We start from the raw sequence: 72,089 nt of genomic DNA on the forward strand, positions 1-72,089 counted from the left end.
GGAGGAGGATCGGAGAGCTCGGGAGGGGCGGTGGGGGATGAGGAGGTCAGACAGGTAAGGGGGGGCAAGGTGGTGAAGAGCATTACATACGTTTGCTGCTGCCAATTGGACCACCTTTCCTCGTTTATTGGTGAGTTTAGTAAATACAGTAAGCAAGTATCTGTCTAGTAAAGAATGACCTGACTGAGGTGGGAGAACAGGGCAAGTGCACCACCAGCAGGAAATTAGACAGGATTACCAAGCATAAACCCACTTACAGCTCAACAGTTACACATTTGAAACCTGATTATATTCTCAGGTTTATTATCATCAATTTTACCACTGGAACAAATTAATGTGAATGTAAAATTTTAAAATGTTAAAGGCAAGTTCAAAACAGTCTAAATCCACCTTAAAGGTTCTAAATTAGGTATCAACCCAGTCATTGTCCAAACTTATATTGGAGCAGTTTGGAGTTAAGCCCCTAAATTTAAATTTTAAATAAAACTGTTCTATGGCTATGCTAAGCATGTGTAAGAATGGTGTGTGCATTTTGTATGCCTGTGACATAGGATGTGTATATATCTATGTATGTATATGTATGTGGACCTATATGGCTTGGAGAAGAATGTGATTTTGTGCAAAAAAAAAAATCTGAATAACATCAAAACAATAGAATTATCAAAATACTTTTTTGGGTAGTCTGGATGACATTTTTGACACAGTTGTTTCGAAGGGGAGAAACTATGAAAATGAACCTGCATGTCATCCCAGTCTTTTCCCCATGTTGATGAATGAACATACTTTTTGTATTTATTACAAGGACATGTATAATGATTGACATTAAAAAAATAAACAATAAACACTAAAAACAAAATCTTTTTTGATACACTTTATGCTTTTTACGTGTTCCGGCAAAGGGATATTTCTTTGGCCCGTAAGCGTTTTTTCGATAGGATAGTGCAGCGTTTGAAAAAATGATGTGTACTCAGAGTCTGCACGGAGTGACGGCAATATTTCTGAAGTAGTCATAACTGTAGCGCCACCTACCTGTCCTTGGAAAATTGCGCTTTTTGTGTTCCCAGATCATGGCCACTAGCTCAGACAGGCTTTGCCAGGTGGTCCCAAGAGTCTCTAAAATCACAGTAGGAGCTTACCAAGGCAAGGCAAGTTTATTTGTAGAGCACTAGAGCACAATTCGTACACAAGGCAATTCAAAGTTCAATTCAATTCAATTTATTTTTGTAACGCCCAAAATCACAACAATTGCCTCTGAGGGCGACAGTGAAAAATGAATCAAGCAATGTCTGTGGTGGCGAGGGACGATGTCCCAGCATCCTCTGTCCTTAGACCCTCCTTCTTGGCCAGGAAAAACTACAAAAAAAACCTCTTTGGGAAAAAGTAGAAACCTGGAGGAGTTCCAGTGAAGGAGAGATCCGACTCTCACAGACGGATGTGAGGGAGACTGGAGCTGGACCCACTCTTCAGTCAGATGAGGGACCGTCCATACGGGGCAGGGACCACTTCACCAGGAGAGGGGCATCTGGGTCCACAGGTCCTCAGGAGTGAGAGAAAGAAAAAGAAGGAGGTGAAGAGATGCAAGTGGAATTAAAAAAAAAAAAAAATTGATAGAATAAGTAGTCAGAAGAAGAGGATAGTGCTCAACCTGCCATACTTCTCCCAGCACAGTTACTCCTAGGGCAGCATAGCTAAAGCTGTGGCTTTATATTTCTGTTCCTAACTGGTACGACTCTGTGGTGGCATCAGCCCTCCTGTACGGTGTGGCCTGCTGGAGCAGCAGCATCACAGAGAGGGAGAGGAAGAGGCTTGACAGAGTCATCAAGAAGTCCAGCTCCGTCCTGAGCTGCGCTCTGGACTCGGTGCAGGAGGTGGGGGACAGAAGGGTCCTGGCTAGATTCACATCTATGCTGGACCATGAGTGCCACCCCCTGCAGGACACTCTGTCCACTCTGGAGAGCAGCTTCAGTGAGAGACTGATCCACCCTCGCTGTGGGAGGGAGAGGTTTTGCAGGTCTCTCCTTCTGCTGCTGTCAGACTTTATAACAAACACTGTTAGTACTGAACACTCGCAATACTGACTTAACCATGTGCAATTCCGTCATATTCATGCACAATTACTGTCGTGATTCATGTGCAATCTATCTGCTGTCGTGACACATATTCATGTGCAATTACTGTCGTGATCACATGCAATGGTATTTATTTATTTATTTTATCTTTATTATTTTTCCCCTCCATCCCTTGTTGGGAAATGGGAGGTTTTGTCTATAGGAGTTTTTGTTTATAAGAGATGTTCTATTGAGAGTGTTTTTCAAACTTCCTATAAGTTATCTGTTCTTTTCCTCTGTATCTACCTGCGTTTCCTCTGTATCTACCTGCGTTGCAACAATGAAATTTCCCCATGTGTGGACAATAAAGGATTATCTTATCTAAACTTATCTTATAAGCGATTTCAAAGAGGAACGTTTTAAGCCTGGACTAACATGGGTCGGGAGCTGATTCCATAACACAGGAGCTTGATAGCTAAACGCTCTACCTCCTACAGTACTTTTAGAGACTCTTGGGACCACCAGAAGGCCGGCATTCTGAGAGCGAAGAGCTCTGTTTGGATGATATGGTTCTATAGCATCTTTGAGGTAGGATGGGGCCATGTCATTTATGGCTTTGTAGGTCAAGAGTAGAATTTTAAATTTGATTCTAAACTCGACGGGGAGCCAGTGAAGAGACTTCAGCACTGGCTTAATGTGCTCTTTTCTTTTTGTTCCTGTTAGTAATCTTTAGAGCTGGGTTTTGATTCAAATTTCAAGAATCGATTCGATTCCGATTTTTACGTTTCAAAATGGATTTTTTCCGATTTCTCAGATTCCATCCGATTCGATCCGATTTCGATTCGATCCGATTTCGATTCGATCCGGGGGTTAATGTTATTAAAAATGAAAAATGTATTTGAACCGTTTCCTTCACTTCATGACTGTGTAGAGAAGCAACATATTATAACTAGTATTATATCAATATTAAACAGCAAATCTTACAAGTATTGGTAGTTACTGATGGAAGACTGATGAAAAGGTTAAGGGTCAATCTACCTTCAAGAAGGATAATCCAGGAGTCCTGAATTATCTTTCTTGAAGGTAGATTGAAGTTCACTGAGGGAAATGTAGAAAAGAATTTTAATTATTTTTTTTTAAAAAATATGTTTAAAAAAAAAAAAAAAAAAATTTAAATCAATCTTTGGACATACGAATCAATAATCGGTCATTAATATGCAAATCGATTAAAAATTGGAAAATCGATTATTTCAACCCAGCTCTAGTAATCTTGCTGCTGCATTTTGAACCAATTGAAAGCTTTTTATGGAGCTTTTAGGACATGCTGCGAGCAGGAGTTACAGTAGTCTAATCTAGTCGTTACAAATGCATGGATAAGTTTTTCAGCATCACTTTTAGGCAGGATTCTTCTGATTTGGCTATGTTCCGCAAATGGAAATAGGCTGTTTTATAAGCTTGATTTATATGAGCTTTAAATGAGAGCTCCTGGTCAAATAAGACTCCGAGGTTTCTTACAGTAGAACTAGAGGCTACACTAACATTGTCCAGTGTGACTATCTGCTCAGATAGAGCGTCTTGCAGACATTTAGGGCCTAAATGGTAAAATATTTACATTTATGTAGTGCTTTTCTATCGTCAAGGCATTCAAAGCGCTTTACATCAAACGCCAACCTTCGGAATCAAAATACGAGCTCTCTATGACTGAGCTACTGCTGCCCAGCCTTATACAATGGCCTGTTGTTTCAGGGTTAAGAAGCAGACAATTAAGTGTCATCCAGGTTTTTATCTCCTTCACACAAGCACTAAGTCTGTACTTGATCGCTCTGATCAGGTTTCATTGATAAATACAGCTGAGTGTCATCTGCAATCTGCAATTTTTTATTTCTCCAATTTGGACGTTTGATAAGGGGTGCACGGTGGCAAAGGCGGTTAGCTCTGGGTGGAGTCTGCATGTTCTCCCCGTGTTACCGTGGGTTCTCTCCGGGTTCTCCGGCTCCTCCCACCATCCAAACACATGCATGTGTTAGGCAAAATTGGTGACTCTAAATTGGCCCTAGTGAATGAATGTGAGAGTGAACTCTCTGTAATGTCTATGTCTATGTCTATGTCTCTGTGTTGGCCCTGCGACAAGTTGGCCACTGTCCAAGATGTACCCCGCCTAAGGCCCGAAGTCACTGGGATAGGCTCCAGTCACCCGCGACCCCGAAAGGGACCAAGCGGTAGAAAATGGGTGGATGGATGGATGGACGGACATTTGATAAGATGTCTCAGGAGTCACAAAATGGCAGGCAAGAACCCAAATGCATGACACAGGAAACAGTTCAGGTTTAGGGTATTTATTACCAGCAGAGATGAAAACAAGGTTGTAACACGTGGCAGACAAATCCAGAATGGAGCAGGCAAAAGAGATGGTCCAAAGTCCCAAAAAAGGCAGGTCGAAACAGGAACAGGCAGGATAAAAATCAGGATAAGGCTACCCCAAATAAATTGTCTGTTTGCTGTAACCCGAGTCAACATTTTTCAAGTGGGTCGGACGGTAGGCAAATTCTTATTTTTTTTACTTTGAAGGCAAAAAAAAAGATCCAAATTTTGCCATTTTTTGACTCGGAGTGACCACCAGGGGTCAGGCTTCAACAGTCAATGACGGAGAACGTCTCGATCAACCCGATCAGGAGACTAAATCTCACGATTTTAAGACATTTCAATCGACCTTTTGTACGCCGCTATCCTTTATTTTGGTAGCGAAGGCGAGCGGGGGGAACATGCGGGGGACACGGGCGCCGCCATGTTTGTTGTGATGACGCTGCTGGGCGTGTGTCAATCCCAGAATGCATTGCTTAAAACACCCTGACAGAGCCTGGCATGTCCTATGGACACTAGAGTGGCACCGACAGAGACAAGGTGCGTGGGAGGAAAGGGCCTTCGCCCGCATGAGGATTGGCCATGCTGGACTCGATTGGTCACTGAGTGGGATGGGCAGGCATCCGACCGGTCTGTGTGGTCGCTGTCGGGTGCCAGAGACTGTCGAGCATGTGCTGATTTGCTGTGAGGCTTATGATAGAGAAAGGGCCGGGTTGGCCTTGTGGTTTCGGAATAATGGGCGGGAGTTCAATCTGCGGAACGTTCTGGCGATCCAGTCACAGGGTTTGTGTCAGGCTGTGGTTGCTTACTTATGTAGCACAGGGCTGGGTAAACGTTTATAGAGGTGGGGGGTGTTGGAGACTGAGCCGAAGATGAGGAGCAAGAGGATGTTCTAACGCGCTTTGACTTCATGGGCCTAGAAACGCCAAAGTGATGGAAGAAGGACTTCTAAAGGATAAAACGACAAAGACACCCCATGACCTCATGGGCTTTGTAAAACAACAAAGACGTCCCATGACCTCATGGGCTTTGTACTTCCAAAGCAATGGAATAAGAATTTTTAAGGACTGCGACAAAGTCTGAGGGGAGGAAGGACTTCTATAGGATACAATGACAAAGGCATCTCATGACCTCTTGGGCTTTGTCAAAGCACTGGAGGTCAAAGCACTGGAAGAACAACTTTTAGGACTACGACAAAGTCTGGGGAATAAAGTCTGGCGGAATAAAGTCTGGCGGTAATGCAACACTCGGATGCCAACCGCCATAAAACAACAACAACAACAACAACAACAACATGAGCAGGAACAACAGTCTAAGGAATAAAGTCTGGCGGTAATGCAACACTCGGATGCCAACCGCCATAAAACAACAACAACAACAACTCAACCTTTTTTAAGGCAATTTGTCGTCATTAGCTCACGGTCTGTTTCGTTACAGACATATGTGGGGGTCTGACTATGAAGACGCACATGCGTTGCGCAGTGCGTGATCTTTGCTATAAGGATGGAAGATAGGATAACAAGCGTGATAAAAATATTCGACATGGTAGTTTAGGGAAGGCCGATCGGTGAGTCGGCGAAATAATTGAAAAATAAAAGAATTCAACATTTTTTCAACAAAATGCTGATAAAACAATTTCAGTCGGCTAGTTTCACACTGGGTCGGTCAGGTTACGGCCTAACTGGTGCTGGGAGCTACGGTACGACAATCTGACAGAGAACAGAGGGAAATGGACCGGTCCATATACTGAGGTGAGGCAGACCAGGTGAATGTGATGAGTAATTAGTGGAGAGCAGAAGAGGGTGGCAGAGTCTGCTCTCTGATTGGTTGGAGTGGCACTGAAAGGGATTGACCAATGGAGAAACCACTAAAGCCTGGCTGAAGTTGTGACAAGATGAGGCTTTCAAATTAGCAAAATGTATTGTTAATTTTAGGACTGAAAGGTGACTTGAGTGTGAGACCACTGCCACACCACGTCATTAGCTAGAAGTAATTTGGAGGAATTTGACCTAATGTTTAGCAGTCCAAATGTTATATGCTTATTCATTTGTATAATTTGTGAGTGTTATTATTCTTAAGTTATTTGGCCTGACGCCTTTAATAGAGATGTGACTTTTTGGCATTATTTGCACGAGGGACACACACAGTCTCTATCTGCCTTGAATCTGAACACTTCATATGTGACAGAGCGGGCAGGAGCTCAGCGACAGAGGAGCGTCTTACACTGCTGCTCTGCGCCCGGGGCTCATCCCTGGGTGCTCACTTTAGACAACTAAAGCTACATTCACACTGCAGTGTATGATGCCCAATTTGGGTTTTTTTGTGTGTAAATTGGATTTTTAGGATTCACAAAAGAAATGTGACTGCCGTTTGTGTCTGGTGTGAGCGGAAAGCAGCTTGACGTGGCTCGCATGCGCACAAAAGAACACTATGTCACACCCAGCGCACTGTGTTTATGGAAATAAAAAAGGTACCTTACTGTTTTGGAATTTCTATTAAAAACATTAAGATTTAAAGTAAAATAGGACATAAGTTGTCTTGCTCAAAAGTAGGATTTTTATGCTGCTGTGCACAGCCAGAATCACATCTCATTCTGTCCTTATCCTGAACTTTTGCATCCAATCCTTTTATCTATGTCCTTATTTTCTTTAAATTTTGCTCAAAGGCTTTTTATTTCTGCTGTCATTGCAGCCAGGAGTGCTTAATCCCTCGCTCAGCCAACTCTTTCGTAATCTCCTCAAATACCACTTGATTACGGTAAAAATCCTCTATTTTTGCCTGAATTGATTTGTCCACAAACCTATTCCTTCTTCCACTGACAGTTTTTGGCTCCTTTGCCATTTCTCTCCAATTTGACTCAGAATTGTGACATTTATCACGGAAATGTTGCCCATTGATGATGTTCAGGTCGGATGAACGGGACCTGAGCATTCAGATTGAAGTTGCATTCTAAAAGTACAGTTACATATCGGATTTATTTCCACACACGAAAGTGGCTTGGGTTGGATTAGAAAAGAAACGGAATTGTCCTGTTCACACTGCCCTGAAAAATGCAGGTTATATATGGTACAAAAAAATCTGATTTGATCGAGAATGTAGCCTAAGGTTATTCTGGTCATCATTGTTTTGCGGGCCCCAACTAGATAACTAGCTGTTGAATGCTGAAAAAAAGCTGTGCAGCATTGATACTATTGGGCAGGGGACAAGAAAATATTATGGTCTCTGATATCGACTTTGCCAATTCACACACCACAACTACTTGTAATTTGAGCACTTCTGACTGAGGCTAGAGAACCAGGGGTTTAATCCATGAAATACCGAACGAAGATGAGCTGTATGAGGTTCCAGGGTGTTTATGGAGCAATCAGACTTGCACTGGTGTATAGGAAGCTAGAATAATTGTATAGCTGTTATATAGCTGTGTATAATTTGTGGATTAATGATACAAAGTAGTGAACAAACAACTCTAAAAACAGAATATACTCTCCTGGAAGTGATGTCACAGGAAACTGTTATCATGTAGGATGTTGGTTCATAAAAAATTAAGACAAATCTTTAATCTGTTAAAAATGTGTTTGTGTGGCAAATGTTGAGTGTTGGTCTAGAGTGTGGAAGGATGAGAGATCGATGCCTGCTCGAATTTCAACATGGAACTTTTGGCATAATATTAATGATTTTGTCTGTTAAATAATTCTTATGTGGGTTTAAGTAATCATTGTATTTGTGTTTGTTTTTCGCTATAATATATGCTTTTATTTGGTTTATGAAACTGTATCACTTTACATGCCTTCATTTTTTTTACCACAAGATGGCGTAATGGAACAAATCAAACACCTTGCGAGGCATTGACTCGTGTAATCATAAAATTGGCTCAAATCATGGCTTCATTTGGCCATCACTAATTAATTGAGTCATTGGAAATAAAACCCATGATGATAGTCCCTGACATATGGAGAGCAGGGGCCCCAAGAGCCAACACAGCAGGCGGAGTGTGTCAGAGGAAGTACAAGTGATCTCTGGTTTTATAGGTTTTAGCTCTGGCGCCGCCTGCTGGTTGGTTAAAGACTACCCTGCCACAAATGGAAGGGACCTTGATTTTATTGAAGAAATGTGAGTATTTGCCCAATGTGTCTTTGTCCTTTTGCTTGTAAACAATGAGGTAAAAATGGGATTTTAATGTTAATTGCACATTAAGTCCAATTAAGCAGTCAAAGTTACTTTACTAAGAAAATAAATAAATATATGTATATATATAAATATTATATACCTTCCAGAAACCCATTTAAATTACTTACAACATCAAAAATGAACAAAGAATGAACAAAGAAATTACTATTCCCCAACATAAGAGGGGCGTGGCCTTTGAACAGAGTTTTGAACACAAGATAAAAATGGCAGATTTGTACTGGTCAAAGGAAATATTAATGTAAGTGTCTTCGCTTTGATAAATGTATATTATGCTCCCCCAGAAAGCGACCTATTTTCTATACTGAAGTTTGGTTTCTTTTTTTGTTGGACGTCTGTTTGTTTTTAAATACTTTTTAAATTCTAAAAATACATAAATAAATTGAATGAAGTGGATCAACATTTTCAAAATTATTTTCTTAGTTTCCAAACAAATAACTTAAGCCAAAAGAGTCATTTTTCAAATATGAGAGAGAATAATATAATTATAACCAGACAGGACCAAATACTTTCTTTATTTGAACATTCCCACAAAAATGTCTCTACAATATCAGAAAATAAAAGGAGATTAAATAAAAATATTTTTTGGATACTGGATGAATTACTCATTATAACCTGACTGGGTGTGAGCCTGTCCCAACACTCGCAACACGCACTTGACAGTTTGCTGCATGTCCCTCTTCAGTCTCCTTTCCATCCTGTCTAATAAAGCCTATAGGCCAAGAAAAAAAAAACATAAGGACCTTAAATCTATCTTAAAACACAAAGGGAGCCAATGCAGTGATTTTAAAACTGGAGTAATGTGGTCCCGTCCTCTGGTCCGGACACGTGCTGCTGAAATGTGTAGTGAATGGAAACCAGAGATACTCTTTTTGGGAAGACCAGAGAACAGGGCATATGGCATGAGCTTCTTTTTTCTTACATTCTTGATGTGTGGAATACAAGTCAGCTCAGAGTCCAAAATAATATGTGCAATATTGTTAGTATTTTATGTCTGGTGGATCTTTCATTCCTCTGCATCATACCTTCGTTCATACCTCACATACTTTCATACTTCCTCAGTTTCCTCGGTACTATGAAACCACCCTGAACACCAATGACCCATGTATCATAGCTGTCATTCCAGCCAACACTACAGACAGCCACACCTGCAGCACGCCTAATCCTGGAATGTACACCTTGTATGTGCACCTGTTTGCGCTAGGAAAGTCATTGTAAGGATATATATAAAATCCCTTCTCATCCTCTGTCCTCTACCAGCGCCCCCTGGGAGCTTAAGGATTCTTCAGTAGCTTTGCTGTTCCTGCACTGCACTTTTCTGGACTTAGATGTCTCATGTTTGCCCAGGGATCCTCCTCCAGAGTTGGTGTCACTGCCCAAAGTGCGCTGATAACCACGGGCACCACTTTTGCCTTCACCTTCTTCTCCAGCTTTTCTCTGTACCCTTGGTGATTAAGTTGTAGTTATCCGGACACTGACTTTTTATCAATTTATATTCACTGTTTTGTCCCCCCTGGAAATCTTCATGTTACCCTGACAGCCCCGTCAGGGTAACATGAATCCTATTGTTACATGGCTGCAGCTCCCTCATCCGTGATGAGTAACTGATTAGCATGAATGGCCCTAGCTGACCCCGCCCTATGGCTTCAAAATATTGTTGTATATTACCAGTAAATTTAACCTTAAACCTGCATCCATCCATCTTCTTCCGCTTATCCGGGGCCGGGTCGCGGGGGCAGCAGTCTAAGCAGGGACTCCCAGACTTCCTTCTCCCCAGACCCAGACACTTCCTCCAACTCCTCCAGGGGGATCCCGAGGCGTTCCCAGGCCAGCCGAGAGACAATAGTCCCTCCAGAGTGTCCTGGGTCTTCCCCGAGGCCTCTTTCCGGTGGGACATGCCCGAAACACCTCCCCATGGAGGTGCCCAAGAGGCATCCGGAAAAGATGCCTGAGCCACCTCAGCTGGCTCCTCTCGACATGGAGGAGCAGCGGCTCTACTCCGAGTTTTATAGAACTATAAAAATGAATGTTTTGGCCAGATTTCTCTATCTGTTTCAGACTATTCCACTCTCTATCCCCAACCGGTAGTTTGATGATTGGAATAAATCAAACTCAAAAAAACCTTACCCTACCCCAAAACTTTACAATTATCAAAAGAAAAAGGAGGCTGGGGTTTGCTTTGTCTGAAAAATGACTTTATCTCAGCTCAAATCACAATGTTACTGCTGTGATCAAGAATATGAAGCTGAATGGAAAAATATTGAGATTAATGTTGTGCCGGGGGTGCCTGTCCAGGCCTTACAGGCAGATGACAAACGGGTGAGTCATTTGGAGGAAGTGGAAAATCCTTGGGTAAGATCAGTGCTTACAACTTGGAAAGAACTTATCAAAACCTATAACCTAAACAAACATGTTAAACAAACAGTGCAGATCTGAGATATATAGTTTGGATAGCAAAAGGTATAAAGGTTTACGTTCATATCTGAGACAAAATCACATGAAAAGCTTGGATATGTTAGAATAATCCTATGATTTGGAGGAACATGACTTTTACAGGTATTTAGAAATAAGGAGATTTTATAACCAATAAATTAAACAAAGCAACAACCACGTAACCCTTTGAATGAAATATTTATTAAAGCTCATAAATCAGAACTCTCAAGGATAATAATATCCAATTTAGATTAATGTATTAACAGGGTAATTTTATTTTTTACTAATGAAGAATGGGAACTGATATGTACATATATGTACATCTCAGTGGCAAACCACAAAATCACATGTTTGGAGGGAATTCTGTTGGAAAAGTATGGCACCGTTTTTCATAGCACAATATCAAAGTGGCCCTTATTCACAAGGAAATGCTGCCTGTTGCCAGGAGACAAACCTTTTCCATGTGTTTTGAGACTGTCACTACAGATTATTGACTGTGACAATTGATTTCAGAATGATGTATCTGGGCCTTAAAACCCCTGCCATGGACACAATCAATGGATATCACTGGAGCATTTGGCAGCAGGGAAAAAGGCCATCACTAAGGAAACGGATAACACAAGTTGCACCTACAATCCAGGACATTATAATGGGCATTAAAATAAACATACAGAAAATGGACACACTTTGGGAAGCAATTTTAAACTTGACAAAAACAGACTTTGGACCAGGTGGAATCACTATTTTTCTATCACTGTTTTTCAGTATGTTGTGATGTAATTTATGTATGTCCTGTGCTATTTTCATTTTGTCTCTGGTCGTTTTTTTTACATGTTGTGTAGTATCAGTTGGGGGTATAAGAGGGACTAACTGGCTTTAAAATGTGCATATGTGGAACTTCCGGGTTATGGCGGCGCTTTGAGCTGGCGCACCTACACCTCTGCTGCCAAACTTGGCTTTAAAATCATCGTTCGGTCGACCTAATCCTAAAGAAGAAGAGCAAAGGATACGTGAACAAGGAAGGCACAAGTCTGTTGGCACTACGGGACCAAAACAAAGTTGGCGGCTCACGGTCCTATTGGAAAACGGCCCGCATAGAAAGCTAACAAAGTTAACAAGGCTAACGAGGCTAACATGGCTTGTGCCGCGAACCATGGTCCCTACGCGCCAGAGAAGCTGGATCCCACCGGCCCAGATAAAGATTCTCACAACTTCTTTGCATCGGAAGGGGGAGAAAATATAACTAATTATCTTTTATTGCTCAAAATGTCCAAAATAAGACTCGAAATGCAGCGTGATATGGAGTCTTTAGAGCCGAGGTGATAGCTGCCATGGGCCTAGTCGTATCTGCTGCTTTAGCCGCTGAGCTGAAAGCGGCAGTAGTAACCGGAGCATGCACGGAATTCGAGCAGAATATTTCAGATAAAGCAGACGATCTGCAGACAGTAAGGGCCGAGATGGAGGCGCTGTGGGTCAGGGTGACGACGCTGGAGTCGGAGAACAACAATATGACAAATAAGATCCTAGATTAGGAGTCCAGAACACGTTGTCCCTAACCTTCGGCTTTTGGGGGTCTCGGAGGAAGAATAAAGACAGGCTACAAAAATATTTTTGGAGAAGATTATTCCTGAGCTCCTTGATGGCTCAGGAGTTGAAGTCCCTCCCATCGCAATCAAAAGAGCACATCGCCTGGGAAAAGCAAGACCAGCAGCTGATAAACCATGAGGCCTGATAATGAGGTTTCTTAACGATCGTCTGAAGGAACGTGTCTTGAAGGAAGGATTAACATCACACTTTATGCTCCATGTCCTTTATGTTGGCTGTCTTCTTTTGTACATAAACTCTGTGACTAAATACATCTACTCATTGATGTGCCAAATGTGGGAGATTGGATTTGTGGGAAATTGGAAAATACTTGCAGAATGCAGCGGGGGGTGGTGAGTTAATGTGGTCAAATATCCAGTTCTTTCCGAGGTTTGGTGTCAGGAGTGACTGGGGAGTGTGGACTTCCTTCCCTTTTACGATCATTTTTGGATCCAGCATGAATCCTTTTGTTTTCCTTTTTACCCTTTCAGCTGTTTTGTCAGCTATGGTTCTTGTGTTTGATGTTTTCGACCGGAGAGATTCAACTCTTGAAAAACATTCAAGAGTTAACAACGGTACAATCAATACAATCAACCCAACCCAAGTGTTACAAGTAGCATCTTTCAATGTGAATGGCACTGAACCCAATCAAACGAACACAAATGTTAACAAAAATGAAAAAATAATGAATAGACATTGTATATTTACAAGAGACACATTTGAATGACACTGAACATCAAAAACGAATTAAATTCTATTATTCGTAATATCGTCATACAAAGGCAAACATAGAAGGGGAGTTGCAATAGATGAACGTGGGCGTGACTTCAGAATATTAATGAGCACTACAAATGTCCCGGATGGACATTCAAGTGCACTCAGGCCGTCAGGGAAATAACATGGGAAAATGGCAGAACAACAGCGACTACGGCTAATCTCACTCAAATTGACGGAAGATGACATCCCAAGAGCGAAGCTGAAATTAGCCACCGCGCGAAGTCACATGGCTATTTTTAGCTCGGCCGTGGAGCGCTATTTAGATTTCAAACCGAACAGAGTTTTGAATGTAAGGATAAAGAGGGCAGATATGTATGGGGAATATTAATTGAAATGTTTTCACTCTTTTAAATGTGTATGCTCCACCAGGGGGCGATATCACTTTCCATGCTGATCTCGTGGACTGATTGTAAACCACTCTGAGGGAACCCTAATTTGTGGCGGTGATTGGAATCTTCACATTCAGCAACATTAGACGTGTCAAACTCAAGAGGCTCTGGAGGATCAATAGATAAAAATTTCCGTATCTTATTGAAGAACATAGAACTGATTGACATATGGAGGGAAATGAACCCTAAGGCACGCCAGTATACACATTATTCTAATCCACATACAATCTATGCCAGAATAGATAACTTTTTTGTTCTCAATAAAGACAAATCTAAAATCACTGAGGCAGATATAGACCTAAGTGATCATGCTCCTAGCGACACACGAAAGACGAAAAAACACTCTGTGGAGGTTCAATGCCAGCTGCTTAATGACCCTTTGTTTAAGGAAAAAATATCAGACAAAATTAAGACTTATCTGGAAGAAAATGATACTGGGGAAATGTCTCAGCCCATCCTTTGAGATGCTTCCAAAGCAGTCTTGAGAGGACAAATTATAGCCATAGCCTCCGAAAAAAGGAAAAAAAAGGATAAAAAGCCAAAAGATCTGCAAGATAAAGATTAAAATAGATGTATTAAAATTGATGGAGGAAATTAAAAAGATAAGAGGAGAAATTAATAATCTGACTTCACAGAAAATATGTAAGAAAATGCTCTTTACGAAACAAAGCTAATATAGGAGTGGATCAAAATGTTCTAAATCCTGGAATCCTTCTAATCCTTCTAAATTACTATCCTGGAAACTTATTGGTCCAATGTCTGGATACATTTAAATTTATTTACATACATTTATTATATCATAGAGACCTATCAACAATTATGGAGAAAAATGATACTCCTGTTTCTGACACCATAATAAAAGATCTTGAAAAATCTAATCTTTTCTCATACTTAAATCTAAGTAAGAGGATTGAAACTATAAAAATAAAAGTTTTGCTCAGATTTCTCTATCGTTCCAGACTCGTTCCAGACTGATTTCCATTCCCAGCCAGCTGTTTGAAGAGTGGAATAAAGCAATCTCAAGATTTCTATGGCAAGGGGGGAAAAAAACGTATCCGATTTAAAACTTTACAACTATCAAAAGAAAAAGGAGGCTGGGGTTTACCTTGTTTGAAAAAATATTTTATTTTATTTCAACTCAGAGCCCTGCTGTACTCTGTGACCCAGAATATGAAGCTCAATGGAAAAACATTGAGAGTAATGTGGTGCCGGGGGTTCCTGTACAGGCCTTACAGGTCTGGGGGAGGCAGAGAACCCTTGGGTGAAATCTATTCTTACAACATGGAAGGACCTAATCAAAACACAAAATCTAAACAAAGATGTTAAAATCTTGAACTGGTTGGCTTACAATCAAAATTTAATTACATTTTACCTGACTTTAAAGACTCAAGATTTAAAGTCTGGACAACAAAAGGTAAAAAGGTCTTTTACCAGATTGTGAAGTAGAATCCTCTGAAGAGCTTTAAGGAGTTGAAAGAATCCTTTGGCTTGGACAAGCAGGACTTTTATAGGTTTTTGCAAATAAGGAGTTGTTATAACCAAAACATTAAATGTGATGATGCCATCATAGCCTTTTGACTGAAATATTCATTAAAGCTTATACATCTGAACTTTCGAGGATATTAATATCTAAATTTAACAAATGTATTAACTATCTGGGCAGTCACTCTACTGATTACATTAAGGGTAAATGGGAAAGAGAGGGTCACTCTGCTCTGGATGATGAAGAATGGGAAAGTGTATGTACATCTCAGTGGAGAACCACAGGATCACATGTTTGGAGGGAATTCTGTTGGAAAAGTGTGTCTGGTTTCTTTCCAAGCCCATGTCAAAGTGCCCATTACTCACAGGGAAATGCAGACTGTTGAAGAGGATGTGGCAGCAGGAGGCAAACCACTATCATGTGTTTTAGAATTGTCCTGTTGTTCACAAGTTTAGACTGAGATCAATAAAGCCTCACAGAAAATTTATGACATCTCCATCCCACTGGATTTCAGAACTGTGTATTTGGGCCTCAGGACTCTGTGTTTGGGCCTCAGGACTCCTGCCATGGACACAACCAACAACTCTCTTTGGAGCCTCCTCCTGGAAGTAAAATAAAAAACACACCGACTATCAAGGACTGGACTGACATTATATTGGACATTCAGGACGACTCAGACTGTGGGCAAAGTGTGTTTGTTTGGGTTTAGTTGTGTTTTAGTTTTTATTGATTTGTTGAAATGGAATATAAAAATGTTAATGTTAAGTTTAATGTATATTGTGCACTGTCCCTGTCTCAAATAAAGTATAAAACTAAAGGACAGGTTTTCTAGTGAGTCGAGTGAACCTCACCCACTACTTGTGGGGATGTTGGCGGTTACCAGGGAGGTTGTTTAAGATAAGATAAGATAAGATAATCCTTACCTTAAACAACCTCCCTGGTTTATTAAAATTTAGTGATTGACATGAGCTGGGATGCTTTATCCACCACACAGAAGGGAATGTAAGGGCTGGCCTTGTAATAATTGATTAAAAATTACAAAGAGTGGCGATATGTAAAGTGTTTTCCACTTGATGTTTTAGGTAGAAAAAAAGGGGTGATTTCTTTCTCTTTTCTGATACCAGAAGAATGTTGACATTTTGTGATGGACGCAGTCAGGAGAGCACATCACTTTGCTTAATCTTTCGAGGGAATTTGCTCGACATGCATATAAAACTGCGATGCAGAACAGAATTATAGGAGCAGTTAAATTGAATTATTACTTTGATTGTTCAGAATTTGATATACTACTAACTGATTAAGAAGTATATTTTTGGAGCTTCAGTGTCCAAGAAATTTCTCATTTGGATCAGTTCATTTTGTATTAGTCTGATCATGAATACCAATGTGTGTGGTCCTTGACAGTCTCTAGTCTCTACTGTGAAAATGCACATAAAATGGGGGCTGGTCATGAAAAGGTTCTACCAATGTTTTAGTGGTAAACTACTTCACACCACACATGCCCCAAAGTGAACTTGCTGAGCTGGTTTGGTGGCTGCAGCAGGTTAAGCACACCCATAATGACAACACAGGGCTAATAAAGGTGTGTCCCATCCACACTGGTCTGCTACAAGTTTAAAAGTCTCCTCAAATATTGAAAACAAATTATCTCTTGAAAAATGTACACTACCCAAAACAAGAAAAGAATAGCTTATTCTTCCTTTTTCAATTGTCCAAATAGTAGACCATTGAGAGCTAAATAAGAGCGTTACTACTTTGCAGTGATATTACCAATAACAAGATTTCAATAAGATTTCAATTGACAAAAAAGTATTAACATGGTCATCATATACTATGGTTAATTGAAAGTAAATGTGAATAATAATTATAGGAATGATTTCTTTTTTCTAATTCAAATGTTGATTTCACTTTGAAAAACACAATACAATTCTTGCCATTGGAACGGTAAAGATACTTCCCTTCATTTGAATCATTTTTTATTACATTTCCCTAGCAAGGACCACGCCACAACAATGGAATATGAGATAATAATAATAGTGATGGTGATAATGATGAGCCTGGCCAATTCAGAACCCCCAAAGATGATTTAAAATGAGGACGGGTGGGCTTGATCGCAACGTAAAATGCCTGGCTGAAAATGAAGATGTTAACTGAGTGGCAGAAAAGAGATGCTGAATAGACAAGGACTCTCTGAAGAGTAGCTGGATGGAATCTAAAAGCAGTCTGCCCATTACTGGAGAAGAGGATCATTACCAATGGAGTTGAACATGGGTTTGAAAGCACTTAGGCAATGAATTTTGAAAATACGGAGAGTGGGGAGGTTCAGTAGAGGTGACAGTCGATAATACGGTCTCAAGTCAAATAGGTGAAGTAAAAGAGAATTCATTTTTGGGAAAAATCTTTTGACAAGGTGGGTAACCAATAGAAATCCATGGGTATGAATAGGGTGCAAGATTGATGGGGATAAGGTTTGGCCGAAAGGTAATTAAAACAGTGTGAATTACATGGTGGAGTCGCCTTGCTCCGCAGTAGATAGATTGAGGAGAGGGCTTCTTACATGGAAATAGGCGTTGACAAACTGCAGATAGTAATGACGTCACTATGAGCGATGGATGATGGAAGTTAATGGTTAAAGAGCTGAATGGGATTGAGAATGAACGGGATAATAGATAGATGAGTGGGTAATCTGATTTAAGATGGTTGCTGAAGATTGAAGAAGAGGAATGGGACGGTTTGCTGCCTCAGATTTCGAGGCAGCAAATTGTGGGTAGGAGTTGGCCGATTATGGTGATTTTCTTGAGTAAGTACTTTGAGTAATTCAGGTGACAGATTGATAGAGGAGAGTAGACTAAGGGATCTTCTCAAAATAGGTTGAAGCTTAAAAGACAACATTTTTTTCGTCTCTCTCTGGACCCCCCCCCCCCCCTCAAAAGACTAAAAAAAAAGATTTTTCTGGCTTCACATAAAATTTCACACGTTGATAAAACGATAGTAGCTTGATAGACCCTGCTCACCTCTAGTCCCTGAACATCCTCTTGTATGTTTATCAGTAGAAGTTATGAACTCAATCCACATGGTCCACGGGCCCTAGAGGCCCTACGACACATCCCATTCAACCGAAATTGTGACATGACCACATTGAGATAGCCTAAAGAGGATGAGAGAGTGAGAAACGAATGTTTCTTGTCAAAACCTGTAATTGTCAGTTGCCCAAGTTTAGACCTTAGACGTGCTGTCAGAATGACAGAAGCAGAACACGTGCTTTCGTCTCAGTGAGAATCTCAGGTCTTCTGTGATTGGCCGAAACCTGATGCGGGGATTGTGTTGGTCCTTCTTCCGGTCAGTGCGTAGGCACGTTACTAGAGCGAAATCTCTTGATCATTTGCTGCGCAGCTTCTTGCCGCAAAAAAGCTTTTACAACTTTTCTGAATGAGGATGAATGAGGAAGGGGTCAAGTGGGTCGAGTCCTCTGGCTCGCGGAACCTTGGGGAACGTGACCACGGGAGGATACTACCGACTTAATGGTCAGACTGGGAGCATGTCCAAATCTATTTCAAGCAAGACTGAGCAAGACTGAGACAACCAGAGATGTTTTGATAGGCTTGTATAAACAGGACTTCTGGGCGATTAGAGGTGTGGTTAAAGTGTGGAGGAGTGGATGCGGGAGAAGGAGGAGTAGGAGGTTGATTTGTGGTCCACTTCCTCAACCTCAGTCAATGATTAATAATCATTATCTAGATATTAGAAAACATTTCTGACTTCTGTGATGATGGTTGCTTAGTTCAGACGTGTCTGTCTGGTTGCGGCCATATCCTTTGGAATAATATGTCTTTATTAAGAGTTCACCTGGGAAGACCCAATATTTCTATGTGGGAGCCGACATATAATGACACTTATTTTGGGAACGTAAATGTAAAAAAAGTCACCTCCTCTACATGGATGACATCAAGCTGTATGCTAAGAGCGAGCGGGATATTGACTCCCTGATCCACACCACCAGGATCTATAGCTCAGATATCGGAATATCATTCGGACTAGAGAGGTGTGGTCGGATGGTGACTAAGAGAGGGAAGGTGGTCCACACAGAGGGGCTCTCACTCCCAGAAGGAACAATAGCAGACATTGAGGACAGCTAGAAGTACCTGGGAATCCCACAGACAAATGGCAACCTCGAAGAGGTAACAAGGAAAGCGGCTATGGCCAAATACCTACAACGAGTGAGGCAAGTCCTCAGAAGCCAGCTCAATGGCAAGAACAAGTCCCGGGCAATAAACAGCTACGCCCTGCCAATGATCCGATACCTTGCAGGAATAATCAGTTGACCAAAGGAGGAGATACAGACCACAGATGTTAAGACACGAAAGCTCCTGACCATGCATGGAGGGTTCCATCCCAAATCCAGCATCCTGAGACTGTATACTAGCCGTAAGGAAGGAGGCCGAGGACTAGTGAGCGTGAGAGCCACTATCCAGGACGAAACGTTCAAGATCCATAAGTACATCAAGGACAAGGCTCCTACAGATGACGTGCTCAGTGAATTTCTCAGACAATGGGGAACAGAGGATGATGAATCAGAATCAGAATCAGAATGAAGTTTATTGCCATTTGTCAATGAACATAATTCACGGACATAGGAATTTGTCCTGGCGGTTCAGTGCAACGCAAACATTGAACAATGAATACAACAACAATGGACAATAAATAACTACCGGATATAAAAAATAGGTAAGTAAAGTTAAAAGTAGACATGATATGTACATAAAATAGAATTACATATGTAGTGCAATAAAAAGTGAACAGTGCAGTGAGTGCAAAGTGCTTAGGAAGTGTTCATGAGTACAACGGCAGAGGGAAATAAACTGTTCTTATGACGGGAGATTCTGGTCCGGATGGACCGTAGCCTCCTGCCTGAGGGGAGCGGCTCAACTAGTTCGTGTCTAGGGTGGGAAGGGTCGGCTGTGATCCGACCTGCACGTCCCATAGCCCTGGAGACGTACAGGTCCTGCAGAGATGGAAGTTCGCAGCCGATCACCTTCTCAGCGGAGTGCACAATGCGCTCCAGCGTACCACACGATGATGGAGGAGGTGAGGATGGACTCTGTGATGGCCGTGTAGAACTGCACCATCATCTCCGCTGGCAGCTTTGCTTTCTTCAGCTTCCGCAGGAAGTACATCCTCTGCTGGGCCTTCCCGGTGAGGGAGCTGATGGTGAGCTCCCACTTGAGGTCTCGGGTGATGGTGGTGCAGAGAAAGCGGAGGGAGTCCACAGTGGAGAAGGGGGAATCTGAGATGGTGAGGGGGGGCTGGGGGGCTTTACCTTTCCTGAAGTCCACGATCATCTCCACTGTCTTCTGGGCGTTGAGCTCCAGGTTGTTACCGCTGCACCAGGACACCAGCCGGTCCACCTCCCTCCTGTAGACAGACTCATCCCCGTCCGAGATGAGCCCGATGAGGGTGGTGTCTGGAGGTGCCGCAGATGGTGCACAAGGAGAAAAGCAAGGGAGAAAGCACACAGCCCTGTGGAGCTCCTGTGCTGAGTCCGTGTGTCTGAGACATTCTTGCCCAGCTACACGCACTGCGTCCGACCCGTCAGGAAGTCAGTGATCCCATCTCAAACTTCAACCCTTATCCAATGCCTCGCATTGACGAACTTCTGGTACGTGTGGGGAGTGTGGCCTACATCACGACACTGGACCTTTCTCGGGGCTATTGGCAGTTGGCCTTGACACTTGAGGAAAGAGAACCATCTGCCTTCAAAACAGCCTTTGGTCTGTATTAGTTCAGAGTGATGCCCTTTGGGCTCCAGGGGCCCCAGCCAAATTTCAGGGGCTAATGGACCGTGTGCTCTGGGATGTGTCCCCCAGGATGTAACAAAGAGCCAGTTTGTTACACTAGCACTTGTCACTATTTGCACTTTAAATTACATTTCACTTTAATAGCCCAAAGTCACTGGGATAGGCTGAAGTCACCCGCGACCCTGAAAGGGAACAAGCGGTAGAAAATGAATGAATGAATGAATAATTGCATGCCGCACTTTAAGCATCAAATTGCACTTTCAAAAAGACGATTGCACAATTGATTTTATTGAGGTAATGTCTGTCCTTTATATCCCATTTTTAGATCTGGCTCACAGGGGCACTTTAATTGTCTGTGCTGGAGGGAAAAGCGAGTTAAATTAAATAGGAAAGGCAGATGACTAATATATGCAATATATAGGGCAATATTTGTGTTTAAAAGACAGTTTAGGTATTTGTGTTAATGTGGTTTGTATTGTTTTTAGTGAATTGCCATCCACCCATTCATCCAATCTTCTCACGCTTATCCGGGGCCGGGTCGCGGGGGCAGCAGTCTAAGCAGGGACTACCAGACTTCCTTCTCCCCAAACACTTATTCCAAGGTGTTCCCAGGCCAGCCGAGAGACATAGTCCCTCCAGCGTGTCCTGGGTCTTCCACAGGGCCTCTTCGCGGTGGGACATGCCCGAAACACCTCCCCAGGGAGGCGCTCAGGAGGCTCCGGAACAAATGCCCGAGCCACCTCAGCTGGAGGAGCAGCGGCTCTACTCCAAGCTCCTCCCGTGTGACTGAGCTCCTCATCCTATCTCTAAGGGAGCGCCTAGCCACCCGGCAGAGGAAACTCATTTTGACCGCTTGTATCCACAATCTTGACCTTTCGGTCATCACCCAAAGCTCATGACCATAGGTGAGGGCAGGATTGACCTGTAAATCGAGAGCTTTGTCTTTCGACTCAGGTCCTTCTTCGCGACAACAGCTCGATGAAGCGACCGCATTTTTATTTTTGTTTAACCATAATTAGGCTATAGAAACACAATGTAGATTTTAATTAATAGCCTACTATTGTTTATCATATACAAATGTGCAATATAAAAAGGAGAGAGAAAATCTGCTATTTAACTAGACAATTTAATACAGCTGACTATTTTGAAAATAAAATATACTGAGCACATCTACTCTAAATGATAAAAGGTTGAGCGTAACCAGGACTTTCTCTCCCGCGCACACTTTGGCGCTTTCCGGCGCACTTTGGCGGTCTCCGTGATCAACCTGCTTTAGGTATTCAAGGTGGATCTCATCCTCCCCTGGAGCCCTGCCACTGAGGAGTTTGCCAACAACCTCAGTGACTTCAGCTTGGGTGATGGACGAGTCAGCCTCCGAGTCCTCAGTCTTTGTTTCCTCTTCGAAAGACATGACAGTGAGATAAAGGAAGTCCTCCTTCCTTCCACCGTCCGACAACATCCCCAGCCGAGGTCAGCAGGTCTCCACCCGCACCGTAAACGGTGTCCTCGTGTTGGTTTTTTAGAGTTTTATGTACATTTGTGTTTATTTAAATGTCAATGGGTTTGTTTTTGTTTTTTTATGGAGGTTTAGTACTTTTTCTTGAGCTAATTATAAGACTAACATCCCTGTCAATTATTTGTAGTCGAACCCAATTGTGTGAACAGGATAAAAAGCGCCTGGAACATCATTCCTTGTTCTGCTACTGGAGAAGACACAGCTCCTAGCCTCCATATTTCTACATCATGCACTTTATTTTGATTGAAAATTAAAAAGATGTGGATAATGTCAATGTCTTGTCTCACTTAACTCTACCCGCTAAAGGCCGGCCTGCGTTACAATCTAACATAGATACAAAATAACTTCTGGTTGATAATATTTGTAATGATTTCATATTATCCTACAGAATAAAACTCATTCAATGTCACAATGGAAATGACAGTGGACGTAGTAGTTAAAACAGCAGTAAATCTGTGAGCTGCTAGTGCCAGGGAGAGGCCGGTGAAGCACTCGTTTTGCTTTTGCCATCCTAAAAGGCTTTTACCCCCCAAAAAAATCTACTCTTAACATTTTGCATAAAAATGTGATTTAATATTTAATGTAATCATAGAGACAAAGTAACATAGTATGGCATGTATGCATTTAACACAGGGACGTGACTAGACTTCAGATACACTGGGGGCCCCTCAAATAATGCAGTATGTCATAAAAGTCAGAAGTGCAAGGCCCCAGAAAATGTTCATTATATCAAACTACATCTCAATTTGGTTCTCTTTTAGGAATATTTTGGCCATCATAGTGAAGATATATTAAAAATACTTACTGCAATATAATTTGATGTGGTGAAAAAGCTCTGATTATAATAAATTGCACCCTTTAACAGTGCATTGTTTTACTGTGACATTCACAATGACCAGGTCCACTACTTTGTGGTTCTTCTAATAATTTGAAGTACAGTGCTGGAAATGCCACGCTTCGATTTATAAAACAATGTAATATTTCCAGATCACAACATTCTATTGGACAATAACATTACATACAGATGGAGGCAGCAAAAATGAATGTCATTTAAATGCAGATTGTTTTTGTATTATAGCAAGCACTGAAGTCTATTCCAAATCAAAATGATCAAGTTCAACATTTGTGAATTTACCTTTTGGATATTTCATGGTAAAGCTGTGTTTCAGATGACGTCACAACATTCTACATACGGATGCGGGCAGCTAAAACTGATAATGTTAAAATGCAGATTTGTGTTATAATAAAAGAAGTGCATGAGTCTTGTCACTAATATAATTAGTCAGATTAAACATTTATGTATTTACTCCCCATGATCACATTCTAGAAAGGTGCGCTCACGTTGTGGAATTTGATGATGTCATAATCTCAGATGGTGGGTTTATACAACTCTATGAGCAATTCCATTTTTGAAAGACATTTCCTAAATAGAGATCTACTAACTTTGAATCTTATTTTTAGATTTTAGGGATTGCTCCACAAACCTGCAATATTCGTCCTATGGCATTTCAACTGACAAATGTGACATATCTTTGGGGTTGAATAATGGAACCACTTCAGAGATGATTGTGCAAATAAAGATTCCATTGTTGTGTATTTCTTCTGACAGAGAAGATGATGAACTTTGTGAGAGTTTTTGCTTCATGTGGATAGTTCCAGTAATTACATTGTTATGAAGCATAAACCAGGTCAACAAATCTGACATCTGACACTTACACAGAGTCTTACTTTTGCTCCAGCTCAGTTTAAACTCTAAACTTTCTACAATGTTGTAGCGTCACGTGAAAGCAAACTAGACCACACGTGCAACAACTGCAGCCTGGCGTGTTTTACTCAAAGCCACTCTTCATTTGAGGGTCGTAAATGAGCCACAGGCCACTCTCCCTCGTCCTGCGGGTGCTTCGCGGAGCTGGGACGTCCCGCCCCTTGAAGGAGCAGGTGGCGTGGGTCCCCGGACCGGACGGACGAGTTTGAGCGTGAGATGTGCGCTGTGGGTGTTGTGGGTGTTTGTGGGCAGGGTGTAGGAGTGGAGGAGTGTGGAGGCTGTGACACCGGGGCTAAAGTCTCCACACCCGCACAGCACCGCGCCACTGCGACCCACAGACGCGCACAGGAACACGCGCTTCACCTGCCGGGACCGGGACACGCACAGGAACCTTCACACGCGCTTCACCTGCCGGGACCGGGACACGCACAGGAACCTTCACACGCGCTTCACCTGCCGGGACCGGGACACGCACAGGAACCTTCACACGCGCTTCACCTGCCGGGACCGGGACACGCACAGGAACCTTCACACGCGCTTCACCTGCCGGGACCGGGACACGCACAGGAACCTTCACACGCGCTTCACCTGCCGGGACCGGGGCCGATCACCGAGTCCGGCACCATGTTCAAGAAGAAGAAGTCCACCGTCATAACTCAGCCCAAAAGCACGTAAGTCCCGCAGAACCTGTCTGTGTTTCAGCACATTTATCCTGGGAACGTGAAGAGGATCGTGCGCCAGAGTTCAACTTTGACTTATTCTCGTATTCACTTATTCACGATGGAACTAATGCACCAGAACAAATGACTATTCACAAGTAAATATGATATCTGTGAATGGGCAAATATAGACGGGAAACCGACTTGTTTCCTTGTGGTCCCGTACGTGCGCTCTCGGGTTGGTTCTGTGTTAGTTCTGTGTTGGTTCTGAGTTAGTTCTGTGTTAGTTCTGAGTTAGTTCTGTGTTAGTTCTGAGTTAGTTCTGAGTTAGTTCTGAGTTAGTTCTGTGTTAGTTCTGAGTTAGTTCTGAGTTAGTTCTGTGTTAGTTCTGTGTTAGTTCTGAGTTAGTTCTGTGTTAGTTCTGTGTTAATTCTGTGTTAGTTCTGTGTTAGTTCTGTGCTAGTTCTGTGTTAGTTCTGAGTTAGTTCTGAGTTAGTTCTGTGCTAGTTCTGTGTTAGTTCTGAGTTAGTTCTGAGTTAGTTCTGTGTTAGTTCTGTGTTAGTTCTGTGTTAGTTCTCTGTTGGTTCTGAGTTGGTACTGTGTTAGTTCTGTGTTAGTTCTGAGTTAGTTCTGTGTTAGTTCTGAGTTAGTTCTGAGTTAGTTCTGTGTTAGTTCCATGTTAGTTCCGTGTTGGTTCTGTGTGTTTACCATGTTTCTCACCGGTGATAATAATATGCAATCATTCTTCTTTATTTCGTAACTAGTTTATCAAGAGTCACAAAACAGACTTTGTCGTATGTTTGGGATGTTTTAGTTTCCATAGGTGGAAATAGCATCTGGATGAGTCATTCCATTATGATCATGAAACATGACATTTCCAGTGTTGTGGTGCTGGATGTTGGAGTGTCACAGCTGTAATGTGAGCTGGAGCTTTCATGGAGGTGTTGCTCAGTATGTGGCTCAGTATGTGGCACAGTATGTGGCACAGTATGTGGCTCAGTATGTGGCTCAGTATGTGGCTCAGTATGTGGCACAGTATGTGGCTCAGTATGTGGCTCAGTATGTGGCTCAGTATGTGGCTCAGTATGTGGCTCAGTATGTGGCTCAGTATGTGGCACAGTATGTGGCACAGTATGTGGCTCAGTATGTGGCACAGTATGTGGCACAGTATGTGGCTCAGTATGTGGCTCAGTATGTGGCTCAGTATGTGGCTCAGTATGTGGCACAGTATGTGGCTCAGTATGTGGCACAGTATGTGGCTCAGTATGTGGCTCAGTATGTGGCACAGTATGTGGCTCAGTATGTGGCTCAGTATGTGGCACAGTATGTGGCACAGTATGTGGCTCAGTATGTGGCTCAGTATGTGGCACAGTATGTGGCACAGTATGTGGCTCAGTATGTGGCTCAGTATGTGGCACAGTATGTGGCTCAGTATGTGGCTCAGTATGTGGCACAGTATGTGGCACAGTATGTGGCTCAGTATGTGGCTCAGTATGTGGCACAGTATGTTGCTCAGTATGTGGCTCAGTATGTGGCACAGTATGTGGCTCAGTATGTGGCACAGTATGTGGCTCAGTATGTGGCTCAGTATGTGGCACAGTATGTGGCTCAGTATGTGGCTCAGTATGTGGCTCAGTATGTGGCACAGTATGTGGCTCAGTATGTGGCTCAGTATGTGGCTCAGTATGTGGCTCAGTATGTGGCTCAGTATGTGGCACAGTATGTGGCTCAGTATGTGGCTCAGTATGTGGCTCAGTATGTGGCTCAGTATGTGGCTCAGTATGTGGCTCAGTATGTGGCACAGTATGTGGCTCAGTATGTGGCTCAGTATGTGGCACAGTATGTGGCTCAGTATGTGGCTCAGTATGTGACTCAGTATGTGACTCAGTATGTGGCTCAGTATGTGGCACAGTATGTGGCTCAGTATGTGACTCAGTATGTGGCTCAGTATGTGGCTCAGTATGTGGCTCAGTATGTGGCTCACTATGTGGCTCACTATGTGGCTCACTATGTGGACCTGTTTGAGAAGTCTCAAGGACTATGTGAGGAATGATTAGCAGCCTCTCTCTCTCTCTCTCCCTGTATCTCCCCCGTCTCTAAAACTAGAACTGCAGGTTCACCATTGATAGTACCTAATAATAATAATTATACTATATTTCAACAATGAAGTGATTGAAGTGATTTCAACATGACTGATGAGCTCCTAATTCAGTCTGATACGTGCCACGCCTCTAAACTACAATATTTCCCTTAGACTCTGAGTTTCTGAACACATTGGAGACGACACAGGCCATTGTCACAGCAGATGGACACTTTTGTCCTGCAGTGTCCATCTGTGAGCACGCTTCTGTCCTGTGCCGATGTGACGGGGCCTTTTCCTCACACACGGGGCCTTTTCCTCACACACGGGGCCTTTTCCTCACACACGGGGCCTTTTCCTCACACACGGGGCCTTTTCCTCACACACGGGGCCTTTTCCTCACACACGGGGCCTTTTCCTCACACGCAGGGCCTTTTCCTCACACACAGCAGGTGCATGCACGGCTCTATCTGTGTTATCAGCACACGCCCTCTTGTCTCTGTCACTCAGCAGGTACGGGGCCCCTCCCAACCGCTGCAAATCGACCCTTTCACTGGGCAGGGCAGGAATCTGAAGAACGCTCCTCCACCTTTGTCTTTTCGATTGTCAGAGATAGGACGGCAGCGTAAACAGTGGGTGCCTCCAGGTGCACGCCTCTGACCGTCTGCCCCATCCACATTCCACACATTTCCACATGAGTCAGGGCTCTTGTTTGACAGCAGCCCGTGTCTCTCCAGGGGCCTGTCCCGGTGACAGGGGTGTAGTTTCAGCCAGAGTTCCGCTCACGCTGACACACAGAGAAAAGACGGGAGGCTGATTTCTCTTTCCAGGTTGTGGTAATAAACACAATGGCATTATGTCATTCACTTAGAGAGCATGGGTTCCCAAACGTGTCAGGCCAGGACCCCCAACGTAACCATGCCACGCCAACCATGACTCGGGCCCTCAGGGAAATGAAATGAGCAGTTTGTCAATCATTTTAGTTTTTTTAATAGTTTCTTGTGTTATTGGACCTTTTTTCACTCAAAGATAACATACATTGTCATATTTATTTATCTTTATTTTGAAATCATCATCCGACTTCCTAAGGGTCCCGACCTCCACTTTGGAACCATTGACTTTCCACCAACTGTCGTGTTTGTGTGAGGCCGTGTCCTACAGGGACATTTGTGAGCCTAGACTCAGAATGTCTTCTGCTGAGCCCAGGCTCCTCCTCCACGCCCAAAGCAAACAAACAGACCTGTTGCTTAGAGACACATTTTCACTGACTGTGGCATGACAATGAGCAATTGCATAATATGCTTAAGCATACATGTAAAGCAGTGGTGGAGGAATACTTTGAAAATGTATTCAGGTACCGAATACTACTAGATTGTAGCCATGGACTTGGTTGTCTCATTCATACACTAGCACACATGGACTTGGACATGGACATGTGTCTTGTCCTAATATATTCATGGTCTGGCCCAAGAACACAACAGCAGTATGTAGTCTCCCATCACAGCAGCAACCAGGCCCATTATGAGAGATCTGACAAGAGGCAGAGTCCAGAAAAGTGCAGTCTAGGATATATATATATATATATATATATATATATATATATATATATATATATATATATATATATATATATATATATATATATATATATATAAACATGAGACATCTCTGTCCCGAAAAGGGCAGTGCAGGAACGGCAAAGATACTGAAGAACCCTCAAGCTCCCAGGGACCTCTGGTACGAGACCTCCCGCGGACACTTAAAGATAAAGCATATTGTTTTTATTTAATTCGAAAATACGATGATCTGATCTTTTATATATTTGAACTTAAACTAAACTGCAAATTTATAGCTCCTGAAATCATCTTTCTTGAAGTTATTGTAAGTTTGGAGCTGTTGTTTGTGTCCTGGGGAACTCCCTCTGTGGACCACACCCTGCGATGTGCAGACTTGTAGAGAAGTAGATCCTGGAAGTGTCCCAGAAATTGTGTCTGGGGAACAGAATGACTTCACTTCAATGATCATCTGTTTCACGTTAAAGCAAATGAGTGTTCCTCTGCACGTGTTGTGTCCCTGACCTGGAATGCAAATGTGTGAGGAGCGACTTTACATGTGCGGAGTTTAAAGGGCGGGTGTTATGTAAAGGGCTTTTACCCAGAATTCAATGTTTCATTGTTTTATGTTGTTATAAACTTATGCTGTGCAAATACAGCGTCTGTACAGTTCATGTTAGACTTATTTTACAGATACGTCTTAACGTGGTGTAACTAAAAGGAGCATTCTGTAACTTTCCCTGGGCTCTGCAGCCTGTACAGGGACGTGCCTGATGTGAGGAAGGTGTTTGTACTAAGAGAAGGAACATGACTGAAACATGTGACTGGGACTAAACCCACAGGACTCGTTATGCTCTGGCTCTGTCGCAACTGTTGGAACTGTGAGCGTGTGTGACAGAAAGCCCCTGCAGCTCTTGCAGCTCCTGTCACCCTAACCCTGGATTTGTCGAAACTATGCTCCATATGCCTCAGTGCCTGTTGAATTCCATGTTCTAACTTGTTGGGATGTTTTTCATATAAACCACACCAATTGCAGTGCATTGTGTAAGAGCCGGAGAGCAATCACACACAAAATACATACAGTACATGATATATATTCTTATTCTGTTGAGACTAACAAATGGTTACTACAGGAGGACTGTGGTTTTGTGGTGGGTGGAGTGGAATAGACTCCTCATTATTAGTAGTGAACGTGTGGAGGCCCTGTTCTTGTGGCTCTTTGGGTGTTTGAATCCGGCTCATCTCGTCCCTGTCTCGTGCTCTGGTGAAGCTGACGGGCCTTTAGGGAAGCAAGAGCCACTGACCACTGGCTTCAGCGTTTTATTATTATCATATTATCAAAAACAAGTGTTATTCACTAAAGACAATTATAGCTGTGTATATTTATGCAAAGAGTTGCTTAATTGTATGTTGTCTGTATAATATGTTGTTGCAATAGTTGTAGTCAGTGGATTAAAGCGGTGACACATGTGGCCTTTCTGCTGCCGAACTTTGAACAGGTGATAGCTCAGAGGCTCACAGAGGACACACCCACACTACGGAGGACACACCCACACCACGGAGGACACACCCACACCACAGAGGACACACCCACACCACAGAGGACACACCCACACCACAGAGGGAAGAATGAACCTGTGCCCCAGGTGTCAAACCACAATCAACCACACCTTCAATGGGAATGTCAGACAACATGCAAATCACATCAAGCAGAAAAATATGTGTATATATATCTCTGTCTCTCTTTAACGACTGGTTAAAATATATACAGTATATTGTATAAAACAATAATCCTAATGCATGTGTTGTGGCGTTGCGGTTCCTTTAACGTTCCTGCGTGTGTTCAGAATGACCTGAACCTGATTTGTTTCCAAAACTCTCCACATTGAAAGTGGCATTACTAAACTTCCAGTGTTTCGTGTGTGTCCACAGAGCTCCAGCCACAGAACTCAGCACTCTGATCGAGAAGCTGCAGAAAAATGCTGACAAAGTGGAGAAGAACATCTACGAGGTGGAGCAGAACCTGAACAAGGTCAGTGTTTTCAAAGCAGCACTAAGAACAGAGGGCGAGCTGTGGGTGTGTCTGGAATGTTCCATGCTGCGTTATCTCCCGTTTATCACACATTACAGGTTAAACAAATAATTACACAACAATAAAAAAAATATTTGGTCAAAATAGTACTCAAATAGACCTACTTAAACTCAAATATTTGGCGTATTAGATATTGTTAATGTAAAATGAAAAAAAATATGCAGGTTCTCTTATTTCTAAAGAATAAAGCGTAAAGATTTGGAAAAAAGAACATGTGGGAAGAGAGTTTTACTCCAATCAGAGTACTGTTCAAGGAAAAACATATAAATGTATGGAAAACTTCTCTGAGAAGTACAATTACTTTCTTAAGTATCTCACTGTCGAACTTTTATGGACGGGCAGCAGAGTCGAGGTGTTCATCAATATTTAGTGGATTTAAAACTGCTGGGTGGATTCAATAGTCTCATGATCAGGCTTCCCGCAGTACTGCCCAGCGGCCTGTAGTGGCCACTAAAAGACACGCTTCAGCAGCAGAAGTGAGAGGATGTGCTCAGAATGGGAGGGTCAAACTGAACTGGGATCAGCTCACAGGTCCTTTATTCTCTCTCTTCTTCTAAAGAGTCCTTGTAACACTACGATTTCTGTAGATTACAATATTTGATCCGTGCTCACTGTAGGATGTGGCCAAAATCAACGAGGGCAAACAGCCGCTGTACCAGGACGACACCAACAAGCGCATCCTCAACTCCCTGGAGCTGCTGACGGGGCTGGACGAGGACGCAGTCAACGCCAAGAGGCTCCAGCACCCCCAGGCAGAGATGATCGGACAGGAGTGAGCACAGCACACAGCAGTCTCATTTTAGCACTAAAATTAAACATTTGCAATAACATAAAAAAATAGTTTGAAATGAACAATAACATTTACAATATACTGGACCAGGGATAAAATGTGTGATCTATGACCTGGAACATTAATAGAACCCCTTCAAAACATTCCTGGAGTTGTATTTCTGCTTCACATCAGTTACATGCTATATCTCCCCTTTGCAATTCCCTTTGCTGCCAGTAGATCGAGTTCTAACAGTTACTGATGAGGGAACGCTGATATAAATCAATATGTTTTCAGTATATACATTAGTTCAATTTCTAAAACATGAGCAACATGAGGTTCTGAAGCACATGTTAAAGGTCAATGCCAACAAAAATAATGCATATTATGTCTTTGTCTATTGCCGAGATTGTTGTCATGATAATCGATGTTTTTTGAATTATGCAAAAATGTGGCTGTCTTTGTTCATGTTTTTCACACAATTGTGAAGCTGAGTTGACTTTTCTTAATACAGGAACAGAGGCCTTAGCATGTGTTTAAAGCTGCATGATGTTACTTTTCTATGAGGTGTCTGACCTTGATCTGAATGTGTCACCGGCCTGTGTCTGTGTAGATGAACAAGATTATTGGGCACAAGCAGGTGGCAGACCCTGACCCAGAAAAGTCACATCGTGCACCCTAAAAACAACATACTGTGTTCTCTAAAAGTTAAAGGGCTGTGCCTGTGCTAAAGGGAAGTGTATTGTTTCAGCATGAAGCAGCTACGTGAGCGAGTCATAAGGCTGAGAGAGGACCACGACCGGATCTACCACCTGATCCGCACCGAGGGCATGCCCACCGTCAACTGGGGCAACATGATCGATGAGAAGCTGGTACGTGCAGCGCCCGCTCAGAAGCAAAGAAGCTTGACTTCAAGAATATTTCTCTTGTTCTGAGTTTTGACTCATTTGACTCTTTTGTAAATGTACTAAAGAGTTTAGTAGTCCAAACTATTCAATTCAATATTTTTAGTTTGAATATAAATCAATATTTCTTGTTCTATCGTTCTTTTCCTCCATCTGCTCATCTTCAGGAAGTTGTACAACATTGAACGTATCTATTTTTCTACTGATCTATTTTACAATTTAATTTAAAAAAAATTGAAAAAGAATATGAGCGGAGTCACCTCTTCACAGATGTGACCTGTTACGTGCTGTTGTCACCTGCTTGTCCTTATAGAGACACACATGTTTAATGCCATATGGTGTAACATTCTCCCCATGGGTGACGGAGCTGTCCAGTCACACAATGACACTGTGTTGCTCTTGCTCAGGACAACCTGAACAACAAGGGCTTCGGTCAGGACCTGCCCTCGGTGGAGCAGGAGGTGGAGGAGCACAACATCTTCCACAGTGAAGTCGAAGCACTGGCCCCTCACCTCACCAAGAGCGGGGACAAGGTACCAACATTCATATCTCAATATTATATTAACAATTTTCAGAACATATAATGACACTGCATCAGAAATGAACACAGATCTCATTTGCATATGTCTCTAGTTTGTGTTGATCTCGTTTTTAGAAGTTGACAAAATAGTGTGTTTGGTTCACATTATTTTCTAGAAGCTTAATCACAATTTTGATTCAACACAAGGCATTCTGTTAGTATCTTTATGTGTGCATTAAGAACTCTTTTTAGACATCACTAAAACAACTTTATTTTGGTCTGATAAAAATGAAGATGAAATATATTACTTTATTAAATAGACAACATAACAAATGTTTTTGTGCCTTTTTCAGGAATATGTCAACAGCCTCCAGAGCAAATACAGCAAACTCTTGGTAAGACCACTTCACCGAAACAACAACACAATGACTCTCGCTCCCGGGACGTGGGAGGATGAGAGCAAACAGAAGAGTGGCCTGCAGCTCCTGTTTGCACACTCTGCATGTTTACCCTCATACACCACGCAGCAACCACAAGGAGAAATAGAACTTGTTGCAGCTTTGTTAGAGCTTGTTCTCACATACAAGAATTTGATAGTATCAGCATTTCTAAAGAATGAGGGCAGTGGCTAATATTATTTAACTTGAAACAAATATCCAAAATATAAATTTTCGGCGATATTCTGCTGCCACACCTTATGACTACAGCCATACCATGACCTTTAAATACACAGTGTTGAGGATACATATTGGTAGTATAAAAGGCATTTAGTTGAACCGGGGCACATTAATAAACATTTCTGGCTGTAAAGCAAATTTTTCAACTGTAGTTCCTGGGAAAGACACACACAATGATACAAGCGTTGGTGGTCAAATTAGTAAGATATAACAATGAAAGTTACCGACATAAAAGCCACTGAATGATACACAATAGAGGAAAACTGTAAAAGCGTAAGTGGTGGTGTAACAGTTATGTAGGCTGAACATATCCTTTTCTCATTTAAATGGTAAATGTAGTGTCAGTCTACCACAATACTTCAAACTCAGGGAATGTTAGCCTTTTACCTTTTAACATTGTAATAAATATTTCAGTGTTTCACTATTGCATTATTTAGAAATAAACAAAACCCACAAACAATATTGTCCAATATTTTATCAACCTTTCCATAGGCCTTAAAATCAACCGGACCCTGCTCTAATTGTGTTACGTCTTCATTCTGGTGTCTGGAGGACTGACGGTTTATTGTCATTGTCTCGCGATAAGGTGCAACATAAAACAATGAATAATAAAATAATAATAGCAATGTTTATAGAGTCAAATATGGCATGCATAAATTAAGAATGTACTAATAAGATAAGGTAATGTGCACAGTACTCATGACGTCTGGCTCATATTCTCATTTTGAGTTCTGTCAAATTGAACTGAGCGTGCAGTACCACCACTCACCAGAAGAGGGTAGTGTGTCAGAATATTAGAAGTTTAAGAAATGACTAATTAAATCAGAAGTTTGGAGCAGTGACGTCTTCTGAATACAAAAAAGGAAAGATGGAAATAGGCTGATTCAAATGAGATGCTCGCGCTGATGCTCTTGTTAGGTGCACGCACCTTTGTGTTTTTATGCTAGTTCTCTGTGGGGCTTGCACATGCACTGACACCTCTGATTTGTGTAGTGCAAATCTGGTTTTACTGCGTTCATATTCCACAAAGTGTCGCCCGAAGTTCACTTGAACTGGATCAAGTATGAACACGTCCTTAAACAGCACATTTACAGTTTTTAACGACGCCACACGCACCTTTCAGACATTGCACAAATTCCAACTGTCATCTTGTGTGTGATAACTCTAAAGATGGTTGAGTAAAATGACAGTGATTTGATGCAGACAAACTCCAGTGCCCGGCAGAGGAACCTCCTGAGCCTGAGGGACTACATGCAGCGCTGCACCAACGAGCTCTACTGGATGGACCAACAGGCTGATGAGAGGACCAACTACGACTGGAGCGACACCAACCTGGACTACCCTGCACGCCAGAGGCAGTATGAGGTACCAACACTGTCAGAATCCTACCAGAAAACATGGGAAGGGACACCATGGTGCTGCAAAGCCCATAAAGCCACACCTTGAACTCCCAGATCAGGTGTACCACTTGCACACATCAAATTGTGATTCAATCCAAACCAAACCATGTCTACGTCAGGTCTAATCTGGGCTCATGACAGACCCAAACCATGGCAGGTCCCAACAAGCCCCCATAATAACTGAAAATATTGTGCCATTACCATATTTTGTTCCCACAGAACTTTATAAGTAAATGTCTGGAGTCAAAGGAAGGGACGATCACCAAACTGAATGATGATGGGGAAAAGCTTGTTGCTGCAGACCATCCTGGGAAGAACGTCATAGAGGTGCACTAATAAACACATATAAACACATATATACACGTCTCACACATACAAACGGTGTATTTTAACTCAGTGTATGTGTAGGCTCACATGGGAGCGGTCCATGCCGACTGGAAGGAGTACCTGAACCTGCTCATCTGTGAGGAGACCCACCTCAAGCACATGGACGAATACCACAAGGTCAGCCCCCCATGAGCAGAGAGTACACGGATAAATACAGTACATACATAGTCATCATAAATCATGATCTAAAGTCTATGTCAGGGGTGTCAAACTCATTTGGGCCGCGGGCCGAATTTCGACGCTCAGGCCGGGTCGCGGGCCGAACATAACGTAAAACATAAAACTATTAAAAATATAAGAAATAAATAGCTTTATATAGCCTACACTGTTTTGAAGTAATTACTGGATCGATTAAAAAAAAATACAAAACTTTTGTTCTCATAAACTGAAATGTATTTTGAAAAACAAGTGTAATTTCACCAATATTGTGCTTCAGTTTATGTGCATCACATTTTCAGAGTTGATCTACAGTTCTACACAGAGATAAACATTTGACTTCATAACAAAATAAACTTCTCAAGATCTAAAAAAACTTTGAAATGTACTAACATTTCCACGTCTGTGTAGTTATCTGTTCACCTGAACTGACACACCACTAAACTTCTGCTCAAAAGTGCTTAAAGTGCACTTCTCCCTCGGCAGCTCACACAGCAGTGCAGCAGAGCCCCGTGGGGGAGGGGCGGCCACCGGCGGCATTGTGGGACGCATAGTTTTAGCGATAAAAACGGTTACGGATGTAACTACGGTTCTATGAATCAATAAAAAAAAAAAATGTAAATGTAAATTTGAAATGTTCGGCAGGCCAGATTAAAACGTCGGGCGGGCCGGATTTGGCCCGCGGGCCAGAGTTTGATACCTATGGTCTACGTGAAGGTTCTCATGTTTTTCTAATTATGACTTAGTTTGGGTGGGAGGGCACCTGTGGTAAATATTTATCATATTTTTACTAATTTGCAGTTTGTGAAGACATTTTGAAAAACGAAACTTTAAAATTACATCAAGTAGAGCTGAGTTCTAAAACAGAATCCCTCTGTGATGTCATCAAAGTGCAATGTGCCATTGAAAACACAAAGGCCCTTTCTCAGTTCTCAAGAACATACTTGTGTTCTCTGCAGGTACGTTCTTGCTGAGAACATGAAAAGTGCGTTCTTGGGGAGAACGGGAGCGCCCAGCCTGAGTACAGAGAAATGGAACATGCGCGCTTGATGCTAATGAGCGGCTAATAGCCACGACTCAGCTCGTCTTCTCTTCTAATTATTTCGACAGGCTGTACGCTACACGGTGCAATGCTGCTACACTAATATAATTCCCTTTTAAGAAAAAAACACATTTTATATCCTCCAAACCTACAATAGTCATATATCATAAGAAAAAACATTTTAAACTTTTGGGAAATGCAACTGCTTAATCAAAAGTAATTTATTGAGCCAGACGCACGTTAATATAATAGATCCAGAGATGCACGCGCGTGGAGCTTTGCTCCGCTCGGCCGCAAAGTCTTCTGGGATAGCGAACGCAACAAGTCTGAAGTCTGCAGCAGACTCGGAAAAGGGGGAGTGTCAAGAGCAACATCCTGGGATTTAACCGTTCTCGATCTGATGCGTTCTTTGAATTGGAACAGTGCTTTGTCCACTGGTGATGACGTTTTCACGAGCACACGAGAATGGACAAGAACGCACAAGAACAAACGAGAACGCACAAGAACACACGAGAACGCACAAGAACACACGAGAACGCACAAGAACACACGAGAATGCACGAGAACGCACAAGAACACACTAGAATGCACAAGAACACACGAGAACGCACAAGAACACACGAGAACGCACAAGAACACACAAGAACACACGAGAACGCACAAGAACAAACGAGAATGCACGAGATACGAGAACACACAAGAACACACAAGAACACAAGAACGCACAAGAACACACGAGAACACATGAGAACGCACAAGAACACACGAGAATGCACAAGAACACACGAGAACGCACAAGAACACACGAGAACGCACAAGAACAAACGAGAATGCACGAGAACACACAAGAACACACAAGAACACACGAGAACACATGAGAACGCACAAGAACACACGAGAACGCACAAGAACACACGAGAACACATGAGAACACATGAGAACGCACAAGAACACACGAGAATGCACAAGAACACACGAGAACGCACAAGAACATACGAGAATGCACAAGAACACACAAGAACGCACAAGAACAAACGAGAATGCACAAGAACACACGAGAACGCACAAGAACACACAAGAACAAACTAGAACGCACAAGAACACACAAGAACGCACAAGAACAAACGAGAATGCACAAGAACACATGAGAACGCACAAGAACACACGAGAACGCACAAGAACACACGAGAACACATGAGAACACATGAGAACGCACAAGAACACACGAGAATGCACAAGAACACACGAGAACGCACAAGAACATACGAGAATGCACAAGAACACACAAGAACGCACAAGAACAAACGAGAATGCACAAGAACACACGAGAACGCACAAGAACACACAAGAACAAACTAGAACGCACAAGAACACACGAGAACGCACAAGAACAAACGAGAACGCACAAGAACACACGAGAACGCACAAGAACACACGAGAACGCACAAGAACACACGAGAACGCACAAGAACACACAAGAACACACGAGAACGCACGAGAACGCACGAGAACACACAAGAACACACAAGAACACGAGAACGCACAAGAACACATGAGAACACACAAGAACGCACAAGAACACACGAGAACACATGAGAACACACGAGAACGCACAAGAACACACGAGAACGCACAAGAACAAACGAGAATGCACAAGAACACACGAGAACGCGCAAGAACAAACGAGAATGCACAAGAACACACGAGAACGCACAAGAACACACAAGAACAAACAAGAACGCACAAGAACACACGAGAACGCACGAGAACACACGAGAACGCACAAGAACACACGAGAATGCACGAGAACGCACAAGAACGCACAAGAACACACGAGAATGCACAAGAACAAACGAGAATGCACGAGAACGCACGAGAACACACAAGAACACGAGAACGCACAAGAACACATGAGAACACACAAGAACGCACAAGAACACACAAGAACACACGAGAACACACAAGAACGCACAAGAACACACAAGAACGCACAAGAACACACGAGAACACACAAGAACGCACAAGAACACACGAGAACACATGAGAATACACAAGAACTCACGAGAACAAACGAGAATGCACGAGAACGCACAAGAACACACGAGAACAAACGAGAACGCACAAGAACACGTGAGAACGCACAAGAACACACGAGAACAAACGAGAACGCACGAGAACACGAGAACGCATGAAAACACACGAGAACTCACGAGAACAAACGAGAATGCACGAGAACGCACAAGAACACACGAGAACAAACGAGAACGCACAAGAACACGTGAGAACGCACAAGAACACACGAGAACAAACGAGAACGCACGAGAACACGAGAACGCATGAAAACACACGAGAACTCACGAGAACAAACGAGAATGCACGAGAACACGAGAACACACGAGAACGCACGAGAACGCACTTTTCCCTCGTTCTCCATTTAAACAGGAAGTGAGATTAAAACGGAAGTGGGGCAGAATAAGGTCAATGCAGTTCATCCTTTAGAAGAAATATCTATAGTGAAAATCAAATATTTGTAAAGTATTAGTACCACAAACCTGCCATATTTCCTTTCTAGTGACCACAGTCCTGAATGTCATTAAAAGGCTTTTCTATGCTGTTCTTGTCCTTGGTTTTAAACTAACGGCAGACTAGAGCGGCTATAGATGAAACTGAAACAGCAAACACCCTGGTGAATATGAACCCTTGACCCTGTTGTTTGTGTGCAGTACCACAAGGAGGCGCGGGACACCCAGGACCTGCTCCGCCGCCTGGACACGGAGGTCAGTCAGAAGTACAACCCCGACTTCAAGGATGTGTACCAGACCGAAGGGCTGCTCAGCGAGCTGGATGTGAGTCTGTCACTACTATCTGCCTTTTGTAACTGAAACAACACGTGTTTAGGACATATGTTTAGGACATAATGTTAAGGACATATGTTAAGGACATTGTCCCTGTCTCAAATAAATAAACAAACCTTAACATATTATGTTAAGGTTTGTTTATTTATTTGAGACAGGGACAATGCACAATATACATTGACCTCATCAGGAAAGATGCTTTGTACCAGATTGTAGCTAAAGTGCTAATGTCCACCTGTCATCCCTGGACAGGCTGATGTTATTAAGTCCCACTGAGGGGAGGAGCCTATTGTCCATGTTTTTAGTGGTAGGACACCTCCATGCGTCCATGCAAACTCCTCACAGAAAGGCCCCATCGGGAATCGATCCCAGGACCTTCTCGCTGTGAAGTGAGGTCTGGATGCTGACCAGCTTTTTAAGGATTTTGGCTGCGACAAGTTTAGAAATAGGCCTGTAATGATTTATTAATTGGATCGCCACCTTTTAACAATGGGAATACAAATGCAGTTAACCAGATTTTAGGAATTGTACCACTTTTTAAAATTAAATAAAAAATGTGAGTTCGAGCCTCTACTGTATAGTCTACAGCTTAAGCTCATTTGTAAATAGTAAGCAGAACTGGACCAAGTACTGACCCCTGTGGCACACCGTAAGTTACTTTAGAACAAAGTGAGGAGCTCTGGTTTACATGAACAAATTGTACCTATCCGATAAATATGATTTAAAGCAGCTGAGGGCGGGGCCTCTGACACCTACATCACATTCTAACCTCTGCAGTAGAATGTTGTGGTCAATGGTGTCAAACGCTGAGGTCAGAACCAGGATTGAGACCAGTCCATCGTCTGCAGCTAAAAACAAATCATTTGTGACTTTAACTAGTGCAGTTTCAGTGCTGTGGTGGGCTCTGAACCCTGCTGTGGTGGGCTCTGAACCCTGCTGTGGTGGGCTCTGAACCCTGCTGTGGTGGGCTCTGAACCCCGCTGTGGCGGGCTCTGAACCCTGCTGTGGCGGGCTGTGAACCCCGCTGTGGCGGGCTCTGAACCCTGCTGTGGTGGGCTCCCTGACTGGAAAACTTCAAATGAGTTATTGTCCTGTAGGTGGCGACAGATATGCACCATTACTGGAGTCAGTCCAATGTAAACAGTTTCAAGCACATGAAATGATGGGCCACGGTTCCTCCAGCGATTATTTACCTATAAACATTTGACTATTCAAGCGATAGAATATTTTGTATTGAATTGTTGATTTCTCATTTTTTCATCACTCCGAATCACCTGTGTACAGCAGATATATTTACAATCCGATAGTTTGAGTTAGTGAGTTTACGAGCATGGCTGTGTTCTAATGCAATGTGACATGTGCAGGATCAGTCTAAGGCTCTGGAGCACTTTGACGAGCGGGTCAAAGCTCTGCAGAAGCGCGGCCTCCAGGTTCTGCCCCTCAAGTATCGTCGAGAAACCCCCCAGAAGCTGCTGCCCATCGAGGCTCTGTGTGAGCTCGACACCGACGAGGTAAGCCTCATTTATCTTCTTATTGTTGTCCGTGTTTGGAATAGCATGCTAATGAGTCATTTTCATGGCTTTCTAATTATCTGATGGTAATATGATTAACCTGGTATGAAGGCTGTATATGGATACAGGCCTGGTATACCAGTTACCACGCTGCTAAATCGTATTACTTATTACTGCTATTAGTGTTCTCTGAAGTAAAGTGCTACCAACTTTTCCCTTTTAATTACTATTAAAATCACAAACTTGAAACATACTGCCTTATATTCTGTAGTATTATTATTATTTATTTATTTAATTTAAATAATAATAATAATTATTAATTAATAATTATATATATTAATAATAATGTATTTCATTTTTGAATGCACACTTTCATTACTGTTTGCATTTCTGTCTCATCTTATCTTTTAACTTAATTTACTGGTAAATTGTAAACATCTAAGGAAAGAAAATGAGGACAAATGAAAGGCTGGTTGGTTGGACGTGCAGTGTGACGTGAGGCTGACTGTGTCTGTGCTGGTGCTAGGGTCAGATTCAGCGTGGAGAGCGGTACACTCTTCTGAGAAACAACGGCTCCAAATGGGACGTGAAGGACGCAGCGGGCCGGAAGCAGACCGCCCCAGCAGTGTGCTTCATGATCCCGCCCACTGACCCTGAAGCTGTGGCCATCGCTGACAAGTGAGTGACAGACACTCCTTATGCAGCACACAGGGAGGGAGGGCATCCTGCGCTTTAGAAATGACAAGGACCATTCCATTTTTAAAACATGATTCAAAACATTCTTAATAAATGAAAAGTTCACTTTTGACAGTACTCAATATTTAAATTATGTCCCAAACAATTGTGCTCTTTTTATCTATAATTGAGCTGCCCTTTTACTAGAATTATATTTCTCTGGTACATTTTGTACTGTTGTACAATATACCCAATATAAAACATATACCCCATCACACTAGGCCAGTGTTGATTACTGTGCACAAGAGTTAGAGGCAACAAATATACATACAAATGTATCATGTAAACTACATGTTGTAACTCTTTGTCATGGTATTAGAAAACACACACTTTTGAACACGTGTGAAGTCATAGTTTGTGTTGTGTGTGTGTTTTCTGCAGTCTTGCCAGTCAGCAGAAGGCTCTGAAGCAGAAGATGTCCGGGAGCAGAGCCACATTGCAGAAGCGCTATGACCAACTGAGGACGGAAGGCACTGCAGGCACAAGTAATCACTCTCTACGATAATCATATTTCACATCATCAACTTGTTTGTTGATCAAGGGGAAATTTGCATTAATCACAATAAAAGCAGTTTTAAAACACACTAATTGTGCAAACTGTGCAAATACACAGTTGTATTCACCTGATTTTCATTAGCACTCAAAAACCCTTTGACCACTGGGAGGCTCAATGTTGGTTTTGGGTGGTGGATCCACAGCAGAAGGAGGGCAGTGGAAGAGCAGGGAACAGCTCGGGTTTGTTTGTTTGATGAGGACAGATGTAGCGGTAGCGCCTCTGAAAATCAAACAGGACGATCTGGCCTGTGTGACATTTATTCTCTGCACACGCTTGTACTCTTCTCACATCTCATCATGACCACAGGCACAGGTACTCACATCACAGGTACTCACGTCACAGGTACTCACGTCACAGGTACTCACGTCACAGGTACTCACATCACAGGGACTCACGTCACAGGTACTCACATCACAGGTACTCACGTCACAGGTACTCACGTCACAGGTACTCACGTCACAGGTACTCACATCACAGGGACTCACGTCACAGGTACTCACATCACAGGTACTCACGTCACAGGTACTCACGTCACAGGTACTCACATCACAGGTACCCACATCACAGGTACTCACATCACAGGTACTCACATCACAGGTACTCACGTCACAGGGACTCACGTCACAGGTACTCACATCACAGGTACTCACATCACAGGGACTCACGTCACAGGTACTCACATCACAGGTACTCACGTCACAGGTACTCACGTCACAGGTACTCACGTCACAGGTACTCACGTCACAGGTACTCACATCACAGGTACTCACATCACAGGGACTCACGTCACAGGTACTCACATCACAGGTACTCACGTCACAGGTACTCACGTCACAGGTACTCACATCACAGGTACTCACATCACAGGGACTCACGTCACAGGTACTCACATCACAGGTACTCACGTCACAGGTACTCACGTCACAGGTACTCACATCACAGGTACTCACATCACAGGGACTCACGTCACAGGTACTCACATCACAGGTACTCACATCACAGGGACTCACGTCACAGGTACTCACATCACAGGGACTCACATCACAGGTACTCACATCACAGGTACTCACTGCAGAGGTTCTCACACAGAGGTACTCACATCACAGGTACTCACGTCACAGGGTCTCACATCACGGGTACTCACGTCACAGGTACTCACGTCACAGGTACTCACATCACAGGTACTCACATCACAGGTACTCACACAGAGGTACTCACACCACTCACTCTGATATTGGCATGTGCACTGCATCACTCACGATGTTTGCCTTGGCGTTTGCAGACTCCGAGGAGCAGCAGTGCCGTCAACTCATGGCTGGTCTGGATAAAGTCGTCAGTGATTTGGACAAGCAGGAGAAGGCCATTTACAGCCGAGTGCGCCCCCCACTGGAGCAAAACAGGCCACTACAGGACAGTGCCGACCGCCTGCAGGACATGAAGGTATCTGCTCTTACAGAGAGGGACGTCATCAGAGGGACGTTTTTGTTCATGTTCTTTAGGACCATCTCATTTTTTGTGTTATTGATAATATGGGAATGCATGTTGTCTTATTACCCCTCTAAAATAAATGTAATTATATGGTGACATTTAGGCTGAACTAAATAATAGGTCTGTTTGCCATAACCCGACCGACCCGGTATAAAACTTTGTTAAAAAAAAACGCCAAATTATTTTATTTTTCAAATAATTCGCCGACTCACCGACCGGTCTTTCCTAAAGCGCCGTGTAGAATAATTTTATAGCGCTGGTAAACCTACATAACATCCCAAGGGACAAATAACGCATTGCGCATATGTTTCTGTATTAAACAGACCGCGCAGGAGGGAACCTATATTGTCTTTTACATGTTGATTTGGTTCTGTCAGCGCCACTGGCCACCGCTCATGCCGTTCTGTGTCATGGTGTGGCCTCATTTAAATTTGACTTACGCTATGCATTCTGGGAGGGAAACACGCCCAGCAGCGTCATCACAACAAACATGGCGGCGCCAGTGTCCCCCACATGTTCCCCCCGCTCGCCTTCACTTCCAAAATAAAGGATAGCAGCGTACAAAGGGTCGATTGAAAAATCGTGAGATTTAGTCTCCCGATCGGGTTGATCAAGACGTTTTCCGTCATTGACTGTTGAAGCCTGACCCCTGGACTGTTGAAGCCTGACCCCTGGACTGTTGAAGCCTGACCCCTGGACTGTTGAAGCGCGACCCCTGGACTGTTGAAGCCTGACTCCTGGACTGTTGAAGCCTGACCCCTGGACTGTTGAAGCCCGACCCCTGGACTGTTGAAGCCTGACCCCTGGACTGTTGAAGCCCAACCCCTGGACTGTTGAAGCCTGACCCCTGGACTGTTGAAGCCTGACCCCTGGACTGTTGAAGCCCGACCCCTGGACTGTTCAACCCTGACCCCTGGACTGCTGAAGCCTGACCCCTGGACTGTTGAACCCTGACCCCTGGACTGTTGAAGCCTGACCCCTCGTCTGTTGAAGCCTGACCCCTGGTCTGTTGAAGCCTGACCCCTGGCGGTCACTCCGAGTCAAAAAATTGCAAAATTTTGATCTTTTTTTTTTTGCCTTCAAAGTAAAAAAAATAAGAATTTACCTACCGACCGACCCACTTGAAAAATGTTGGGTTGGGTTACAGCAAACAGACAATTTCTTTGGGGTAGCCTAATCATTAGTCATGTATTAATCCCAACAACACTCTTTTGTCTTAAACTGTAAAAATCGCTATGATCTCAATGCAGCCAGCTCCTACACACTGTAAACCCTGTCATTTTTTTGTCCCAGGACATTGCCAATGCAGTGAGCAGGATCGAGCCGGAGAAGAACTCCAAAGTGGAGGAGGCCAAGAGCTTCTTGGTGTCCAGCCCCAACTGTGCCAGCGCTCCCCAGCTGTACAGCAAAGTGGACGAGACCAACAAGAAGCACCGTAAGATCCTGGATCTTCTGCAGTGCTCCCAGGAGAAGTAAGTGTCAGGAAGTGTGGAGGTTAGGGGCTTACTTGCACCTGGATGTACTAAACCGTTGATTGTGGCAGGCTGAGGAACTCTAACCAACTGGAGAACTCCCTGCAAAATGGGAAAAACCTGCTGTCCAGCTACGAGAACAAACTGGCCCGTGAGGAGGTCGCCCCTGCCGACATAACCTCTCTGGAGAAGTCACAGCGCGAGCTTGGAGTGAGTCAGAATGCCTTCATTATCATCACACAAACTGCACAACAAAGTGATTGTTTTTTTATTAATGTATTTGATTTATTTGGAACAGTGAGTATTAGTGAACACCTGTATTTACAGTTTAAATATGCCAGAATATAGGATACGCATTCAACTGCACCGGGCAAAAAACAGCCCAGCAGGTATAGACGTGTTTGGATCAATGACACAAACTGTGGACTCACTTGTGTCTCAGTGTTTTGGTCTGCTACATTAAAAGAGAAAGTAAAAACTACTGTGCTGTGGAGAACAAATGACTTTTGCATTTCCTAGCACATCTAAAAATGAAATGCTTAAAGTGAATGTATGTAAGCAGTGTTTATTAGCAATAGGTACAACGTTTTAGTGCTAATGCTAGATTACTGGACACCCTTGCATGTCCCTTAGTTTCCTTCTTGCACCTATACTGCTTTTAGACCTGCATGTTGACCGGTTCTCTGTATTAAGAACGTACTCCTACTGACCTGTGCATGTAAACGTAGTGAATCAGAATTAGAATCAGAAAACATTTATTGTCATTGCCAGTGAACAAACTTCACAGGATAGGAACTCGCTTTGGTGATTCGAAACATACAACAAGGAGGAAGAATAAACACAAGATATACTAAGATATAAACAGACTGTGTATATTTACAGATGTAGTGCAGAAAGTGAACAGTGCAGTGAGTGATTGATTAAATTGTAGTTAAAGTGGCAGGAACAGGACTAGACACTACTGATGTGCAGCCGGCCTTGTCCCAACTCTCTCGGGAAAATGGCACCAAAATACCAGGAAACAACAATATAGTTGAGCTTTTTTGTTGGGCCATTTTGCCACACAAAATTACAATCATAGTGAAGGACACTGTACATGAGAAATATGCTTTATTTATAGGACATGGCCTCTGATTTGAGGGCCAAGAGGTCAGCAATCACAGAGACGGAGCAGAACCTGCGCCTGACTAAAGGCAACTGTGACACAATGGCCACCAAGTTCCAGGAGCACTGTCCTGACATTGAGAGGCAGGAGGCTGAGGTGCAGAAGCTCAACAAGCGCTTCAATAACCTGAACCGACAGGTCGACACCAGGTTAGAACCACACCCGTCTGAGGCTATTCCATTGTGAGCCGAGTTGGGTAGAGTCGCTCAAAAATTATTTAAAGTAACGTTACTTTTAAAAAACAGTTCCGTACTTTTCGGATTTAAGCTGCTACTTTTTTCCAACTCTATGAACCTTGCGGTCATTATAACGGTGCATCTAATTTATAGATTTTTAACTAACACATGTGTAGCAGCAGAGTTGTAGCATGCTCATGCACGAGGTTTGATGGCAGACAGTCTAATTAGTCTCTCGGCGCAGCAGACCTCGGGTGCGCCGCGAGACCCCCGGTTCAAAAGACGCATCACTACCACGTTTATTTATGTGTAAATATCTCATGTCATAATGTGGGCACCTGCGGGTTATTGTCAGGTGCGGCCCCGTATATGGACAAGTTCTATTTTCTTTGTAAATATCGCAGATATTTCTACTCAGATAGAAGTACTGAGTAGTGGTCCAAGCAATTACTAAAGCTAAGTGTAAAAAAATATTCAGGGAAACTTCAAGAGTAATTGGCTGTATGTCAGGGGTTCTCCCCCTATCGTTCTCCACAATGGCTGCACAATACAATTCCAAAGGTTTTTTTTTTTTGAGGGTCCCCAAACACATGACCAAGGGACCCCAGAGCCACTGCTGTTTGCAGCTGTATAATTACTAATAGGGGAACAGTAACCAAAGCTTTTGCTCAAGTACTGTTTCAGAAAATGGATGGACTGTTTCACTGTCAAATTAAGAGTAATATATTGGTATACAAGAACTACTTAGAGAAGTACAATTTTATTAAAAAAGTGACTCAAGTAAAAGTATTAGAGTAAATGTAACTGAGTACTACCCACCTATGATGTGAGCCTATACTAACCCATACTGCCCTTGCAGGTCCCAGTGTTTGCAAAGAGCTAAGATGTCATATAAGAATTACCACAATGACTATGATAACTTGAACAGCTGGCTCTCTCGCATCCCAAACTATGAGCCACGTGAAACAGATTCTGCCATTCAAGTGGAGACCAAGCTGAAGAACCAGAAGGTAGCAAGACAGAACAGTTAACAACATGAGTATTGCTTCTTATTATTCTTAATATAAAACATGTTCCTTTTTCCTTAGAACCTGCTTTCTGATATTGCAAGAAAGGAATCTGATCTAAACAATGTCTCCAAAAATGCCCAACTTTACCAACACGCTGTCAAAGTAAGAACATGACCTAAAACAATATATTTAAAAAGAACCTATGTACAATCTACAGTTCATACTTTGCACATATTAAGGACTATGAGAATGAAACCGAGAAGTTCCGGGCTTTTCTTGACCTTGAGGATGGGCTCGTGCCACAGACGTACAAGAGGAGCAGACTGGAGTCCCCTGCACTCACTGTCAAAGCCGAGGTAATGCTTTGGGATTGGAATTTTTAATAAGTTTTTGAATTAATTGATAAGTTTATAATTCATAGTTTTTTTTAATTTTACACTGAAATGAATATGACATATTTGCAATGTACTTCTCAAAACTGATTTGATTTGTTCTGTTAAAATAGGAAGCTGCCATTGAAGCAAAGTTTACTGAAGTGAATGCAGTCAATAAGCAAAAGCTGCAGAATCTGGAGTTTACTCACAGTCTTCTCAAACAGGTGACATTTGCAAAAAGTGTTTCTAGATTCTATTTAACATGCTAACAACATTAATAACAGACGGTCTTTCCTACAGCAACCAGAGGTCACAATACGGAGCACCAATGTCCAGTCAGTGCAGGCTGCAGCCCCTGGAGAGGAGCCCTGGAGAATTAAGAAGCAGCTAGAAGATGAGATCCAAAGAAGGGAACAGATGGAGAAAGAAGTGGAAACCATCCAAGCTGAGATCTACAGGCTTGAGGGACAGAAACCCCAGGATACCATTGTCAAGAAGGAACTGATCAAGAAGGTCCCTGACCCACAGCTGGAGGAAGAGTTCCATAAAGTCCAACAGAAACTATCAGAAGAGCGCCGCACAACACACGTTCTAGAGAATGACCTGGAGGTGCTCAAGCTCAAACTGCGTGGCCTGGAGACCGAGATGAAAGAAGGGGCTCAGCAGTATACAGTCAAAGAGGTGCTGCGCATAGAACGAGACCGTGCTCAGGAAGAGGAGATCCGCAAGCTCCGTGATGAACTGGATGAGCTTAGGAGGCAGAAGATTGTTAAGGACAATGAGCTTGTCCAAATCCAAAAGCAAGTAGTGCTCCTGGCTGAGGAAAAGAACAGGGAACAGGAGATCATCACTGAAGAGGAGGTTATAAAGGTCCAGAACGATCCACAGCTGGAGAGTGAGTATCGCATTATTCTCGACCGGAGACAGAAGGAGATGGACAACAGAAAGCAGTTGGAGGACGAGCTGATCTTCCTCCAGGATAAGCTCAAGAGGTTGGAGAAAGAGAAGGCCATTGCAGAAGAGACTATTTCCATTAAAGAGGTCCTTAAAGTGGAGAAAGATGTAGCTCTGGAACGGGAAGTAGAAAATCTCCGCAGGCAATATGCTGACGAACAGGCCAAAAGAAGATCGTCACAGAGAGAGAAGACTGACCTCCAAAGGAAAATCACCAGCCTGGAGGAGGAGAAGTCCAAAGTTATTGTTCAAGAGAAGGTTCGCGAAATTGTCCGACCAGACCCAAAAGCCGAGAATGAAGTGGCCAATCTCCGTCTGGAACTTGTGGAGCACCAAAGGCGTTTTAAAGACTCAGAGCTTCAGCTTCGATCCCTGCAGGACGAGTTGACCATGCTGAGAAACCGGGGTCCTCAAGTGGAAGTGAGGGAGATTATCAAAGAAGTCATCAAGTACAAGACTGATCCTGAAACTGAGCGCGAGCTGGAGAGACTCCGTAATGAGATAGTGGACAAAACACACCTGACTGAGAAGTCTGAGATGGAGATTCGGCAGCTTCGAGATGACATTCAAAGATGGAGGGATACCAAGCCCCAAGTGCAAACCAAGGAGGTGGTAAATGAAGTGGTGCAGTTTAGAGAAGACCCAAAAACTAAAGAGGAAATTGAGACCCTCAAACGAAAACTGTCTGATGAACAGAGGAAGCGTCTTGACCTGGAGAGGGAACGAGCCGAACAAGAAGAGAGGATCAGGCTGAAGAAGCTGGATCTATCCCAAGTTCGGGAGAAGATTGTTCAACAGGAGGTGGTCAAGATGGAGGAAGATCCAGTTCTCCGATCTGAGTGTGACTCATTCCTACAGAACATCAACAATGAGCAGAAGCAAAAAGAAAGTCTGAAAACTGAGCTCTACCAACTCCAGAGGAAGATATCTGACCTAGATATGCAGCTGGAGGAATTGGAGCGAGAGCGCAAATCCAGACGTGATGCCGAGCTGGAGATTCAGCGGCTCCGGATCCGGCTGAGCGAGCTGGAGATCCGTGACAAAGAGAACCGCGAGAAAGTGACGGTCAAACAAAAGGTGGTGCTGCAGCAGGACCCTCAGCAGGAGAAGGAGCACTCCATCTTGAGGCTCCAACTCGACGAGGAGAAGCACAAACGTACTCTGCTGGAGAAAGAGTTTAATGCTCTGATCCAGCAGCAGATGACCCTGGAGAAGATAGATGTAAAGGAGAGAGTGGTCCGTACTGAGAAGGTACAAGTGGAAGCGGACCCAGAGGCCCAGCATGAAATTGAGATGCTGACAAGAGCCCTTGAAGATGAGAAAAGAAGAAAGCGTGAGCTGGACGTGGAGCTGTCCAGCCTCACTTCCAAATATTCTGAAATGGAGTTCACGAACAGCAAGTCCACCAAAGAGCTGGACTACATCCGTGACGAAAGCAGCCGGTTGCAGCAGGAGAACCAGAGGCTGCAAAACGACATCCGCAAACTGAAGTCTGAGATTGAGATCACCAGCAAGGAGACACGTCTAATCACAGAGTCAGCCCCGAGAGAGGACGGTCGAAGCCTGGAGATGCGCCTGGACTCTCTGCAGAAGGAGCTGTCTGAGCTGCGCCGCATCACCCTGCAGAAAGACGAGGAAATTGAGAGGCTGCAGAAGAACCTGGCTGCAGTGCGCATCAAGAGGGAGCAGCGGGAGAGCCACCTGCGCAGGTCCATTGTGGTCATTGACCCCGACACAGGCAAAGAAATGAGGCCAGAGGAGGCCTACAAGCTGGGCCTCATCGATTGGAAGATGTTTGTGAACCTGCAGAGCCAGGAGTGCGACTGGGAGGAGATCACCCTCAAGGGCCCTTCTGGAGAGTCTTGTGTCCTACATGACCGCAAGTCGGGGAAAAAGTTCTCCATTGACGATGCTCTGCGGTATGGTCACATCACAAATTATCAGTATCAACAATATTTAAATAAAGAAATCACAATCCAGGAATTTGGTGCACTGGTGTCAGGGAAGAAGTGAAAAGTGACCTTTACATTTTTATAACTTTCAATATTCTTGTTTTGTGATGCTTCAGTTTTGTGGTGGTATAATACATGTTTGCATCATTCTGAAATACTCTTTTATTTATGCCATGATGTGTATTGATTGTGATGATAATTAAGCTGATTTAGCAATACTTCTAGAAAACAATGTAATAACTACTGAGTTGAGATTGATGGGGGTGTCCGAGATTATACTGTCTTTGGAAATTAAAATGCAGCATTGTGTGGGTTATGTCATGTTCTTATGATTTTCCTAATACAATAAACTTCAATAAAGTCCAATAAGTTGATGACTTATTTTTTCTTCTACTTTTATCAATTATAATAGAACTTAATATATAATATATGTAACTCTGCAACACTATACAGCACTATACACTACTATATACAGTATACACTACTATATACAGCACTATACACAGCACTATACACAACACTATACACTACTATATACAGCACTATACACTACTATATACAGTACTATACACTACTATATACAGCACTATACACTACTATATACAGCACTATAAACTACTATACACAGCACTATACACTACTATATACAGCACTATACACTACTGTATACAGTATACACTACTATATACAGCACTATACACTACTATATACAGCACTATACACTACTATATACAGCACTATACACTACTATATACAGCACTATAAACTACTATACACAGCACTATACACTACTATATACAGCACTATACACTACTGTATACAGTATACACTACTATATACAGCACTATACACTACTGTATACAGCACTATACACTACTGTATACAGTATACACTACTATAAACAGCACTAGACACGACTATATACAGCACTATACACTACTATATACGGCACTATACACTACTGTATACAGTATACACTACTATATACAGCACTATACACTACTATATACAGCACTATACACTACTGTATACAGTATAAACTACTATACACAGCACTATACACTACTATATACAGCACTATACACTACTGTATACAGTATACACTACTATATACAGCACTATACACTACTGTATACAGTATACACTACTATATACAGCACTATACACTACTATATACAGCACTATACACTACTATATACAGCACTATACACTACTGTATACAGTATACACTACTATATACAGCACTATACACTACTATATACAGCACTATACACTACTGTATACAGCACTATACACTACTGTATACAGTATACACTACTATATACAGCACTATACACTACTGTATACAGTATACACTACTATATACAGCACTATACACTACTATATACAGCACTATACACTACTGTATACAGCACTATACACTACTGTATACAGTATACACTACTATATACAGCACTATACACTACTATATACAGCACTATACACTACTGTATACAGTATACACTACTATATACGGCACTATACACTACTGTATACAGTATACACTACTATATACAGCACTATAAACTACTATACACAGCACTATACACTACTATATACAGCACTATACACTACTATATACAGCACTATACACTACTATATACAGCACTATACACTACTATATACAGCACTATAAACTACTATATACAGCACTATACACTACTGTATACAGTATACACAACTATATACAGCACTATACACTACTATATACAGTATACACTACTATATACAGCACTATACACTACTGTATACAGCACTATACACTACTGTATACAGTATACACTACTATATACAGCACTATACACTACTGTATACAGCACTATACACTACTGTATACAGTATACACTACTATAAACAGCACTAGACACGACTATATACAGTACTATACACTACTATATACAGCACTATACACTACTATACACAGCACTATACACTACTATAAACAGCACTATACACTACTGTATACAGTACTATACACTACTATATACAGCACTATACACTACTATACACAGCACTATACAATACTATAAACAGCACTATACACTACTATACACAGCACTATACAATACTATAAACAGCACTATACAATACTATAAACAGCACTATACATATACAGCACATTATCATCAGCAGGGCAGAGATCGTAAAAAGACTTTTGGCCGTTCACGTGGATTCTCACTGGCTTCTAACTGGGTTCTCACTGGGTTCTCACTGGGTGCTCACTGGATTCTCACTGGGTTCTCACTGGGTTCTCACTGGATTCTCACTGGGTTCTCACTGTGTTCTCACTGGGTTCTCACTGGATTCTCACTGGGTTCTCACTGGTTTCTAGCTGGGTGCTCACTGGGTTCTCACTGGATTCTCACTGGCTTCTCACTGGGTTCTAACTGGGTTCTCACTGGGTGCTCACTGGGTGCTCACTGGATTCTCACTGGCTTCTAATTGGGTTCTCACTGGGTGCTCACTGGGTTTTCACTAGATTCTCACTGGGTTCTCACTGGGTTCTAGCTGGGTTCTCACTGGGTTCTCACTGGATTCTCACTGGGTTCTCACTGGGTGCACACTGGATTCTCACTGGGTTCTCACTGGATTCTCACTGGGTTCTCACTGGATTCCTACTGGGTTCTCACTAGGTTCTCACTGGGCTCTCACTGGATTTTCACTGGGTTCTCACTGTCTTCTCACTGGCTTCTCACTGGATGGATTCTCACTGGCTTCGCACTGGGTTCTCACTGGGCTCTCACTGGGTTCTCACTGGCTTTGCACTGGGTTCTCACTGGGCTCACACTGGGTTCTCACTGGCTTCTCACTGGGTTCTCACTGGGCTCTCACTGTGTTCTCACTGGGTTCTCACTGGGTTCTCACTGTGTTCTCACTGGGTTCTCACTGTGTTCTCACTGGGCTCTCACTGTGTTCTCACTGTGTTCTCACTGTGTTCTCACTGGGCTCTCACTGTGTTCTCACTGTGTTCTCACTGGGCTCTCACTGTGTTCTCACTGGGCTCTCACTGTGTTCTCACTGGGCTCTCACTGTGTTCTCACTGGGTTCTCACTGGGTTCTCACTGTGTTCTCACTGGGTTCTCACTGGGTTCTCACTGTGTTCTCACTGGGCTCTCACTGTGTTCTCACTGCGTTCTCACTGTGTTCTCACTGTGTTCTCACTGGGCTCTCACTGTGTTCTCACTGTGTTCTCACTGGGCTCTCACTGTGTTCTCACTGGGCTCTCACTGTGTTCTCACTGGGCTCTCACTGTGTTCTCACTGGGTTCTCACTGGGCTCTCACTGTGTTCTCACTGGGTTCTCACTGGATTCTCACTGTGTTCTCACTGTGTTCTCACTGTGTTCTCACTGGGTTCTCACTGGATTCTCACTGGGTTCTCACTGGGCTCTCACTGTGTTCTCACTGGGTTCTCACTGGGTTCTCACTGTGTTCTCACTGGGTTCTCACTGGGTTCTCACTGTGTTCTCACTGGGCTCTCACTGTGTTCTCACTGCGTTCTCACTGTGTTCTCACTGTGTTCTCACTGGGCTCTCACTGTGTTCTCACTGGGCTCTCACTGTGTTCTCACTGGGTTCTCACTGGGCTCTCACTGTGTTCTCACTGGGTTCTCACTGGATTCTCACTGTGTTCTCACTGTGTTCTCACTGTGTTCTCACTTTGTTCTCACTGGGTTCTCACTGGATTCTCACTGGGTTCTCACTGGGTTCTCACTGGGCTCTCACTGGGTTCTCACTGTGTTCTCACTGGGCTCTCACTGGGTTCTCACTGGCTTCTCGGTCTGAGGGATCATCGTGTATATTGTAATAAAATTGAAATGTTAATTTAATACTTTAATATGTCATTTTGAAACTTCTCATTTCTCACTGGCTTTTCTCTGCCTTTATTTTTTTCGGAATCTCTTGTGTAGACATGTGCTATTATAGAATTTCAGTCAGTTGCCTACACAGAGCTGCTATTGCTACAGACGTTTTAATCCAACCCGCAAAACATTTCAAATGCAAATGTATTAATTTATTCTCAAAATATGTATAGCTATTTTATTTGCTTGAACTACAAGTCCTACAAGCCTTTGCAGCAGCCGCCTCCCCCACGTTGCCCTGCACTGCTGTGGTGCTGGAGCGTCTTACAGATTAGCAGAGGTCTGAGCAGGGAAAGAGATGTGGCTTTGGGAATCACGTGGAAAAAAGAAAGGATACGGTTTGTGGACTGTGCTAAAAGTGGTGCTGATGTGGAGAAAACAAACCTCTGTGATGATGCTCTGTGCGGAAAACATCCAAACACCTGGACAGATCAGGAGCCACAGGTAAAACACAGGTCAGAGTGTAATAAAGTATGAACATGACAGAATGTCCACACTCATGTGTCCACACTCATGTGACTGAACTGGACACTGTGATTGCAATCAGAAGGCACACATTTGATTCAGTAAATGACAATGATATTTATTCTCACTAAGCTGAAACTATATAAAGTGAGCTCATATCGAGTTTGAGCAGCAAAAGCAACAGATCTTTGTTATCAACATTTCATATCCGAAACATATCAGAAGTTCATATTCCTGTACCTGCTGCTAATGCATGAATATGGACTCAACAAATAACCTTGACTAAACTATATATAACATCTAAATTTTGATATACATTTTAGGTTATGTTTGGGCTGCGACCCACCCTGAGTTTGACTGTCAACAAACAAAAGAAGCAATTCAAGGCAAGGCAAGGCAAGGCAAGTTTATTTGTAGAGCACATTTCATACACAAGGCAATTCAAAGTGCTTCACACAGCAGGAAAAATGCATTCAAATCACAAAGAAATTACAGAAATACAATAAAATTAACTAAATTAAAAATGATCGATCCAACTGATTTTCTAAACTAATAAAATCACAAACAAAAAGAAGAGTGCAAAGAAAAAATCCCTTCAGTCATATGCGCAGCTAAACAAAACTGTTCTTAGCTTAGATTTGAACATTGTCATTCAAACATCTGTAATTCAATAAATAGGTCACATGATGGAAAGGTTTATGAACTCAATGACTGTGGAGAGAAGTGACCCTCCTCCAGAGAAGTGACCCACACACATACTCAGACACAGACACACACACACGCACGCACGCACACACACTCAGACACAGACACACACACACACGCACGCACACGCACGCACGCACACACACTCAGACACACACACATACACTCGGAACACACACACACTCAAACACACACACACGCACACACACACACACACTCAGACACAGTCACCAACACACACACACACGCACACACACACACGCGCACACACTCACTCAGACACAGACACAGACACACACACTCAGACACACACACACTCAGACATGCACACACTCAGACACAGTCACCAACACTCAGACACACAGACACACACACACACACACTCACTCAGACACAGACACACACACTCAGACACAGACACACACACACACACACACTTAGACACACACACACACACGCGTGCACACACACTCAGACACACACACACTCAGACATGCACACACTCAGACACGCACACATGCGCGCGCACGCACACACTCAGACACAAACACACACACGCACACACACACACACACACACACAGACTCAGAACACACACACAAGCACACAAAGACACACGGACACACACGCACACACACACACACACACAGACTCAGAACACACACACAAGCACACAAAGACACACGGACACACACAGACACACAGACACACACACACACACTTGCTTATGGTCAGACTAGTTAGGAACAGAAACATAAACCCACAGCTTCAGCTACGCTGCCCTAGTAGTAACTATGCTGGGGGAAGTATGGCAGCTTGAGCACTATCCTCTTCTTCTGACTACTTATGCTGTCAAACAATATTTATTTTTTAATTCCACTTGCAAACTGTTCACCGCCTTCTTTTTCTTTATCTCACTTCTGAGGACCTGTGGACCCAGATTTCCCTCCCCTGGTGAAGTGGTCCCTGCCCTGTGTGGACGGTCCCTCATCTGCCTGAGGAGTGGGTCCAGCTCCAGTCTCCTCGTGTCCGTCTGTGAGAGTCAGGTCTCTCCTTCACTGGAACTCCTCCAGGTTTCTACGCTTTTTTCCCAAAGAGGTTTTTTTTGTAGTTTTTCCTGGCCGAGAAGGAGAGTCTAAGGACAGAGGACTCTGGGACATCGTCCCTCGCCACCACAGACATTGTTGATTCGGCCCTCAGAGGCGACTGTTGTTGTGATTTTGGGCCTTACAAAAATAAATTGATTTGATTTGATGATTTGACACACTAAGACACACACACTCAGACACACACACACACACACACACACACACAGAGACACACACACTCAAACACACACACTAAGACACACACATACACACACACTCAGACACACACACACACACACACACTCACTCAGAACACACACACACTCTCACACACACACACACACACACACACGCACGCACAGAGACACACACCACACACACACACACACACAGACACACACACAGACTCAGAACATACAAACACACACACACACACGCACAAACATACACACACACACACACAGACACACACACACACTCACACAGACACAAACAGACACACGCACACACATACACACACACACACACACACAGACGTGTTCTCTACATGATAAGCTGCAAAATTGTGCATGTTTTATTAAATCTCATTTTCAGAACTAAAGTTAGAACTAAATGCAAAGACACATGTGGTTTATGACCAGCAGCCCCATTACAATAGAAAGAGCAGACACAATAGAGAGACAAAAAAGACATTTCTTAAGCATCATGTGAAGGAGGACATCGTGAAGGCCGCAAAGGTTAAAGGAGACCTCCACGTCTTCTTTACCTCAGATATTCCATACGAGGTTCCACAACAATGAAACAAGTTTTGCAATTATAGAATAGACAACTGAGGCATGGAAATTGTGTTACGTTACTGCGCTACTGTGTTATAAAATGAATACTAGAAGCGGTCAGCCTTTTATAACCTGTCCATACCTGCCCTGCACTGAGATGAGAATTTCTTGTCCCGGCCCAACCCGACCTGGGGGTCAAAACACAACCGCGCATTAGTGGTGAAATAATAACCACTTAAAATTGAATAGTATTTATTCTATAACTTTTAATTTGTGTTATTTATGCAGGTTGTTTTCTTATGATTATCTCGTCCATATGGGGACAGTAACATGAATCCAGTGCACTAGTTTTGAAGTGTATTAGTTAGTTGTGGGAAAGAAGGGACCTGACTCCTGCGGCATTAAAGATTGTTGTGGTGCTCCTGCTGATGGAGGCGGTGGAGGTGATTGTGGAGCAGCTGCAGCTGAATCCTTTGCTGGTGGTGGTGGAGCGGCTGCTGATGAATCCTTTGGTGGAGGCTGTGGTTGTGGTGCTGTTGATGTTGAAACATTGGCTCGGTCTCTGGCTGATGGAGCAGGAATTCTTCTCTAATTCCTCTCTTCTCTAACTATCTGCTCAGGACCCTGTCCAGGCCCAGTCCAATGCCACAGAGCGTGGAGCAGGTTCTCAGACACACTCCCTCCACCTCTGCACCGTCACTCCACCTCTGCACCCTCACTCCACCTCTGCACCCTCACTCCACCTCTGCACCCTCACTCCACCTCTGCACCCTCACTCCACCTCTGCACCCTCACTCCACCTCTGCATATGTGGGGGCCATTTCTCTTAAACAGGTCCTCTCGTTTCCAGAATAGATAGAAGTTCTCAATGTAATGTAGTCCTCTAGGTGCACACTCTTTGGACAGCCATGCGTTCAGCTGAAGCAGCTAAACTTGTTTTTTCTTCCTGTCGATGTTTGAAAGAAGTCAATTTGATCAAGCAAGTCAAATAACTTTCAAGAAGTCTCTTTTCAGACTTCTGTCTGTTCTGGCCGCATGTCAACTGCACCCACGTGCACATTCAGCTGTTTAACTCCTCCATGTGTGTTCATGTATCACACCACTGAGAGCACCAGAGCAGAATCGTCTCTGGTGGGACCTTGACGTTTGACAAAGATTCTCTCTCAAGTCGTCATGTCTCCCATTTTTTCCTTTGTTCATTTTCTTCAGTCTCTGAAAGTGGTAAAAACCTGCTGGAAGCTGCATTTGAGGTGACTTTACATTCTCTATGTATCGTTTAGGCTTTGCACTGACTTTGTTCCAAGATACAGCCTGGTCTTTAGACAGCTGTGGGAATGACACACACTGAGTCACATCAGTGGACTTCTTACCACTGGATGACACTGGAATTGTATCTTGGAGTCCTTTTCAGATTGCTTGTAGCTCAAGAATTTCATGAGCTACAAGCATGGATAAATATCCATGCTTGTAGCTCATGAAATTCTTGTTGATATTTCCGACAGCGTTCACAAGAGTCTGTTTCTCTTCAAATGTTCAGATGTATGTATCCAATCCAACTTTATTTCTAAAGCACATTTTACCAACACAAAGTCTCCAAAGTGCTGCACAGAGTACAAAACAAACACAAGCAAAATATGTCAAAAATATATAAATACATTGAAAAAATATACTTTAAAAAAATGAACAAATGTACTTAAAGTCCTTGGTATGCGTAAAAAAACTCATAATAAAAAATTGTGGAAAACAAAAACTGATTAAAAAGCAAAGCAAATAAGGAGGCAAAAACAGCAAACAGGAAGCTAGTTAAAGATCCGGCGCGCTAACAAACAAATGCACATGTGTGTTGTATCAGTCTGCACTGGGGAGTGGCATGCGCACTTTCACCTGAGTTCTCAAATCGCCGAAAAATCGTCCATAACGCCTTTAAGTATTTACAACTTTTGGGGGCTTTTGGCTCGTAGGCTTTAATAAAAAGGACAGCTGAGCATGAAATTGGGATGGAAGTGAAGGGAGGACATGCAGCAAATGTTCAGGGCCGGGATTCAAACTCACAACACTGCAGCCAGCTGCACAGGGAGCCTGGCATATGTGTGTCTGAGTGTGTGTGTTCTGAGTGTGTGTGTGTGTGTGTGTGTGTGTGTGTGCGTGTTCTGAGTGTGTGTGTGTGTATGTATATGTGTGTGTTCTGAGTGTGTGTGTGTCTGTGTGTGTGTGTGCGTGTGTTCTGAGTGTGTGTGTGTTCTGAGTGTGTGTGTGTTCTGAGTGTGTGTGTGTGTGTGTGTGCGTGTTCTGAGTGTGTGTGTGTGTGTGTGTGTATGTATATGTGTGTGTTCTGAGTGTGTGTGTGTGTGTGTTCTGAGTGTGTGTGTGTGTGTTCTGAGTGTGTGTGTCTGTGTGTGTGTGTGTGCGTGCATGCATGTATGGGTGTTCTGAGTGTGTGTGTTTGTTTGTGTGTCTGTTTGTTTGTGTCTGCGTGTGTGTGTGTGATGTGTGTAAGTGTGTCTGTGTGTGTCTGTGTGTAAGTGTATGTGTAAGTGTGTGTGTCTGTGTTTGTGTGTGTCTGTGTGTAGTTTTTCCTGGCCGAGGAGGGTCTAAGGACAGAGGACCCTGGGACATCGTCCCTCGCCACCACAGACATTGTCTGACTCCATCGCCACCACAGACATTGTTGATTAATTTCTCCCTGTGGCCCTCAGAGGCAACTGTTGTTGTGATTTTGGGCCTTACAAAAATAAATTGATTTGATTTGATGATTTGTGTCTGTGTGTGTCTGTGTTTGTCTGTGTGTGTCTGTGTGTGTTTGTGTGTGTTTGTGTGTGTGTGTCTATGTCTGTCTGTCTGTGTGTTTGTGTGTGTGCTTGTGTTTGTTTGTGTCTGTGTCGTGTGTGTGTGTTTGTGTCTGTGTGTGTCGTGTGTGTTTGTGTGTGTGTTTGTGTCTGTGTATGTCGTGTGTGTGTATATGTTTATATAAATATATAATCATTATATATAGTTCAACGTGACCACGGGCGGATGTGACGCAGAAGCCTGTTCCGGAAAGGCAGCGCTCACGTGGGGCGGTGGGTGTGTGTGTTGTTCATTCGCTGCGACTGCGACGTTTTATTTAAAGTTGTAAAATGGCGACGGTGCATCTGCGAATTGGGGACCTTGTCTGGTAAGATAATCAGTGAATGCGCCTTAACACGCCCGGAGGAACTGGGACGCGTTTGTGTCCCTCTGGGGCCGGCGCTGGTCAGTGTTTGGACCGATGTTGTTCACTGTTGTAGCGGCAGTGACCCAAACAAACCGTCCAGGAGCTGACTCAGCCACAGACGGGCTTTAGCAGCTAACTGTGTGTGGCTACATGAGGGCAACAGAAGAGCTGTGACTTTTTATGATTCGTATAATCTTGTTATATCAGCCGGTGATTCGATTTAGTTCATAAAACCGTATCAAGGCGTTTTATCCGTGTGCGTTTGTGTTCAGTGTGTTTGTGTGCAGTGTGTTTGCGTGCAGTGTGTTTGCGTGCAGTGTGTTTGCGTGCAGTTGCTAGCGTTGTAGCTGAAATGGCTCCTTGACTCCCAAAGCGGAACAGGTCGGGTCTGTTTATACATCTGAATCCTTGTGATCTCGTGTAAATAATAAATGCTGTCGATTAATATTTTTTATATTTTTCATCGAGTTATGGATACGTTTGTTTTCGAAATACGAGTAATGGAGCAACCTAACGTGCTCAGGGCGGTTCAGAGCAGGCCACTTCCTGTTTTGTAAACTTTGTGTCAAGTTAGTTTGTTTTGTTTATGTATATATGTGTGTAATTTTATATATTTATTTATATTATATTATATTTTTATATATATATATATAAACTCTGACCCTATGTTACATTCTATTAACCAGCTGTAACTTCTGTTTTATTTTAGGGGAAAGTTGGGTCGATATCCACCATGGCCTGGGAAGGTGAAGTCACATGATCATTCAGTTTGTACGCTGTGATATTGATAACTTTTATTGCTTACTTAAATTGCTTTTATTTTATGCTTCACATTTTAGGTTGTAAGCCCTCCTAAGGATTTGAAAAAACCCCGGGGCAAGAAATGTCACTTTGTCAAGTTCTTTGGAACCGAAGACCAGTAAGTAAAAGAATAAAACAGTTTTTTAACCTTCGGGCACTCTTAAGGGTTTTTCGAGCTTTCACATACAGTGGACAGACACTGGGAAGAAGACTGGATAAGTGTCTGTCCCAAGGACATAACAAGATAAATAAATATAATAAAAAACACTAAAAATACATTTGGGAAAATATGCGAGAAATATATACATGCTTGTGAACCTGATTTGCATGTTACCAGAGGATTAACTAGAAAAAACTGTGTTCATACTGGTCTACAATGAAACTGTTTCCCACCAAAAACAGGGACAAAAACATGACTTTAATGACAAATCCTGAACACTGACATGAATATACAAATATTGGCAGTATTTGACTCGTATTAGACCCAATAAGAGCTTATACAGCGGGTTCTAGACAGCCGCTGTTGTGATTTTGGCCGTTACAAACATAAATTGAATTGAATAAAACATTTAATTTCCATTTCACTGACTCGATGAAAAACAGAAACCACATTAACACCCAGAGCAGACAACCACAGATGCTACAATACCTACAGTTCAATGTAGCATTTGTGCTCAGTGTTTAACTGATATTTTGTCTGCATACTAACCATGTTCGTCCATGTTATCTCTATCTGACCATATGAACCAATGTTTTTTAATATTTTAACACTCTGCTCCAATTTGTTCAAAGTAAAAATCGTGTCTCTTATGTGACTTGTCTAGTGCCTGGATAAAAGTGGAGCAGCTCAAACCTTACCACGCTCACAAAGAGGAGATGATCAAGATCAATAAAGGAAAGCGGTTTCAGCAGGCTGTGGACGCAGTGGAAGACTATTTAAAGAAGGCCAAAAGCAAAGACCAGGTCTCCTTTGTTTTAGTCACTGTTTGCTCCCATTGTATGCATGTGTTTTTCAGTGTAAGGCATTTGATTTACCGGTTACTGTTGTGCAGTAAATATTCACAAATCGGTCATCTATTGCAGCCAGTCTGTAATCCCTCATTCACCAGGAGTGATCCACCATGTTAGAGTTAGAGATAGTCATCTGGACAATGTTTATGTGTTTGTTTGTTTTTAAGACATTTGACTTAATTTCAAAAGTAATTTTCAATCTGTTGTGCTTGTCTAAGCAGCTCGACTTCTCTATACTTCTCTGAGCTGGCTAAGCCCCCACCACTGTGACGTATCCATTAGCATTTGATTGGCTTGTTTTCTACAGCACACTGCTGTAAACATCCGGCAAATGAAACCTTAAACCACTGTTTAAGTCTCCTTTTTCACTGAAATTGCTTTTGAGCAACATTGTAGACATCATCTCCAACGCTTATGTAATTAACCAATAATCAACATTAAATGGTTAACATTAAATCAGTAACAGATATATTTAGTTTGAACATGTTTCTCATATTTGAAATTGTTTGTTTTTAAAAGAACTCAGAAGGAAAAACTGAGTCAAAAGGCAAAAAGAAACCTCTGAAAATCTTGGATGAGGATGATGAAGATCTCAGTGCACTGAAGGACCCTTCAGAAAAGGTATTGAACCCAAAGTATTAACTATTCTATATTTAGTCTACAGGTAGTTGATTGTTGGTTTACAAGACATAGAAGACTGCACATGAAGCACGAGTCATGACAAGGAGCAGGGTGAAGTCAATGGTTCATGTGTAGTTCAGTTTCTTTTTTACATAGAAGTGATTTGAAGGAATTCCAGTCTCGGTTCGTTTGGAGGCAGTGTCCCGGACGAGTCATTCTCAGCCTGGTGTGTTCCACAAGCTGTTTTCATGCCACCCTCTCTAAGAGAAGCTGAGGGATCGGACAGATCCTTGCTTTAATCTGCTTTACCAAGGCCCGACTGCACTTTATAGTACCTATACCGAAGTGATGATTATGCCCTCCTTCGTCACTAATAACAGATTTGCCAAATATGGATGTGAATTAAAATGTAAGCCAGTCAATAGGCGTAACATTCACAAGTTCACTTAGCACTTTTAAAAGCACACATTTCATTCATCTTGGAGGGATTTAAAAATCTTGCCCTTTGATGGTGATAATGTAACGGTACTAAAACCTCTTGCCACATTTCTTCACTAATGTCACACAGACACATGTGAGATCCAAATGACTCTCATACATCCTGTGCTACACTTCAAGTGTCCTGTGTTTGAGAGGCGACAGCTGTGAGTGCTCATAGTATCATAACGCGTTAACAGTTTAAAGTTTAAAAGCAGGCAAAAGTGACATTGATCCACAAAGTATCTGAGATGAAACTGTTAAAGTAAACCGTGCCATCATAGTGTCCCTGGCATCTATGGCACTGCTGTTTTACTACAGGAAATGCCAAGGCTAATTTATGCAGGTTCAAATGTTAAGTTGTTAGTGGTGCCTCTAGCTTTCCCAGGTAAGCAGCTCGCTGCAACAGGGGCGTGTCCAGTCATAGAGGTGAATATTTTTCTGTCTCCTCCTAAGGACTTAACAGACTCGGACCCTGAGCCGTCCGCTCTGGAGAGGCTGGGGACTGCGTCGGGCTCAGCATTCAAGTGGGACAGCAGTGTAGGTGACCCAGTCCCAGCCTGCCCCTGCGCTCTTCACGTGTGTGTGTGTGTGTGTGTGTGTGTGTGTGTGTGTGTGTGTGTGTGTGTGTGTGTGTGTGTGTGTGTGTGTGTGTGTGTGTGTGTGTGTGTGTGTGTGTGTGTGTGTGTGTGTGTGTGTGTGTGTGTGTGTGTGTGTGTGTGTGTGTGTGTGTGTGTGTGTGTGTGTGTGTGTGTGTGTGTGTGTGTGTGTGTGTGTGTGTGTGTGTGTGTGTGTGTGTGTGTGTGTGTGTGTGTGTGTGTGTGTGTGTGTGTGTGTGTGTGTGTGTGTGTGTGTGTGTGTGTGTGTGTGTGTGTGTGTGTGTGTGTGTGTGTGTGTGTGTGTGTGTGTGTGTGTGTGTGTGTGTGTGTGTGAGACTTTTGTTCTCACAGCTCCTCTGGGATGTAGCTGCCTGGGGAGAGGGGACTTTTCTCACTAAAACAAATGTGTTTGTGTTCAAGGCAACTGTAGATCTTCCCAGGCTTGTTTCCTTGAGCCATATGGTGGATTTCCCACTTGTAGTTTCCACAACTGACTGTTAGGAATGTGTAAAACTGCCAAATCTGAACACCGCACAAACGGTTATTCTAAAATGTACGCATGCATCATTGATTATTAAAGGCGCAATGGACGATTTTTCAGCGATTTGAGAACGCAGGTGGAAGTGCACATGCCACTCCCCCGTGCGGACTGATACAACACACACGTGCGTTTGTTTATTAGCGCAACGGAGCGCATCGCATCTCTCGTCTCCCGTAGATTTCTGTCCACTTCTGCGTCAGCTCGAACTGTCTTTCTCCGTCTTCATTTTGCCCCGTACACTGAGGGAACTATATTATGATAGATCAATGCACTTAGACACGCGGAAACGTGGGACGAGCCGCAGGTGAGCGTTAGGTGCGTTTTATGATTGATACGTGGCAGGACTAATTGGCAGTCCACGCCACGAGGAAATAAGACTCAGATTTCGGCCAAAAAAAAATCGTCCATTCAACCTTTAACAGCAAAATGTGCCTGTGCGGGGCATTGCACCTGCTGCACACTTCAAACCGTTTTAACAAATGATCCATATGGCTCAGTGGAAATGTGCACACACGTCTTACCTTTCTTGCCCACTTTGTTTGACTTCACTGCATAGGATTTTGTGTGCTGTGCATTAATCTTTGAATTGTTGGTTCCTCCTTGTGTGCGTCTTACTCTGAATTGTGTTGCAGCCGGTGAAAGATGACCCACACTTCCATCACTTCCTTCTCAGCCAGTCTGACAAGGTACAGGGCTTTTTCACTCATTTACTTTAGTCTTAGTACTAGAATTTTGCAGTTTTAAGCAAAAAGATGATAAAGAAACAAATTGGACAAGCGTCATGTCAGATTAAGCCGAGTTCTAAACCTGCAGCAGTTTAAATGTGTTTTCTGTCCACAGCCGGCCTCATCAATGGAACCCATCAGTAAAAGACTGAAGATTGTGGAAGAGGTGAGTGTTCATGGATGCACGGGCCCCACTGAGGCTCCTGGAGTCAATTTCACATTCATTTTTGGAAAAATTCTAACATTCAGAGTTTAAAGCTGGGGCACTTGATTTTCAAACTGCGAAAAGACTAAGTGGGTGTTTAAATCTCTAAATAATTCATAGCTATTGTTTTTTAGTCTGTAACCATATCCTGTCTCCCGGACTTCACATAGACAATGATTGACAGGTGTTTTAGAGAATTTTGTAATCAAAAATGGGCCGCCATGCCCAAAAGATGCCGCCAGGTATTAAGATCACCGTGCGAGCGCCTGTGGCGCCATCAAAAAGCACCAGGACGCTCCCAAGTGCCGCAGTACTTTTCGCTCGAGCTGCCCACTGCGAGCGCCCTAGTACTTTAAAAAAAATGCAAGTACCTTTCTCCTACGGCACACGGTTTGTCCCACCGCCCTCCTTCAACCTCAGCCCAGTGAGAACACTTGAGTGAATTTTATGATTTAAAAAAAAAAGGGGGGCGTAATAGGATTGAGAATCGGGCGAAGCACTAAACTGCCAATCTGAAGAAAAAGAAGGTATATATTAGTTGTGAATGAGGATAGTCGGAGGAGATTCTTTTGCATTTGAGCGATTGGACAGAGTTGTGTGTCTGCATTCCACACTCTTCTATTCAACAGAATGTTGGAGGGATTGGCTGATCAGACATCATTAATGTTCACGTTCAAATTCTCTTATTTGCGAGTTGATGAATGATAAAATGCTTTATTAGATGCAGACAGTGTGCAGTGGTCTGATTTAGTGCTGCTTTTACAACGTCTACTCCCTGAGGGTGACATGAGTTTTTTGTCACCAACATTTAAAACGCAAGCTTTTTGTTAAATGTTTAAAGCTTAGCTTTTACATTTTCAGAAACATTGTACATGAAAAAGTTTCATGTGCTCATTAGTTACCTCTTATTTTTGGAAACTTTCGCAATTTTTAGCTTTTGAACATATTTGAATTGTCAGCGCAAAATTGGTCTTCGCAAAATGCCACATTTCATCAAGCTGACCGGGACAACATTCCACACAACGGCTTTTATTCAGAAACTGGTAGATTTTGTGTCTGTTTTTAACGTGAATCTTTCCAAATAAACACATTGTGACTTGTTTCTTAGGATACAGGCTCCACCTCCATTCAGCCAGCTGACAGCACGGCCATCAATGGAAGCATCACTCCCACGGACAAAAGGTACCACACAACCACAGAGCTTACCACAAGGTACCACACAACCAGAGCTGACCACGATGTACCACACGACCACAGAGCTTACCACGATGTACCGCACGACCACAGAGCTTACCACGATGTACCGCACGACCACAGAGCTGACCACGAGGTACCACACAACCACAGAGCTGACCACGATGTACCGCACGACCACAGAGCTGACCACGATGTACCGCACGACCACAGAGCTGACCACGATGTACCGCACGACCACAGAGCTTACCACGATGTACCGCACGACCACAGAGCTGACCACGAGGTACCACACGACCACAGAGCTGACCACGAGGTACCACACAACCACAGAGCTGACCACGATGTACCGCACGACCACAGAGCTGACCACGATGTACCGCACGACCACAGAGCTGACCACGATGTACCGCACGACCACAGAGCTGACCACGATGTACCGCACGACCACAGAGCTGACCACGATGTACCGCACGACCACAGAGCTGACCACGATGTACCGCACGACCGCAGAGCTGACCACGATGTACCGCACGAAAAAGGAAGAAAAACGTGCGGAAAAGAGAACGGCAACGGCATCTTATGTGTTATGCCACTTTCAAACATGATTTGACAAAACCATGAAGTGCTTTGTACTTTCACTTTCCATACGCAGCCATTTGGTAATGTACAGCTTCAAAAAGCACATTTTCTTCAAAAAATAAGACATGACAGCTGTTCACTTTACATTTAAAGGCTTAATGGATTATTTTTTGGCACCAAATCTGAGTCATTTCCCCGTGGCGTCAAGTCGGAGAAAGACAGTTCGAGCTCAGAAGAGACGGAAATCTACGGAGATGAGAGATTGCATCGAGCTTAAACGACACCACTGAACAGCCGGTTTGACAGACCACATCAAGTGATTTTAGCTGAGATCGGCGGCCGATCGACCAGAGCACCTCTAGTTTTTTTTTTTACAATAATATTTTGGCCCATAGTTTTATTGGACAGCGTGAAAAGGGGCTGAGACTGGGGATGGACATTGCAGCTAACTGTTGAAAGCCAGATTTGAATCCTCAAAGCTCACATGGAGCGTATGAATGAAATCCACCAAAGCGGAGCTACTCAAGCGTGTTCAAGATAAGATAAGATATTCCTTTATTGTCCCACATGGGGAAATTTCATTGGTGCAACGCAGGTAGATACAGAGGTAGATACAGAAGAACAGATCACTTATAGGAAGTCTGAAAAACACTTTCAGTAGAAGATCTCCTATAAATAAATAAAAACTCCCATAGACAAATAAATAAATACCATTGCATGTGATCCCGACAGTAATTGCACATGAATATGTGTCACGACAGCACATAGATTGCACATGAATTTCACAGTAATTGCACATGAATTCCAACAGCAATTGCACATACGACAGAACTGCACATCAGTATTAGGTTAGGTCAGTATTGCGACGGGATAACGTGACGATCTCCGGGTAAGACGACTGTTCTCCGCAGTTTCATCAGTTCCTCCTTTGTGGAAACGCGGTGCGGGGCCGGAGCCGGGGGGCGGGGCCGGAGCCGGGGGACTCAGAGCCAAGACACATCGCAACGACACGACGAAAACACTCAATCCAGCCGAATAAAGTCAAAACAAGTTAATTTAAAGCGATTCCAGTGCGTGTCCCGATCGTTCGTTAAGTTCCTCTTTCATATAAACGTGTATATAAACGTGTACCAACGACACGCCAAACTTTAGAGGCGGCCGGAGGGCGCGGGGAGGGGCTGGTGGGCTCGCTCGGAGCTAGCTCACGTCACAACAACACAACGAACGCAACGAAAAACGCTCAAATCCAGCCGAAAAAAGTCAAAAACAGCTGAATTAAAAAACTATTCCAGCGCGTGTCCCTATCGTGCAGTAAAATAGGAAAAATATCCTAACTATATTTACAAAATATAGGAGATAAAGCACAATAAGTGTGAGAAAGAAGAGAGAGCGTTTTCACCGGGCTGCCAGCTGTACCAGCGCCTTATGATGCTAAAAAAGGCCAATAACAACACAAATGCATAAATGCCTTTTAATTTACATTCTTTTGTATGGACCAGGATAGGCTTCCTTGGTCTGGGGCTGATGGGAAGTGGGATCGTCTCAAACCTTCTCAAAATGGGTCATGTGGTCACCGTTTGGAACCGTACAGCAGAAAAGGTACCTCTATCTCAAGCCAAAGATTATCTTTCTAAAACCATCCTGGATGTTATCTAAATGAATGTGTGTTTCCAGTGTGACCTGTTCATCCAGGAGGGGGCCCGGTTAGGAAGGACTCCTGCCGAGGTGGTCTCCATGTGTGACATCACTTTCTCCTGTGTCTCGGACCCCAAGGCAGCCCTGGATGTAAGTGCTCACACATTTTGGGACTCAACGTTGCTTCTTCTGGCTTCTTCTGCTCTTCTTCCTCTCCTGCACACCTCTTCCCCTCCTCTGCTCTTCTTCCTCTCCTGCACACCTCTTCCCCTCCTCTGCTCTTCTTCTGCTCTTCTTCTTCTCCTGCACACCTCTTCCCCTCCTCTGCTCTTCTTCTGCTCTTCTTCCTCTCCTGCACACCTCTTCCCCTCCTCTGCTCTTCTTCTGCTCTTCTTCTCCTGCACACCTCTTCCCCTCCTCTGCTCTTCTTCTGCTCTTCTTCCTCTCCTGCACACCTCTTCCCCTCCTCTGCTCTTCTTCCTCTCCTGCACACCTCTTCCCCTCCTCTGCTCTTCTTCTGCTCTTCTTCTCCTGCACACCTCTTCCCCTCCTCTGCTCTTCTTCTGCTCTTCTTCCTCTCCTGCACACCTCTTCCCCTCCTCTGCTCTTCTTCCTCTCCTGCACACCTCTTCCCCTCCTCTGCTCTTCTTCTGCTCTTCTTCTCCTGCACACCTCTTCCCCTCCTCTGCTCTTCTTCTGCTCTTCTTCCTCTCCTGCACACCTCTTCCCCTCCTCTGCTCTTCTTCCTCTCCTGCACACCTCTTCCCCTCCTCTGCTCTTCTTCTGCTCTTCTTCCTCTCCTGCACACCTCTTCACCTCTGCTCATCTTCTTGCACAACTGAATCTTGCATAAATCCTGTGAATCTGATCACATGTCTGTCTTTTCTCAGTTGGTGCTGGGTCCCAGTGGAGTTCTTCAGGGGATCAGACCAGGAAAATGCTACGTGGAGATGTCCACAGTGGATCCTGAAACTATCACAGAGCTCTCTCAGGTACAACGCTGCTCTAACACAGAAGCTGATGCAACTGCCCAGTGGCAATGTGCCTAGAGTCTTCTTCTTTTTGAGGGACATAAATGTGTCCTTCACAGAAGTTTGCCAACTGTGGGATGTGAAAAATACCCAATCGTCTGATCGTTATGTCCCTTTGAGCTCCTTTCAAACTTTTGTTCTGGAAAGAAATTGAATAAGTAATTATTATGGATGGACTTTTTCCTATATTTTCATATGTTCATAAATACACACAGATTTGAGCTACTTTGTCTTTCTTTATGTTTGGGATTTGAAGCTTTTGGGTTGTGGAGTCTTTGACGTTTCATGGGATGTGGGCTGTTTCTGATGGTGCTTTGGACTAGACCAGCTCCAATCATGTTCTGCCCCGTCTCTGCCTGGTCTCTGGTTTCTGCCCCTTAAGCTGAGTACATACAACTGTGTGCAGGCGATAACATCGCGAGGAGGGCGCTTCCTGGAGGCACCTGTGGCAGGAAGTCAGCAGCTCTCCAACGATGGCATGCTGGTGATTGTGGCAGCAGGGGACCGCACAGTGTATGAAGACTGCAGCAGCTGCTTCATGGCCATGGGCAAGACCTCCTTCTTTCTAGGTATGTGCGATCCACCGGATTCAACATTCAGGGAATATCCCCACAGAGAAACCACTGTAATGCATATCCCAGGCCTGAGTGTGGCGCTGTCATTCTGCTACAGAAAGTCACCAAAACTTGGCAGCGATTCTGCAAGTGCTGCATGGAGTGTAAGGGTCTGTCATTGCCACTGTCTTTGCCTGATTTGGAACCCTGAATTACACATCTGTCATTAAACTGGTTTCTGTCTGCTGTGGCAGGCAAAATAACCTGTTTTTGTCCCACGGTGGGGTAATTCCAGTGTTGCATATGAGTAGGTTCTGCACCATTTCCTAAAGGTTATCAAAAGTTCAGATTTATATCTCTTGGGCTGGGCGGGCCGTCCTGCCTACTCAATGCTAGAGGAAACACTGGTGCCATAATAAGTGGTGGTGAATCCGTCTCCCAGACGTCCATCAAGCCAGAGTGAGCACATGGAGAACCCACTGGTGGCACACACTTGACAGACCTGGGCAGTCTTTGATATCCTCTGTTCCTTGTTCAGGCGAAGCAGGAAACGCAGCCCGCATGATGCTGATTCTCAACATGGTGCAGGGGAGCTTTATGGCCACCATCGCAGAGGGTCTAACCCTGGCCCAGGCCACAGGACAGTCCCAGCAGACCTTCCTCGACATACTCTGTCAAGGCCAGATGGCCAGCACATTTGTGGACCAGAAATGTCAAAGTAAGATTCTTCATTCCTTCAGTGTGCTCATGTCTTTGTTTTTCACATTAAACTGATCATTGTTTTTGGTGTCCAGATATTTTACAGGGTAATTTTAAACCGGACTATTATTTGAAACATATTCAGAAGGACCTGAGGCTAGCCATCTCCATGGGTGACAATGCAAACCACCCCACACCAATGGCAGCAGCTGCAAACGAGGTAAGTTTCCATTACATAATGTATTGAAAATGACATGTCTGTGTGATAGTGTTACACTGCAATTCAATTTATTCATGCCATGGCCAAAATCGAGGGGCGACGGTGAAAAACAGATTTAACAATGTTCATAGGGACTCAGCATCCCGTGTCCTTAGACAAACACAGGAATCATATGGAGAAAAGAACCTCTCAAGTCATCGAAACAAAGGATGAAGTTAAATATGTTAATTATCATTTCATCACA

At 43.3% G+C, this 72,089-nt stretch overlaps 2 protein-coding genes across 3 annotated transcripts in view; both read left to right on the forward strand.

Annotated features, from left to right (window-relative positions):
* The first annotated feature begins 24,871 nt into the window (after positions 1-24,871).
* ppl (periplakin) lies at positions 24,872-51,196 on the forward strand. The gene is made up of 22 exons (XM_072442353.1): positions 24,872-25,007; positions 30,561-30,660; positions 31,338-31,492; positions 32,241-32,361; positions 32,802-32,927; positions 33,268-33,309; positions 34,795-34,956; positions 35,211-35,318; positions 35,400-35,495; positions 39,300-39,422; positions 40,796-40,942; positions 41,469-41,620; positions 42,059-42,162; positions 43,516-43,673; positions 45,015-45,193; positions 45,265-45,403; positions 46,314-46,507; positions 47,394-47,544; positions 47,623-47,706; positions 47,784-47,900; positions 48,050-48,142; positions 48,219-51,196. Exons 1-22 carry the CDS (start codon positions 24,961-24,963, stop codon positions 50,883-50,885), a joined length of 5,265 nt encoding a protein of 1,754 aa, XP_072298454.1. The 5' UTR covers positions 24,872-24,960; the 3' UTR covers positions 50,886-51,196.
* Positions 51,197-60,789: 9,593 nt separating this feature from the next.
* glyr1 (glyoxylate reductase 1 homolog (Arabidopsis)) overlaps positions 60,790-72,089 on the forward strand; it is a 13,988-nt gene continuing 2,688 nt past the window's right edge. The window contains exons 1-15 of one of the 2 annotated variants that reach the window (XM_072442366.1): positions 60,790-60,911; positions 61,660-61,696; positions 61,790-61,869; positions 62,576-62,714; positions 63,282-63,383; positions 64,317-64,400; positions 65,633-65,686; positions 65,841-65,891; positions 67,039-67,112; positions 69,206-69,305; positions 69,381-69,491; positions 70,232-70,333; positions 70,779-70,941; positions 71,465-71,644; positions 71,721-71,845. In XM_072442366.1, the coding sequence (XP_072298467.1) occupies positions 60,874-60,911; positions 61,660-61,696; positions 61,790-61,869; positions 62,576-62,714; positions 63,282-63,383; positions 64,317-64,400; positions 65,633-65,686; positions 65,841-65,891; positions 67,039-67,112; positions 69,206-69,305; positions 69,381-69,491; positions 70,232-70,333; positions 70,779-70,941; positions 71,465-71,644; positions 71,721-71,845 (1,440 nt within the window). In that variant the 5' untranslated portion in view covers positions 60,790-60,873. The remainder of the gene's footprint in view (positions 60,912-61,659; positions 61,697-61,789; positions 61,870-62,575; positions 62,715-63,281; positions 63,384-64,316; positions 64,401-65,632; positions 65,687-65,840; positions 65,892-67,038; positions 67,113-69,205; positions 69,306-69,380; positions 69,492-70,231; positions 70,334-70,778; positions 70,942-71,464; positions 71,645-71,720; positions 71,846-72,089) is intronic. The other variant, XM_072442367.1, reaches the window with a different exon arrangement.

This window comes from Eucyclogobius newberryi, unplaced genomic scaffold (assembly GCF_026437365.1).
Source record: "Eucyclogobius newberryi isolate DKJ021-1_F unplaced genomic scaffold, fEucNew1.0.hap1 SCAF_13, whole genome shotgun sequence".
Taxonomy (NCBI): Eukaryota; Metazoa; Chordata; class Actinopteri; order Gobiiformes; family Gobiidae; genus Eucyclogobius; species Eucyclogobius newberryi.

Bases quoted from the DNA above. Each gene is read 5' to 3' on its own strand.
- ppl (XM_072442353.1), top strand. From the start codon at position 24,961: ATGTTCAAGAAGAAGAAGTCCACCGTCATAACTCAGCCCAAAAGCAC. The intron at 42,163-43,515 runs GTAATCACTCTC...TGGCGTTTGCAG, and splicing joins GGAAGGCACTGCAGGCACAA to ACTCCGAGGAGCAGCAGTGC. The intron at 43,674-45,014 runs GTATCTGCTCTT...TTTTTGTCCCAG, and splicing joins ACCGCCTGCAGGACATGAAG to GACATTGCCAATGCAGTGAG.